Genomic DNA, 61,226 nt, shown 5'->3' on the forward strand with positions numbered 1-61,226 from the left:
TTGCAATACATTTCTGTCCGTCATTTAATTTGTATATTGCTTTCAGTAACATTCGGGAAACTGACCTCGGGAAAATATAAATAAAAGATATCGGGAAAATGTCAAGTGGAAATTCGGATTCAGAAAACGATTTTTCGGGGAACATGGATATTCGGGAATGCGGCGGAAAAATGTACGGAAGTCGCAAGTCGTCCTCCACACTGAAGACTCTAATATTTGTCTCATCATCGTTCACTCTTGAAATGGCTGGGAATTTTCGTATTTTATGGTTCCTTTAAAGTCCACAAGCGTCTCCTGCCACGATCACACCTCGAAATACGTCCGCCAGATGTCATACGAGTAACATCGACACATTTTTCATGTAAACTTGGCACGCTCTTAGAATGGTATCTCATATCAACAAATGCACGTGGTCGTTTTTGATGTACAGTATTATTGGTCGTTCATTCCCGCGTAACATTTCTGGGCGTGGTAACACACAGCACAGTACAAGCAAGTAAGTGTTGAAAATGGAAATACAAATATGAAGTTATAAATTATTCCTTAATCATTATTATGATTGAACTCTTCTATGGCGGACTCTTGGCAACGACTCTGTTAAATGATCTCTACGCGACTGGCTTGATGTGGTGAATGACGAAGTAAAGTAGCTACTCACTATTAGTAAAAGAAATGTTTCACTATTAAATCATTGTCAGCATATTAGTCTACTTTATTAATAGCATAATGTATATTATAATTTGGATATGATGATGGCAGGTTAAGGTAGTTAGGCTAAATGAAAATCATAGACCTTACGTGAATAACTTAGTTGCTATCAGACAACACTTCAGTTCTTTCCGAATCAGACAGTAACACACAGCACAATTCATTTTGTAGATTGTACTGATAAATAATTTACTCTTACATAATTCACAAAATCGAACACAATTCACTCCTTTCCCATAATAATAATAATAATAATAATAATAATAATAATAATAATAATAATAATAATAGCACAATTCGCAAATTCATAACACAACAGTTCAATTTACTATCGGTAGCACTTCATTAAAGTGACCGATCAGTTGAAACTAAAATGCCTATCTGACACGCTACACTTCAAATTAAGGCTTAATCTGTAACACTGTAAGATTACGAAATGCTGAGGTCAGGCAGATCACACACACATCCTGTACGGCAATTAGTCATGATGACATCATTCATAATGCAATCATTCTCTATCAGCGAGTTGTTTCAGTATATACAGAATGTTTCCGAGGTGGTGTTACAAACGTTTAGGGATGATGGCGAAGGGTACATGTATCAATTTGAGATAAGGAACCATGGTCTGGAAATGACTGAGTCGAAAGTTATAAGCAAAAATAGTTGTGTGGAAATGGAATTGTAATTTTAACCTTTGGAACAGTCGTGGAAAGATGGTATGGGCCGGATGTCTCCTACGTGGGTACTTGTCACCGATACAATCTGTGAGCTTGCCTACTGTTCCCATTGGCTCATCCGTATTCGAAAACCAGGTCTGCTTATTCCGCTCTCGTGTACTCCTCCATTTCACTTGGACTGATCGACTGGACATTGCAACTTGTACACATACACTGCTGTCTACAGACGTGCATATCAGGACCAATCATGGCCATTACACATTACACCATCTGCATTGCTTTAGTGTAGTTTCCTGTCCCCACCCCTCGGACAGCGCACGGAATGGAATACTGTAAGTAGACAACGTGAACAACGTCAGATGAATACAGTCTGTGTAAGATGTACAGATAAATACACATAAATAAGGTGTACAGAGGAATAAAATTATTTCATTTCCACAGAACTATTTTTGCTTGTAACTTTCGACTCGGTCATTTCCGGACCAGGTTTCCTTATCTCAAATTGATACATGTGCCCTTCGCCATCCCATCATCCCTGAAAGTTCGTAACACCACCTCGGAAACATCCTATATAAAACATTACTGCATAGTTTCAATAGTGTATGGATTTTAATCTGACCGCAATATACAACTTTTCCGTATTTAGTATTATTGCGCTCTACTTTTTATTGCAATGAAAATTATTGTATATATTGTTGTAATAATATAAATTTGTAACTAAGTTTTCGTTTAATACTTGTAAACAGCAATATTACAAATTTTTTAAAACAAGAAACCATATATAAAGAGGGACTAGTTTTCTAATTGCGCACCAGTGTACTTTGGTGTACAGCCAATTACGAGATCCTCGCCCACGTGCATTTGTTGTTGCGAGGTACTATTCTAAGAGGGTGCCAAAGCTGATAGTAAAACTGATTCCCTGTATGGAAATCGACTATCTGTCAATTCCGCTAATAGTACTTCAAAATAATTATTTAATATTTGTATTCTCTTTTTCAGATAATGAACCCCTTCTTGGTAAACAGTATATGACCGACGTTGGTACAACTAGATTTACTGCTTATGTGAAATGAAGCTACCAAAATTATGGAAAATTGAAATAAATATTGTGGTGTTAAAATAATAAACAAAGACATTTCAGTAACTTAAAAAATTGTATCCATGTACTTTGACAGTAGTTAAATGAAATTAATTGCACCAGGTGACTTGTTTCTATTGTAATGAATGATCAGCAATGAAACACAATTATGTGCACTAGGTGATTTGTTTTAATTTTAATTAGCAATTTAATGAATAAGTCTAATACGTGCCATGAATAACTGAGGCCTTTTATGTACGGGTGGCCATTTAGAGAACTTCATGTGGAGAGCTATGCTACGTAATATTATGTTTCCTTCATTCATAGTCACATATTTTGTTCTTTACATATATACTGTACACGTCATATTCGAACCCACGCATAGTAAGAAGAATATATAAACAATTAATGAACGACAAGCAACTGGGCAGAAAAACTTGACTTGCATTACCCTTTCGGTGACCAGGTTTTGAAAGGAAAAAATCGTCACATTTCTTGAATGCGACATTATTGTTGTTTAGTCAGCTGTCCGAAGACAGATTTATACCTCATAAATGACATTAATAAGGCATCACTCATGAAGCAACTAAGCCAGGAGTTAATGGTGGCTAGTTTCTTTCCCCCTCCATATGAAAACAAAAATCCACACAATTACAATTTATTGTAAATTTATACTGTTATGATCTAGAAGAAATAAGAATAAATATTAAAGTTGCTCAGAATTTTCATGGCAAAGAAACAGCAGCAATACATCTAATTTATCATACCTTAAAACATTAATTAATGTTTGTGACAATAATTCCAGTTGAGTTTGTATCCAACACAAGAGAGATTAAATGAATTTTAACAGTCAATGTTGCTTTAACAATCACACTTTAACAATCAATGTCATACAAATTTAATTAGTGATTTAAAAAAATGTTCTTTTGTCGTACTACTATCATTTTCTTCAGCCAATTACAAATAGTTCCCTCCCACTTTAAGCTTTAAAGTAGTAATCGGTAAACTTAGATACAAGAAATAAAATTTGCGTAGCCCTATTTAAAGCAATTGTGTTACGTTTCCATGTTGTCTCGCCCATCCATTCCTTGCATACGCGAGCTGCATTCCTCTAGGCAGCTTTATAGTGTTGTCATACTGCACCAGGTTTTAAAATTCCTTTGTAGAACGGAAACTTACATTGATTTGGATCAAATTTCTGCATATTTAAAGGACAAAATTAAATTCTTTCTGTTATTTATTATCATAATATACTCCTCTCTTAGATTGACTGAACATATTGAAAATTTATTCAATAGTTTTCCCAAAATACGTTGTGAAATGTTTCATATAAAATAATTGTTTTTCTCGAAAAAGAAACACAAACGAGCAAAATTGTATTAAACATGTTTGTTTGAAATACTGAAAGAATAAGCCCTTAACATTAATGACATTACTTACGGTCCACTCTGTATATTGCATCAGCACGAAAATGTCTTCAGTTGTTTGCTTATAACTAGGTCTGTGACATTGGAGCATGTTTACAGTGAAAGGAATCCAATTCACAAGATAGACACAGAGTACGCAAGTGTAGGTGTGTACGGAGACGACACAACAGCCGCGGTACAGTTCATTCAAGTGTAATGCAAACTGTCGTGAAGTGTAGTGCGCTCCGCAGTATGGCTCAGAAGGAGAGAAACACGTTTTGGAAACTAGAATATTTAGTTTCACAGTATGGTGCAATCTAAATATCAATCTGTATTGTAAACTTTGCAATGTCAGAATTACGTCTGCTAAAAACAAGGAATATAATGTTCAAAGGCACGTAAGTACAATTAAACATAAACGGCTGGAACAAGGAAATGTGCAGAAGGATCCTATGTCAAATTCAACATTTTATGAAGACATGTGTAAGGCATTTATACCTGCCGACATATCATTTAATAAACTCGCAAATACTGCGTTCCGCGACTTTTTATGGAAATACACTAGAAGAGAAATTCCACATCAGACTACGTTACGGAAGTACTATGTCGAGAAAATTTACAACACATGCATTACTGAGGTCAGAGATAAACTAACAAACCAACACATATGGGTGTCAATTGATGAGACGACGGATGCTGTTGGGCGGCATGTAGTTAATGTGATTGTTGGGGGTCTGGATCCGGAAGACTCTGCTAGATCATACCTATTGTCGTGTAATGTGATACATGATGTGAACAATTCTACAATATGCAATGCAATTATTATGGTCAGCAGTTAGGTATAGAGGATGACAAAGGACTTCTGATCGTTACCGTTGCAGCATCCTATGTGTTAAAGGCAGTAACTACATTGAAAACAACATATAGAAAGAAGGTAAACATCACAGTTTACCCTGTCAGGTAGCTAATATTCTGCCGGATGACAAATACACTGCAGATAATTTAGATGTAAAATATATTTCACATATGCACCTGTCGTTTCGCAGTTTTTCTGCATTCAAATCCATACTAGACAGTAGTAGACACTCATTCGCTTTCGAAACTTTGAGAATGCATCATGTTGTTCACTGTAATTACAAACTAAACACGCAATAGACAATACATCTAAGCCCACATGTGTTGAATGGAATTTTCTAATAGTTGAAATGAAGTTAAATAAAGATAGAAAGTAATTCAGAGGAATGTGTGTATTATTCTCTTCTGCAGACTGTACTGTACAAGACGGAGCGGTGCTGCGTACTCTGTGTATATCCTGGAGTGAGTTGACTTTCTTTCACTGTAAACATGCTCCAATGTCACAGGCCTACTTATAACAGATACCTAAGTAACAACTGAAAAAATACTGCTAACAAGACACATTAAGATATACTTGACAACTGATATGAAATGGAATTAAGTGTGTCAACCGTTCAACTAAATGACATGTTTTGTTTTGTATTGCCCCCTTTTATGATTAGAACCTGTCTCTTCATTACGGAAGAAAGTTAAATTAAATATACCTTTGGCCATTTACTGTATTTCGTTAATCAACCTATGCTAGTTATTTGTTACATTTATATTTATTTACAACGATCCTTTAATTTTTCCTTTTACATAACATAAATCTTACAAATTAGGTACCGGTACTTTCTCTTTTGTCACATCCCAAATAAATCTTATTACTAGACAGTGGATGCGGGATGACTTAAGGAAAAGTGAAGTTGTTTCGTGTCAGAGTATATGGCACGTGCCGCGCCGTCCGTCTTTTGTGTACCTGGCGAGTACAGCAGCGTACAAAACGAAGGAACCCCAGTCCGTTCATAGTAACATTGCAACGCAATGTGTGCAGTTGTGTTATCCTGCTCAAGTATTTAGTACGCGTTGAATAGCTACAATATAATATAATATAATATAATATAATATAATATAATATAATATAATATAATATAATAAAATATAATACAATATAATATAATATAATATAATATAATATAATATAATATAATATAATATAATATAATATAATATTATTATTATTACTATTATCATTATTATTATTATTATTATTATTATTATTATTATTATTATTATTATCAATAAGTGTCTTATTTTTTATACTTTGTCTCATTTATTTTGACCTGCTGCTCACATTTTATTATGCTTTTTCCTTTCTTTCTGTATGTTATATATTATGTCTGATTTCTACTTACTTGTTTACATTACATTATTATTATTTTATTCAGTTTTGTGTGTAAAATTGTAGTGTACTTTGTAAATTTGTAGTCTTTTTGGAACGCAGTTTTACTCCTGGTTGAGTGTTAGAGAACGCCGTATGGCCTTAACTCTGCCAGGTTAAATAAATCATTATTATTATTAATAGTGTTGTGCTGATCCATTCATAATGGCAAAACGTTAAATTCGCTCAGAGATATGAAATGCAATTAAGAAGTATGAGAGTGACATTTTATGTATTAATGAAGACAGTATCGTGTGTAATGTATGTAAAATTGAAATAAAAACCAGAACAACTCAGGCTATAAAGAAACATTGCAACAGTACATCGCACAGGAAATGCGTTGAAATGAAATCTGAGGAACCATCATCATCATCATCATCATCATCATCATCATCATCATCATCATCTAGTTGTGCGGGTCTAACGACACGTGCAACATTATGCTCAGTACAAATATTCCTCTAAATAAATTGAGTGATTCCCATTTTAGAGGTTTTCTTCAGAAATTCTCTCGATACAAAAACTGTTTAAGCGATAGGCGAAGACGATTCAGCTTCGACAACTTACGAGAATATATCGTCGTTTACTGCAACGCTGGTAATTGCATCAATGATGACGAGGACAGAACCTTGCAAGGTATGTAGTACAGTACTACAGTACGTTATTTTTCTTTTTCTTCTGACTATACGGAAATACAGTACCATGTTGACGTCGTCTGTTTACGTTTAAAACCTGTTGAGCCAATGGTCTGGATGAAAGAAATGTAACATATAGTAAATGTGCACCTACAGTACATTCAACGATAAGTCATCCCGCATCCACTGTCTACTTATTACAGTACATACTGTATTATATTTTAACACTAAAGATATAAAAATGTTTGCATATAAAGTCAAATTCAGGAAAGTAATAAATGGAGTTTACAAAAGCATGCTGTATTGTGGATGATTTAGTCAGTTTTTTTTTTCTTTTTAAGAATCCTGCAATACCCGATCACATTGGGGCTAACAATTTCCAATTTAAACAGCTACTTATAACAGTATATATTGGAACTATGAGAATCCACATTTACATCCTCAAGAATATATTGTGTGATGTACCATTTTATCAGCTGGAATTGTTGTAACGTTATTATTGATTGACACAATTACTACACAATGCTACCTTCATCTTCTTAATGACTTTGTTCCAACTCTTTATTGTACAGGTATGGGAATGAACATGAAATAAATATTGCTCTAATAATATGTAACAGGGCAACATATAGCGAATTTCGTCCTGAATTACCCGAATGAACACTTTCATGACAATATTCCTCAGTCGTTATTCTGGCCAATTTGATGGACGTAAATGGTCCTGGCCGCCTTGATCGCCAGATTTGAATCCATGTAATTGTTACTTCTAAGATTTACTGAATACCGGTGTAAACCGATATATACAACAATAATCTATACACGACTGAGGACTAAAAAACAGCTGCTGTGGGCAGAAATACTAGGAGAGTAATAAACAACGTTGGTAGAAATTTGCGAAGAGTGTTGAATGGAGAACAATCACTTATTCATAATGTTGTATCACTCCAAAATCATTCATATAGGTGCAAGAATGGGATGGCACTAGCATTTAAACATACCGTGTATTTCGTAATGACCCTGAAATTATGTTTTATACTTTTGACTTTCTTTTTTAATTATATATTAGTATGCAAACTGTTGCAGTAATCAAAACTATCACTTTTGCAATCTCACGGAGATTATAATATGACTGTTTATGAGCGTGACGTGAAATGCAATTTCCATGGAAACAACTAATCGTTCGCTATGATAATCTATTAAGTTACTAGCTGTACCCGTGCACTCCGCTGCACTTATTAGAAATAAATATAAAGTAATTACATAATTAAAGTAGAACATTGGGTCCAGGGAACATTCGTGTTTGATAGAAGAATAAATCGTTTAATATGGTACTTAATTTAAATTGTATTTAAATAACTAAAATGCTATCATTTTGGTCCAGAGATCATTCATTTGGTGCAAATATAATTCGTTTAACATTTTTCTCAATTAGTCTTGAATGCATCCTTTAATAAATCACTCCAAATTAATAGAGTTGATTGTGAAGGTTAATTAGCTTCTGAGATTACTTCATACAAACACACAAAATATTCTCTGTATATTAATATTGATAAACGTCAAGGCCGCCTTAAATAGACGGAGTCATTTGTTTTGATTTCATTGTAGCCACCGTCGTCATTCCTGCAATAACTCCTATGTCATATATCGATTTTCAGATTTTTGCTTTACTAAATAACTTAATGATGCAGCAAATAATACAATCTACTATATATAACTTAATTATATTTCTTTCTTTCGAAAATGTAAGAACTCACGATCTCCTGTGCACTACTGCCATAGAATGAATAAATTTGTTTTTCTTCCTACTAAAAAATTTAATATTTTGCACCTAGAAGTTACGGAACAACGACACTATAATCTGAGACGGCGATGGAAATATATTGTATTGTTATTTTAAAACTCTTGTATTTCCTTAAATAATAGTCCTATCAAAATTTTGCTCGGAATAAAGCTTATCGGAAATCATGTTTAAAGAAACTTTTGTTATGTAACATTTTTCACAAAAATCAATAATAAGCGAGATATTTCGGTTTATTTAATTCAGGCCCCCTTATAACCCCCCTTTTAAATAAAGTATTTTGAATGCTATATAGCATAAAATCTAAGTTACAACGAACTTAATTTATATTCCAATTTTCATCGAAATCCGTTCAGCCATTATCGCGTGAAAAGGTAACAAACATCCAGACAGACAGACAGACAGACTTAAATATCAGTCCTATCAAAATTTTGCCTGGGATAAAACTTATCGTAAATCATTTTTAAAGAAACTTTTGTTATGCAACATTTTTCACAAACATCAATAATAAGCGAGATATTTCGGTTTATTTAATTCAAGCTCCCTTATAACCTCCCTTTTAAATAAAGCGTGGTGGGAATATAATGGTGAAGCAGTGCGCAGCCTCGCCCGTTCTCCTACTACGTGATGACGTCACGCGGGAAGCATTGCAGACTCTCTCGCAGCTTGCTAGCTCAGCTCCGTAAGGTTTTGGGAGTGGGGTAGGTTAATTGATAATAAATACCAAGAAGCTGTATTAACTAATCCCTTCCCTACTAACGTCTTGTGATGCGCTCCCAAAGCATAGCCGTCTAGACATGACATCTTTGTGACCCTGCGACTTTTATTGACAGTTTTCATTCAAGCTGTCAAATGCAGTTTTTTCAAGCTGTCTATTTAGAGGGTTGTTGTATGTTGTAAAACGATCTTTCGTGAAGAAGAGGAGTTATTTTCCTCTAAATATACGCGAAAGGTTTTCCAGAATTCTAACTGTTTGAATAAAAGTGCATTGAAGTTCTGTCCTGCATTCCAAGTAGAATGAACAAAGTTTAAGAAAGGAAATCAGAGTCGAGGTCTTGTAAGAGTTATTGGCAGTAAAGTGACATGACAGGAAAGGTCTGTCTACGAAGTACAACATTCACATGGTCAACATAAAGGAAAAAAGGGTAACAATGAAGGGGAATAAACAGTGGTGAAATTGAAGGGCGTAATACAGTACAATAACGTTATGTTGTGGGTTGACTGTCAGGTCAGCGTCAGAATGAAGTCTTATATCCCTTCTCCATTATGGGAAAATACGTAAAAAAAACTACAGAAATGTTTCTTCAATATAATGTTTATGGTACTTTTCAGCTTTTCAATGTCTACGTAATTGCATGTAAGACCGTGAAGGGAAGCAAACCCAGGAAGGAAAGGATCTATACAAATCTTCGACTTGACCTGGAAGCAGGCATTTTATAGTGGGTTAACCTTGCCTAACTGAAGTGTTAGTGAAAGGGGAGGGGATGCTGGAGTTACGACGACAATATTACAAGCAAACTGCTGGGCTTATTTCCCCCCCTCCGGTCATATACCTACCACCCACAGAAAAAGAAGCAAAGTTTGTAAATCTCACAAGAAAGAAGCGAAACAACATGGGAGTGCAAACAATGTTTTGTACTGGAGTCTTTCGAAACTTAACATACTGTTCAAACTGTTACCAAATTATGAGTATAATATCACAATTTGTAGTAAAATACCCATGTTTATTACAAACGACCTCCACCTGCCTTTAAATGCCACTTACTGCACACCACCAAAAATTCACTGTCTGCGCGTGGAGATTTAAATAGAGATTCCAGGCAATAAGCCCGTCCTTTTAAATCTTACTGCATGAAATTAAAGGTAGCAACAAGCAAACTTTAGAAAAGAGTCAATAATGAACATATGTTAAAGGTAGGTGTCGAATTAATTACGTTCATTCTGGTGTACTGCTTTCGTTAGAAGATATCTTAAGTTCATGGACTCAACTCGGTTTGATCCATTCAGGGTGATGGACAGAATACCGTTCTGAATCAGACCTTCGATTTCAGGCTGGCTTTAAAGAGGCTGAAAATGTGAATTGCAACAAATGTCAAGTGTAGCATGATGAAGTGTCCCTAAAAGAAGGCAAATTCGAAAAAAAACGCATTTTCGATCAAATGTGGACTTAACGCGTTTTGATTCCGAGTTCCTCAAATACATTCAATAAAGTTTTATCGTCAACATTTTTACATTACTTAAAAAAAAAAAACATCAGTTTTTCATTCCAGTGATTCTGCATATTTCTTTTAGTAAAATGCTTCTGCACACAACTTTAATATCTGAATATTTTTTACACAAATTAAGTCCACAATTTCCACATCTGACATTAATTTTCGTAATGTGAACGGCTTTCTTGTTAGCAGCTAGTACTTGAAATAGACCTTGATTCACCCTCACTAACCACTTCTGTATTATCTTTCTCATTACCACTTTCTTTCTTCAACTCCTCCGGTAAATCAATTTCCAATAGCACTATAATATCACTTTCACCCAAAACATTAAGTCTGCTATTATCCACAAAACAACTCATGTCTATGTTCTGTATCCCTGAATACAACTAGATTTGAATAAACACCAATAAAGAAAGAACAAATTTACCAACTCAAGTTTCTACACTGCAAGTAAATGGTAAAGTGGAGAATTGAAACAGTAAACGACTTTAACGGCATTACAAACAGTTACAACAACGGACAAAAGTCACAGAATTCAAACTAGAAAATGTTTAAAAGTGTAGGTCATATGAAATGCCAAGGGTGGGTAAAATCTGTCCACTAACAAATACTTCAAATTATTAGTCTGCTATATTTGAAATCTAAAACAGTACACATGTGCGCATACTTTATCATGTTAGAGACAAATAGAGTAAAGGTGAAAGCTGTCAGATTTCATTAATTCAAAAAAATTTAGAAAATTAAAGGGTAGGCAATTTTTTTCCCAACCGTGATAATGCTAGAGTTAAGCGAGAAAATAATTATTTTATGCCCATTGATTGACGCCTTTTTTGCTCCTCTATTGACATTCGAGACAATTGAATCCATCCATTTACTGAAGCCTTTTCTGTCTGGAAGTTGTTAAAAGATACCACAGCTTTAACATTTTATGAGACATGTAATTAAGTCCTTTTAGCTTAGAAAGTTTTGAAGAACTATGAGAAAATTATTCCCTTCTGGGGAGCGACTCATATGTGAAAAATTTTAACAATATGATACACAGGAACATACTAGTTAATACTTATTATAATGCTGTAATTACTCACGTTTCGTTATTTAGGTCTAATGCACTATCCTCTTATACATGTTCGTCTGAATTGGTTTTGGAAGTGGCCTGAAGAGTACATGAAATATTGGCAATGATATCATGAATTTCTTTTCTCCTTCTCCGTTTTTCACATCTGTCCAATCTCAGATTATCTGTTGATTTTCGTTTCAAGCAAGACTGCGCCAGAGCTTTTGTGGGTACAGCGTCTACTTTCAGATTACGACTGCTTTTTGGTTCATAATTTAGGAGTTTCTGCTTTAAAGGTACTTCGTAACTTGACTCCTCAAAATGAAGTGAACATATTCGAGCTGAAACAACATTTAGTCTTAAGATTTTTACCCCCTTTCTTTTCCCTCAAAGCAATCTGTGGAATAAGTCAAACAATAAGTTTAACATGAAAATATATTTTGCAAATGAGTTGCGAAGCAAATAAAATTTAGTAACATGCGAAAAAACTCATCGTGCTGTAAATTGACTTCATCCTCCCTTCTACAAGCATGCAACCATTGTCTTGCCAAGTCTTCATTCTTCGGAAACCTATAATATTTTACGTCAGTTCATTTTGTTTTTCGATTGTAACTCAAACAACCAGATAATGCACACTACTGCATACTAATAGCATGTGTCACATTAATAGCATTACTGATACAAGAATAACAATCAATATAATATATATATATATATATATATATATATAAACAAAGAATTAACACTGTGCACGTACACACAACAGCTGTTTGTTCTGTTCCTCGAGCACTGCGGTGCGAATTAGCGCGCCGCTGCTGCTTCCCAAGTGACGACATGCGCAGTAGAAAACGAGTTTGAGTCAGCCGTCTGCTACACCATTATATTCCCACCACGAAATAAAGTATTTTGAGTGCCATATGGCCTAAAATCTAAGTTACAATGAACTTAATTTATGTTCCAATTATCATCGAAATCCGTTCAGCCATTATCGCGTGAAAAGGTAACAAACATACAGACAGACAGACAGACAGATAGACATACAAACAAAAATTTCAAAAAAGCGATTTTTGGTGTCAGGATGATTAATTATATATGTTAACACCAATTATTTTTGGAAAAGCAAAAATTACCAGAAAAATTTCGCTTACAGATTTATTATTAGTATAGATTTGCACGCAAGCATCATCGCTGAGTGGTGGAATATGGAATACGTACACAGACATGGATCAGATTCTCAACGAGGATATTAATTTCCGTTCCAGTGGAGGTTGGTTGTATTCAGTGGTGACGCTCTTAATACGCTTTTGAAGCACAGCCTACCAAAAAATTTGAGTTATTATATCTAGTAATAGTATAACTTCGTAATAACGATATATCAAAACACTTGGTTTCATTCCGATCCTTCCATATATTAAGATCACTGTTGACAGTCATTCCACTGCGAGAGGCTTGAGGCAAAAAGCCTCGAGCGACGCGCGACGGCCTCGTTCACAGGCAGCGGTACTCGTAAGCTTGAGGGAAGGCCGGGAAGGAGGGTATCGATTCACTACGACTCAGTAACAGAACGTGGGGCTAGCCTCAACCGCAATATAATACGCCGCGCTATGTTCGTGTTCTGTGAATGCACTGCATTGTTGATTAACTGTTGGGGGTTTTCTGAGGTTTTCCCCAATCTTAGGGCGAATGTCAGGTAATCTATGGCGAATTCTTGCGGCGTTGGGCGTCTCGACCCCAATCCGTTCAGAAGAAACTCGTCTCATCACGGTATGAAATTTGTTCTGTTGAGCCATGGACCCGTCTCGTCACCAACAGCGCTTGTGTATTTCCTGATACAAACGTAGTAGATTATGCGAAAGCTATTCATAACGCCATTATGCCAGAATGTCCCGACTCAAAAATGAGTAGTTTTAGATTTCATTTGACGAAGGCTTGGTGGGCAAACAATCAAAATCTTAGTCTGTCAAACGGCTACTAAGAAGGGAATGAAATTGGAACATGACTAAAGATAGAAGTTTATCCACAGAGACTACAAGGTTAGGTATGCACAGAGTGTTTGTTGTTGAAAGAGAGAGTGAGCGTAGCTAACAATGGAGGTTCATGGGTACCTGTCAGGGAACTCTACTGGTATAAGCAGATTGAGGTTGTAGTTTAATGTGGTTAACCAATCAACGAATCGCGGTGCAATGTAAACAAACCAATTGCCGGAGCATAACGCTGAAGCTTATACACAAGAAATATATCCCAATTCAATTGCTGCATAACACATTTCATTTGTAACCTGGCCATACCTTAGCCTCCACGTCATTCATGACGTAACGACAGTCTATACACAACTAACCTAATATGTTGTGGTATAAATTCCTACCTTTAGACAAGACTGACGTGATATATTGGCTTTCTACATTTGGATACATCTGAAATCAAAGAAACTTTCATTTTTAATTTGCTTGCAATCGCAACGAATGACAGAAGATTGATGAAATTTGAAGATTATTTGACGAGAAACTTTGTTTCCATTCTCTTACTTCCCACCGACAATAGAGGTACTGACTAAAACCATAGATGCTTGAAAGTCCTTTAATTCCAACCTCCAATACCTTCTACTCTCCACATATCCGTCCATTGCCGCTTTTATAATAAAAAACCTAGTTGATCTCCAAATTGATATCTATGTAAAGTGCAGCAGCATAAATGACCCTTTCAAATAACACCTACACATCTGTAAGAAGATAAGAGTTGTTATGGAAGACAACTCGTGAAGTGCAAATATTCACGATTACAATTTGTGAAAATACGAGTAATGGCACATCATTATGGTCGAAACGTGATATTAGTTTACATCTAATTACTGCATATCAGTATTTGACTCAATTTTTAATATGTATTATATTGCATAAATCGTGAACTTATCGAGATAAAACTCTTAACCACACCAACCGGCGCAGTCCAAAGTCAGCAAAAGTGGAGGAAACTTTTTCTTCAGATGAGGTGAGCTCGTAACACCTGACGGACTCACATATCCGGGACGAGTTGGACTATCGGTTTCCTCACATATCCGGGACGAGTTGGACTATCGGTTATACTTGTCCTCACACATCCGGGATGAGTTGAACTATCGAATTAATGTCTCAAATTTAGGGTCTCATCTCGCCAAATATCATTTCATCAATCCCATCGACGCTAAATAACCTAGTAGTTGATACAGAGCCGTTAAATAATCAAGTAAAAAATGTATCTTCTAATGGAATCACAGGATGAATTCTCTGTTAAATTATACATGTAACTACGAGCCGGTTGTTGCCATAGAACAATAACACTTGAGAACGCCCCTCTCATTGTCAGTTTAACATCTGCCGCAAAGGCAAGCACAATGCATTTCCTGATACTGAGTTCTATCATGGCTACAGTGTGTGTATTCGAAGTTGTATGTGGTATGTATCTATAGTATTAAAAATTTGAAATTACAGCCTTTTTTACATTTACCAAGTGATTGAGAGTGAATTAGGCCATAAAATGACAAAGAATGTATTTTGGGATGCTAAAGATATCTTCACTGCATTACAATTAAGTTAAATTAATTAACATATGGACTAAATAAAATATGAGTTTATAGTCCTGATTACTATTATTATAACGGCCAGTTTTCAATTTCAGGCCTAATTTTAACATGATTGCACCGTTATGTCGCTTCAAATATTTCCTCAGAATTATAGAAATGAAAGTGTAACGTTTAATTCCACAACACATATGCAAACTTCCCTCACTTTAAAGATTTTAAATCGTTGGCTAAATAGTGTGTCCTATTTTATAGGCTAGATCGTGTGTATTTGTTTCGGGGCTAGTGCTAATTGGGGGTCAACCATACTCAAATTTTAAATGTTCAAACAACGGTTAATAATAAATATTTTGTAAAATTAATTATTTTATGATTAAATTGTGAGCACTCTAAAAAAACTTTACCTTACTATCAGCTTGATATCGCATTCGGCGAAGATTATCCTGCCAATACTGAATCGACGCTTATACTCTAAGATGGAAGGACTATTGCAAGATGAGAAGGTTGGCTTCAGAGAGGGAAAAGGTACGAGAGATACCTACGAAAGAATAAAGAAGAGTATACAGAGTATTTGTGTATCTTAAAAAAAGATACAATTTGACAGAGTGGATTCAAATTCAAATTCAAATTTACTCATAATTTGCATTTGAAATGGTACATTTGAATAGATACCCGAAATGCCTACATAAATTTTACAGGTGTCAATAATAATAATAATAATAATAATAATAATAGTAATAATATAACAGTGACGGAGATAATACAATATAGTAATACAAATTAATTAATAATAAAATAAAAATATTAACAATAATAAATAACTGTAAGATAGATAAAAATAAAATTACTGGGGGAGGGGGAGCCGAAGATCTACATCCTAACGTTCTCTTCGAATCTTCTAACATACAGTCATAAGAAGTTAATACTGAAAAACAAAGTGTCTACTAGTCAAACTGTTCATTATTACCGGGATAAATACAATAATAATACCGAAATATATTAATCAAGTTTCAGTTATAGGTCTCCCCTTTGGTGGAAGAGGTATCATATCAAAATATTTTATGAATGGCGGGGAAATATAAATTTTAAAAACTCTCTAGTGACAGAGATAGTGACAAGTACAATCAAGTGTATCTGTGGCGATGCTAAGAAATCATTTATTTGGAAACATACGCTGTTATTAATTAAGAAAATTATCTATTCATATTTATTACAATGTTTTATCTTATAGGTTACATGCATCAGATAAATACAATAAATATTAGTAACATATAATGCTAGTAACACTTAAAAATAATAATAAAATTAAACAAAATTGTATAAACATTTCTACTTTATTTTTAAAATTAAGAATGTGTAAATTGCTTAGGTCTGGATTAAAAGAAACTTATGGAGATCCTGTCAAAAATAAATGTGGATTGGAAAGAGAGGAAACTAATCAAAGTGAGGATAGGAGAAAAAATGTCAGAAGAAAGTGAAACAGAGAGAGGACTACGTCAAGAATACCATTTATCACTTACCCTGTTCAACATCTACTTAGAGGATTTAATGAGGAACTGTTCTCAGAACATAGGAGGGGTGATAGTAGGAAGAGGAAAAATAAAGTGCATGAAATTTGCTGATATGGGGTTGTTAGCAGAAGAGGAAATTATATTAAGGGATATGTTACTGAAGCTAAACGACAGCTGTGGACGGAGACAAATGCACACAAGAAGAAGACCATGGTTATCGGAAGAAAAATAAACAATAAACGTACGAATTCGAAATGAGGCAGAATAAGTGGACAGCTTCAAATATTTGGGGTGCACTATAATCAGTAACGTGAACTGCTGCCAAGAAATCAAAAGGAGAATAGCAATGGCAAAGAAAGCTTTTAATAGAAAAAGGAGCATCTTTTGCGGATCTGTGGAAAAATAACTAAGGAAGAGACTAATGAAGTGCTTTGTGTGGAGTGTGGCATTGTTTGAGCAGAAACATGAACATTACGACGAAGTGAAGAGAAGCGACTAGAAGCATTTGGAATGTGGATATGGAGAGAATTGAGCGCGTGAAATGGACAGAGAATAAGAAATGAAGCTGTGTTAGAAAGAGTGGGTGAAGAAAGAATGATGCTAAAAATGATCAAGAAAGAGAAAAAGGAATTGGTTAGGTCACTGGCTGAGAAGAAACTGCCTACCGAAGGATGCACTGAAAGGAATGGTGAACGGGAGAAGGGTTCGGGGCAGAATAAGATATTAGATGATAGACATTAAGAATTATGGATTATATGCAGAGACTAAAAGGAAAGCAGAAAGTAGGAAAGATTGGAGAATACTGGGTTTATAGTAAAATACCTGTCTTGAGCAGAAAACTATGAATTAATGAAACTTTATTTTAAGGTATTACTACTGCCATATCAGCATCGAAGCGGCTGCCCTATTTGTCTATAGTATATTGTAGTCATGACCTTTATTCAAATCTCGTCTAGAAAAGATAAGTGGTGACAAGTACCTCGTTATTTTTACTTGTATATGGGGATGTGTGCGTGAGAAAATCTTTTGTAATAATGTTAAATTTTATAACAGAAGTATTACTGCAGAATCTTTGATAGCTATATGTTGAAAAACCAATATAACGTGTGACAAAGTTTTGAAAGACAATTTAAAATTTTATTTTTATTTTCTAAATTTTTATACAGTGTCAGAACTCTATATTTTCCGAATGTGGCTCACAGATGTCGCTAGTGCCGTGAAGTGTAAACCATTTAGTTCGTCAAATAGTATCCAGAGTGCATCAAAGACGAAGGGACTATATTGCACTCGTAATGAATGAATGCATGAATGAATGAACGATGATGATGATGATGATAATGACGATGATGGAGAATTGCTGGGATGTCACCGGGAAAATCCCTCTGTTAGCTGCTGAACACATGTTATAAATTCAGGATGAGTCAACCGGGATTTGAATCTGGGCCTCCTGACTTATAAGCCCAGTAAGCTGGCATTGAGCCAGTGTATTATTTTACAAGCAAATCAAATCATCTGATCCGTATCGTTCGAACATATCATTGAATATTCACGATGTATAAATGCAAAAGTAAATATATTTTTCATTGTATGAAATCACAAAGGACATCGAGTCTGCAAACATCATGGTGGATGCACACGGTTAATTTAGTCAATAGGATTCTCTTTGCGGAAATCCTAGTTTAGATTCTCATGATAATGCTCATGACGCATAAGAATATCATCCGCGCGGAAGGCTCACAGTTTCAATGTTATGTTAGTGAATTTCTCTCCCATATGGGAAATGGAATTTCATCGTCTGTTAATGTGATAATATAGTATGCTGTATTATTATAATCCTATAGACTAGGGATGGGAATAACGGAGGGGAGGTAAATGTGATCCAGTTCACTCCCACAATATTTCAGACGTGTTTACTGCACATAAATTTGGCTTCTCTTCCGCTTAGGGATGTACAAAACTACTGCGGCATATCATTACATCAAACATTTCAAACCAAGTCAAGTACGTAATATAGGCATTCATATGGTTACTCTGGTTTAGCACTCATTATAAATAATCAGTTATAAGCTATAGATCGCCTACATTGTTTGGTCAGGACGAGTCTGTCTTTTCGTACATAGTGTTCTGCCCAAGGACAATCTTTCACTGCAAACCTAGCATTATCCAATCTTCCATATTTTGTGCCTTACTCTTTTTTTTTCTACATATGATATACATAGCTTAATGTCGTCTATCATCTGATACCTTCTTCTGCCTCGGACACTTCTCCCGTTCACCATTCCTTCCAGTACATTCTTCAGTAGGCAGTTTCTTTTCAGCCAGAGATCCAACCAATTTCTTTCATTTCTTATTCTGTCTGTTCACTTCACACGTTCCATTCTTCTCCATATCCACATTCCAAATGTTTCTAATCGCTTCTCTTCACTTTGTTGTAATATCCATATGTTTATCCCATACAATGCCACACTCCACACAAAGCACTTCACTAGTCTTTCTTAGTCTGTTTGTATTATAATTAATACTATACTACATAAACGTATAGCAGTTACGAGATGATAGACTATTAGAAGTGTACGCGCATTATTTTTAGCAGGATTATTCTAAAAAAAAAATGTTCGCAGACGTAAGTGGATTCAAAGATTGCTAGCATCTTAGCTGCGAAATTACGTAAATTAGGAGACTTGTCATTATGTAAAATTCATACAATTCCTTGTTGGTTTTACCTGGCATTTGAAAAAGGATATTTTCTGATGAATTGCCTATATGATTGAAATACGATAAATTGATCGGAATGGATTTTCAACTAGTAGTGACTGAGGATTAGCTTTTTCATGAACTAATAATTGTTCTTATAGATTCTTGAAAACTTTCTCAGTCTTTCAACCTGCACAACAAATTACATTAAATAACACATTGCTTTATCGCATGTAACAACCATTTTATTAATATAAACTATTCTTAACAATCCTGTTTAAACTCTTATCTATACTTCTTATGGGGAAGAACGGAGAAAAATTCTCTCCGGTATCGGGATTCGAACCCGGGTTTTCAGCTGTACGTGCTGACGCTTTATCCACTAAGCCACACCGGATTCCAATTCCGATGACGGATTGAATCCTTCTCAGTTTAAGTTCCACCTCTCTGTTCCCCTTTGGTGGCCTACACTCATGTACTGTGTCACAGAAATTGTGACAGTGACACAATGTCCAACACTATGTACAGAAGTGCACTCATTACGAGTGACTAAGTGGCCGGGGTCCGACGGAACATAGCGCCGCCTTGAATCACGAAGTGATTACCTACGCTTATCATATTACTATGATGTACCTTAGTACAGAAGATATTTCCGTGCAGGAATTCTGCATTTCCATTCTTCATCATATAGTAATGCAGAATTCCTACTCGAAAATATCATGTGTACTTCGGTACACTATAGTAATATCCTTTTATGTTCAAGATGGAAGTGTCGTTTGATGATATAACGGTTTATATCAATATCAGAGTGCTAAAAGTGAGTGCAAGAAAGTTAGGGGTGGCAAAAGTGTAAGAAAAGGAACAGAGAAAAAAGTGTTAAGTGTAAGAAGATAGTGTAAGAGTGTAATAAGATAGACTATCAAACAATGAATACAAGAGAATTAAAGTGAAAAAAAAATCTGAACAAATGTGAAGTGGAATGAGAGAAAAATTGCAAGTGTAATTAAGTGAATTAGATATTTGATGTTTTTCAATGTTACGGGTTGAGAGTAGTATGAGGGGTACTATAACTGTAGGAGTATTATAGAAATAAATATATGGAAAGAGGAATAAAATAGGAAATTTAGGAGTGAAGCGAAGAGAAAGGGATCAATACGTAAATAAACAGAGGGTAGGAAAAAAAGTGATGTAAGTGTTGTAAAATAGAGTAAAAGAAAAAGTCAGCAAGTAATGTAGGAGAAAATAGCTGGAAAACAATGATTAAGTGTAGGTAGGATTTGAGGGTAGAGAAGAAAATAAATAAATAACGCAAATTATTAAGGAAGGAATATGCAATATTTAATAGGTGAGAGAGAAATGGAAGGGAGACAGTCTAGGTAGGAGGGAGAGAATAGAAGAGGATAGAGGGGGAAGGACATATAGCAATTCAGTCATAACTGAACATTAGAAAGTAATCAAGAAATTCTCGGCAAAGAATACACTAAGGGCTATACTACACGAACGTTAAAAATGTTGCGTTGACAGGCATTGGTAACATGTGAAAAATGTATAAACTACACGTTGGGTAGATGCGTTGACAGGCGTTGGTAACGCATGAAACATGTATAAACTACACGTTGCGTTAGGGACGCTGTGTTTGGTTTCAGAACTGCAATGGATGTTATACAAGTTGCATATGTAGCTCTGCTATGTGTTCAATTTATAAGTCTGTCTCAAAAAAAGAGGAAAAGGAGATGGTGAATTCATTCCGCAAACATTAAGAGACTTTCGACAGGAAAGTTTTATACAGTGAAACCTCTCATTTACGGACATCGAAGGGACGTAACAATCTGTCCGCATCTCGGAGGTGTCCTTTATTGGGAGGGAGGCTCCCCAATCTAACAGTAAATTTATAATATGCATTATTTATCCCTTCACGCTTTAAATGTATTGCATTACTGTAGTTTAATTCTAAATACAGTACACTACAGTAAATTCTTTGCAACTTTGAACTACAGTAGATAAGACCGAAAAAGGAAAATACAGTACTGTGCATGCATTTTTATTCTAGGTCTACAGATATGTAGTACTATAATTTACTGTTTTCAGCTTAACCTTTACGTTCAGGTGCCATGTCTCTCGAAACAGGACTAATTGAAGTGAAGAGAATAATCCTACTAACCCTATCGTGTATCGAATACAATTTCACGATCGCGGACCGTATTGTCTTCTTTCATGTTAAGGAATTTCTGCACTAAATTTTCCATTTTTATAACACATTAGGTCTTGAAATCCAAGTTCTGTCCGCAGTCAGGAGGTAAAGCAAGCTTTAGGACTGTGAAACAGCTTTTTGTGTTTGTGTCTGAGAGTGTCCATAAACAAGAGTTAAATTTATCATTATTTCCAAATTATTTCAGCTGGGACATAAATATCTGCCCGTATCTTGGGGTAAAGAAAGGTTTCACTGTACTGCATTTCAAAATCACCGACAGTATCCCGACAAGTTTTTTCTCTATTACAGAATGTCAATAAAAAGTTTTGATGATCTTTTGAATTTAATTTCTCATAAAATTAGGAAAACTGATATTGTAATGAGGAAATCAATTCATCCTGTCGAAAAGCTGGTTGTAACATTAAGATAAGTAATAAAATTTGCCTTAATTTGTAATGATTATATTTTTATTTTATGCATAGTATGTTGAAAATTAAGAACATTACAAGCTGCAGAAATCAGTACTGACTGAAATTAACAATGAATTCAGAATCATCTGAACCATCGGCAATAACACTCAACGGCGACATATCTAACAATTGGGACATTCTTGATGTTGCCCGTTGCTCGACAAGCAGGTTTCTAAACACTTCAGAAACTTTGAAACGGGCTTCAATTGCAAGCTCTGGAGGTAAATTGTCCATGATTTTGACAAATGATCATAGGAAAACTTAGTTTCCATCCTTGTCATTCTCTCTGTCTTGTCTTTGTATGGCCACGCTCTCTGATAATATATTTGTAATATCCTTGTTGCAGTTACTAGAATATTTTCAGAATTTTCTTTTCTTCCTGTCCCTGTCGAGCGAAGAGATAGTACCGATTTTGTTTGGGTGTCGTTTACATTACTCTCATGACCCGAAGTAGCCTGAGAAATAATACCATCCGGTATGTCTTCTTGTTTAGGTGGAAGTATATTCGAAATGGTTTCATTCTCACCAAGAGTAGGTAGTAAAAACTGCATTTGCTTCACAATATCCAGTCTGTTGTTGACGTTGCGTTGGTGACGCACATGTAGTAAGAATACGTTTGCAAAAGAAGGTGTTGCCAACGCAGATCTCTGCGTTGAAACTTCCCAACGTCGAAGCAACGCAACCAAACGCAGCATTTTTAACGCTTGTGTAGTATAGTCATGCAATTATACAAGCGACCATATTACCAAAAACCAAGTTCCTGTAAAGGAACATTGTCAACGCAACGTTTTTAACGTTCGTGTAGTATAGCCCTAATAGAAAAGAGTTGTATGTATTAAAGGGATGGTGGATCGAAAAACAGAAATGTGAAGGCTCACCATAACTGTGAATTGTAAAGTTGACTGACAAATAAATATCATATCATATCATATCATATCATATCATATCATATCATATCATCATATCATATCATATATCACACGCCACGCCACGCCACGCCACGCCACGCCACGCCACGCCACGCCACGCCACGCCACGCCACGCCACGCCACGCCACGCCACGCCACGCCACATCATATCATATCATATCATATCATATCATATCATATCATATCATATCATATCATATCAATATCAGCTGAATAGTTAAGGCATTGAATTTTACCTTTATTCATAATAACAAAATAGTCTAATTCTCATGTTTCTTGTAAATTAAAACGAAACTTACAATTTGTTCGCCATATTGCACCACTTTACACAACCAGTATTAGAACACTATGGTACCGAGTTCAACCTCTGCTTGCTGCACGTACACTCAGAAAGGTAAAATATTTGTGCAGGGAGAAATAAAGGGGTGGTGTATACAGTGCTCGCGCGAAAACTTAATGTCCATTCCTGCTATACACAGAGGGCGAACTTGGTACTACGTCCATCGTGAATTATTACGTTACCTCCGGCTCAGCGCATTCTCATCTACACCAGCTGACTGTACTAAGGTTCGCTGTGTATCCAGATTTCATGTAGGCAAGCCCACATATCCCTAGACATCCGTATTTCGCCTGTTGGTGATCGGATAAATGTTATGAATGTGGTAATGGAATGTAGGTAGGCCAGAATGGTGTTGTTGATTACAATGGGGAAACAGAAGTCCTCTAGAAGTGCCACTAAGGATTTTTCATAATGGAAAATCATTGGCCTGATCATAACTCGAATCCGGACCGTCTGTCTACTTTACTTCACATAAAAGAGATAACATCCATTCAGATGGAATCAACTGTGATGATCTTCTTTTTAATTTTTCGTCTTATATTGAGTGAGCGGGTTATCTGTGAAACGCGATCACAGCGGAACTCCAGCAGATGGTTAGTTGGCCTTGATCGACTTTTTAGATGGAGGGAAGCCCTATCTAACAGTATTATAGGAGATATCAGTGAGATAACAGTCTCTTACGAGAGTGAATACTAAAAGCGAGTGTTTGTTGATTGTTCATGGCCTATTGGAAAAGGAAAGGTGAAATGGAAAATAATAGGCCTAATTATTTATTTCTCAACAAGTGTTAATTTATGATTCATGTGTTTGTACTAAATCCGCTCTTGCTCTCAGGAGATTACTTCAAGAGAAATTCCGAGGTGTTCCGAGTTCCAGGTCTCCCTACTTTTTATAATTTAGTTAATAAATTTCGTGAAATGGAAGAATTCAAGATAAGAAACGAAAAAGACGACGTACAGTGCTCACAGAAGAAACTCTGGTTGACATTGAACAATGATAGGAAAATTGCCCTAAAAATCTCTCCGTAAACACCAATGCCTGTAGGGGAGCGGACGATTCTATGGACACATACTATACGGGGAAATGTAAATTCGTCCGAAACTGACAAACACATCGCATTTCGAAGGTATGACATTTTAATCGAACATGTAAACTCGTCCGCCTAGCATTTATTTCTTTACACTAGCCGTACCCGTGCTCTCCGCTGCACCCGTTTGAAATAAATATAAAGTAATTAAATAATTAAAATAGGACATTTGATCTAGGGAACATTCGTGTTTGATAGAAGGATAAATCGTTTAATATGTTACTTAATTTAATTTAAATTGTATTCAAATAATTAAAATGCGATCATTTTGGTCCAGAGAGCACTCATTTGGTGCAATTCCTTTAATATGTTTGTTAATTTTTATTACATGCAACCATACTTTAATGAACATTGACATAATTTAGATTTAATGTGCATACTTCATATTACTTGCTATATGTTTCTATTGAATTATGTTAATAACATAATTTTAACCCTTGTTTTCTACGTATTCAGTAAGTGGCGCTTGGCCCACTATGGTTCTGAACCCTTCAAATAACTTAAATAACATTATATTATATTATATTATATTATATTATATTATATTATATTATATTATATTATATAAAAAGTGTGTTGATAACGGATGTACTCCGATAAGTAAGTTTTTAATTTATTATGGGGGCTCTTGAATCTCAGGAGGAACAACTTTTACAACAGCGCAACATAATCTGCTTGGCTCATTATCCAATTTTTTTGCATTGCATTTAATGCATATGTATTTTATGTATTTTAACACGTTTCAATTGAGCATAGTTAAAATTTGGATTATAAAATAATGGAATGCTAAGCTAACATACTATTACTGTACTAAATCAATACACTCTCATTGTTCGTTAATTCTCTGAGTTTTAAATGAATGTGTACATAAACATTATTTTAAGAAATACAGGAACCGAATATACAGAATAGCCTATCAAGTTTTCTGTGCATAAGAAGCTATTTTAATCTTTCCTGTCCTCAATTCACTCAGAAGTTACTGTAATAACATTATAGCAATATGTCTATCTAGATAAACTACACTTTCCAATGTGAAATAATAATTAATTATACAAATCGGTTAATTTAGCTTCCGATATTACTTCATACAAACACAGAAACATTCTCTGTATCTGTATCTTTCATAGCTTTCGATTGCTGTTGTCCAAGGCCCCTTATAGACGAAGCAATTTTTTTATTTCATTACACGGCCTTAGATGGCAGTTATTTTAATTTTAAAACTCATTTATCTCATTAAATATCAGTCCTATCAAAATTTTGCAAAGAATAAAACATATCGGAAATTATTCTTAAAGAAACTTTTGTTATGCAACATTTTTCACAAAAATCAATATTAAGCAAGATATTTCGATATATTTAATTCAGGCCCCCTTATAATCCCCATTTTAAATAATGTATTTTGGATGCCACATAGCCTAAAATCTAAGTTACAACGAACTCAATTTGTATTCCAATTTTCATCGAAATCCGTTCAGCCATTATCACGTGAAAAGGTAACAAACATCCAGACAGACAGACATACAAACAAAAATGTCAAAAAAACGATTTTCGGTTTCAGGGTGGTTAATTATATATGTTAGGACCAATTATTTTTGGAAAATCGAAAATTACCAGAAAAATTTCGGCTACAGATTTATTATTAGTATAGATTAGTAACATGTAAACTCGTCCGTCAAGCGTTTATTTGTTAACATTGGTAACATAGGAGCCATTTCAGAAATTACAGTCATTTAGATGAAAATGAAACAATAGTTCTTATTTAATTTTCTAACGCATGAGAATCTTTTCATGCAAATTTCAACATGAATTTTAATACTGCTCATCCAAACATTTACGATTTTATCAACGTTTTAAAAGAATTTTAGACAGAAACGTACATCAAGCTACAAAGTATAAATACACAGAGAATAATTAAACGAGCTACCAGGAATAAGCAACTGCGTACATGTAACGTCCTAGCAAATTATAAAGCAGGGAATTTGCCCATGGTAGATTTTATTAAAATTACTTCTTATCATTTTAATTCAAGATAAGTTTGTCCAGTCGGCCTGGGTGGCGAAGATGGTTAAGACACCTGGCCTCTGTGCCCGAAGTTTTTTTTTTTTTTTTTTTTTTAATATCTGTCCATGGCAGATTTTATTCAAAGTAATTCTTTTCATGATAAATATGGGAAATTCCGTTATTATTTGGTTGAGAAGATTTTATCATCCAGTCTGCTGTCAAAAAATCTGAAAATTAGAATTTATAAAACAGTTATATTACCGGTTGTTCTTTATGGTTGTGAAACTTGGTCTCTCACTTTGAGAGAGGAACATAGTTTAAGGGTGTTTGAGAATAAGGTGCTTAGGAAAATATTTGGGGCTAAGAGGGATGAAGTTACAGGAGAATGGAGAAAGTTACACAACACAGAACTGCACGTATTGTATTCTTCACCTGACATAATTAGGAACATTAAATCCAGAAGTTTGAGATGGGCAGGGCATGTAGCACGTATGGGCGAATCCAAAAATGTATATAGAGTGTTAATTGGGAGGCCCGAGGGAAAAGAACCTTTGGGAAGGCCGAGACGAAGATAATATTAAAATGGATTTGAGGGAGGTAGGATATGATGATAAAGACTGGATTAATTTTGCTCAGCATAGGGACCAATGGCGGGCTTATGTGAGGGCGGCAATGAACTTCCGGGTTCCTTAAAAGCCAGTAAGTAAATAAGTAAGTAAGTACAGGGATATCATTTTATTTTTACTTCAATTTTTTACCTGAGTTTTTGAATATACTTCACTCCCACCCCTTCTACTAATGATGTTCAACCGTCCTCCACACAGATCCAAGCCCTCATATACAGTCATAGTAGCCTTACGGTCACAGTAAACAGTACGTTCCAAAAATATGTTCGCGTTTTCCAGTGAAGAAGGAGCTTTCAATATTGCATCATTTTCCATTTGCCTACGTGCATCACGGTTTCCCCCACCTGCTTCTATTCGCCTCTCTGTAAATGCTAGTGGCTGGGCTCTTTTCTGGGAACATTAATTTCTGTTAGGAATTGAACGTCTACGTAATATTATACAACTGTTTAAAATAACTTAAATAAAAGGGCCTCGTTAAGTAATTAACTGTCACGTGATTTCCTCCCTTTCTACGACGCTGCGACGTAACCACTTGGACGGGCAGTAGATAGCATGTCCGAGTAATTTTGTCTTTTCGGATCGGGCAGAAGTGAAGATTGAATTTACAGTACGTAAGGTATCTTTTATAGAGTAGGTACAGAATTATTTCAACATGAGTTACTGATACGAAGTACGAACCTGATATTGGAATTAGCATACAATAGTCTACAGTGCGATAATATGCACATTAGAACTAAAGCCTGTATCGAAATGAACGGCCACTATTTTCAAAAATGTGTTTAAATATCCATATTATGATTATTTTTAATTTAACGTCATTCTCAATAGTGTACGCTAATGTGCTGTAGACAGTATAATATACACTACATAATGAATATGTCCGCATGGAAAGGTCAGTTCGTGAGTAAAAACACTCATTGTTAATACTGTACTGTATTTCGATTAAAGAAAAACCTAATGAAAATTATCAAACTCAAAATCGCGATATTTCCTAGTGTAAGTAAATGGATGAACTACTTTTCTTCCCTCCTATACTTAGTAAAGTGATTTTTTTTTGTATATTACGCAAGTATCATCGAACTCCAGTCATGGAAGGGGGTAGCAAACGGTGTTTCCGGTTCTTAATCGTTGATCCAAAGGTATAGCCAGGTTAATATTAGAAATGTTAGTAAAAATAAAATGATGTCCCTGTACTTCTTTTCATGAGAAACATTTTTAACCATGCCACTTCGCAGTCCTAAACCTGGATAAAATGGGAAGGAAAATGTTCTCTTTAGCATTCGGACGAGTTTAGACTACATTTTCATGATATTGACATTAAGTAGGTATGCGGACGAGTTTACACTTCCATGATACAGATATTTAGTAGGAATGCGTACGAGTCTACATTTCCATCGGACGAATTTACAGTTTCCCTACTACACATCGGCACATACAGAATGTCTCAGAAGGAATGTAAAATAATTCAAGATAATGTAGTTTGAGTTAACCTACATCGATTTAACTTGATATACCTATGTCCGAAGTCTAACGGTTGCAGAGAAATTAAGGGGAGAAATACTGCAACATCTTGCGTTTTCGTTTACTATACTGACGTGTTACGCCAGATCTTTTGCACACGGTAACATCTGAACACCGCATCACTAACGCAATACAGACAACTGAATACACGTTCACTTGACATTTAATTTGTGTATTCGCATAGTGAATATGCAGTTAGTGGATTTTGTGATGGCTATGCATTGGCTGCTGTTGAGCAATATAGACGATGTTTTCCCAATCGAAGAGTTCCATCTAGCTGTGTGTTATGCCGTGTTTACCGGATGTTATCTGAAACTGAAAAGTTACCAAGTGTTTTATTGAGGTCGGAAAGAGAACCGGTACCGGTACTTCATATGAATTTACAATAAAATTCACGGAATCCATAAGCAGGCCAATCTTGGTAATTTATCTTGTGTAATTATTTTACTTTCTTACTGAGTTTATATTTAATTATGAATTAAACTTATTGGACCTGTACAAGATTCAGTATTTTCAATAGCGTACATTATATCACAATGTTCTAAAACGCAGAAATACTTCTATAATGTCTCTCTCCATTTTAAAATTCGCCCATCAATAACATCCCAACCGTTACATTTAGAACGTAGGTATAACAAGTTAAAGCTATGTAGATTAACCCAAACTACATTAACCTGAAGCATTTACATTCTTTCTGAGACACCTTGTATGTGGGTCTCCCATTGTCTGGGGCAAACCAGAGCATAGAGATCTCCACAGAGGCTCACATAGACGTTCGCATTAACGATGAACACCCAACCATGCCCGAGGCGAGATTCAAACCCACGAACTTTCGGGAAGGTGTCAGTTGCATCTCAATAAACGTGTTGATTAAAAATTATGAAGTCAGTTGCGTCCGGGGTTTTTAAAATATATACTTCAGTTGCGTCCGGGATTTTTAAAATATATACCGTAGTTTCCCCGAACTATGGTCCACATTTTTTACATTTTTCTTTGTAGGCCTATATTCAGTACTATTTATCCAGATTAAGTGAAATTTTGGCTTCGGACTCTTGTAAGTGTATATTAAATAAATACTGACATATGTGTTTGAAATTATTTAATTACAAGTGCTAAAAAAATAATAAGTATTGGTACACAGTTGTATTCTGAGTTGCTCAACTATGGTCCACTTATATATTCATGCTTGAAAGCATGAATGGACTATAACTGGAACTATAATTATTCGTAAAACAATACATTGAGTTCCTAATTTAGGGTGGAAACATAATCTAGCACAGAAATATTAAAAATAAATGAAAAATATATGGCTTCTTTTTATTAGTACACATTGCATAAACACACAATAAACAAGTGAAATCTGAAAGTCATTTTCCTGCGACAATGAACAACTACACTCGCCGGCAAAAAAACCGGGCCACCAAAAGTTTCTCAATTTTTTTTATGAGGTGAGAATCAGAAAACCCATTATGAAATGAAGAAAACTGCTTCTCAGAAATTAAAAGGTGTAGAAACTTACAAATTGTATCAATTTTATTCCAAATGTTCAACTGATTTTGTGGCCACCCAGTTGTTGCTAATAGCGGGTATTTCCTCCCCATGACTGTATGACTGTTATCATTCGCTGATTCAACCCTTCGATCAGATTTTGGATGTCAGTCTGGTCGATTCTATTCCATTCTTTACTTAGAACATTTCGGAGCTGCTGTAAGTTGCACTAAATCTCGATTCATCTGTGAAGAGCACTTGTCGCCACTCCCCCAGGTTCCAATTAACATGACTGTGAGCAAAACGTAATCGTTCAACATGATGTTGTTGGAGCAATTCTCGGCCTTTAACTGGTCTTCTGGAATTCAGCCCACATTCATCCAGACATCTTCTTACAGTTCTCTCTCTCACGTTAACTTGTCTTATTTTTTGGAAGGCTCTTCTGGTCTCAATGGCTGTGGAATGGCGATCTCTTAATGTGTTTAGGACAATAAAATGATCGTCACGAGCCGCAGTTACTCGTTTCCTCCCTGAACCAGGTCTCCTGGAATAACCTCCTGTCTGTCTAAAGCGATGGTACACTCGAGGAATCCCAAGAACTGCAGCCACATAACGGTGGCTATTCCCATCTTCTATCAATTGAACCACTTTTGCTGAATCGATAGAACTTAGTGACATTTGTATACAATGAAGCACTCCAATACTGTCTCGAAAGAGCTTACCAGTCTGTAGACTTCTTCAGCTTAGCTTGAAATGAGTCCGAGAAGTTTAGACACAATATTGCAAGAAGAACGAATCTTCTATTCAGATAATTGTTGGCTATTACGTATTCAGTATTACATTGTTACGTATCACAAAATAAATTAATAACTAAATGAACCTCAGCACACCTACAATTATTTTAAAAATCCTACAATTTTCAAAAATTTTAAAGAAAATGTAGTTGGCCCGGTTTTTTTTTTTTTGCCGGTGAGTGTATATTAAAAAACAAAAGTATGGTATCAAAACAAACTAACACATTCTTAGCAAAATATTATGCAAATAAATTCACTAATAATGTTTATTTACCATACTGAGAACTACATTCAGTAGGCTTATTTCGATCCTTTGAATCTCCACTTCTCTTGTAATTCTGAAATTGAAAATAAATCTCTCTTTTTCGAGACGCATTTAGGGTCTTCAATTTGTTTTATTATGTTTTCCTTTCTATAGAATAAAACGTCTTCCATTTCTCGCCACCTAGGTAATTGCCGCTTTTTACTATACATGGAACAACAGGTCCACTGTTCTTCACTTCCAAAACTTTCCCTGGCCACAATTCCTCCTCATAAGTAACTACCATATAACTATGTGCCTTTAGCATTAACTTAACAGATTTCGTCTTCTTTTCCACATCTGACTCACTGTCTGTAAATATGGAGAGGACACTGAAAACATCATAATCTGTATCCAATTCAATTTCATCGTTCTTATAGTCACTTATAGGGACGGTTGTTTTCCTTCTACCCTGAAGTTTTCGTTTTACCGGACCATCATTCGTGCTAGTACCATTGATGCTGGAACAGCCTGTGTCTTATTTTACTAAACTATAATGTTAAATGGTGTTTTGGAATATACTGAGATACCGTATTTTTAGAATTAAGTAATCACATTGATCACATTTTATTAAAACAAATATTTCAAAATGAAATACAACTATGGTCCACGAAAAATTGTGGTACATAGTTGAGGACTGACTTCTAGCCTTGAGGTTAAACATTTTTCACGCAGAGTCCTTAACCTCTGCCAGTCTAATTATTACGTGAAAGTAAATATTATATAGCCAGGTTTAATTGTACAATCAATCACATATCTATAAATTACCAGTTCTACAGAGGAGAGCTTAATAAAACAGAGAAACACAAACTGAATGATTTCGTGTCTTCACACATTCAATAGAACGATGCACACTGACCTTGTTAAGCACCCATATCATTGCCACGTGTAATGGTAGATAGAAGCATCTATGGGGAACATAATTCCATCACAGTGGCACCTCAAATGGCAAACACCGAACTCTGGGGGGACTAAGTAGTACATAATGCGTTTTGGACCATAGTTGGGTGCTTGGACCATAGTTGTGGGGAATGACGGTACTTCAGTTGGGTCCACAGCTACGTGCCGGTTTAAGATGTTATGTTAACTTCTTAAAGCTTCATATATTCCAAGGACGCTTTCTGTGACAAGACAAGATAAAACCAAGCACTGTGTAGAACACGTTGGATTTTAGGTTTCAACTAATACATTTGTAGTTTTATAGTGAAAATGTAACTCATGAATTTTAATATATTTTATGATGAAAAATGACACTACCAACAATGGTGAAGATGTCACAAACAACATTTTTAACCTACTTGTAACGTTTAAATTGGTGATGTTAAGCCAGTTCTAAGTCTGTAAAATGGGAAGGGAAGTGTTGTTTGTGTCAGGGACGCAACTGACGTATGACCCAAGAAATATAGGGACGCAACTGACGTATGACCTAAAAATATAGGGACGCAACTGACGTATGATCCAAAAAATATAGGGACGCAACTGACGTATACAACTGACTGCGGGCCACAATCGCCTGTCCCCAGAACTTTCGGACTGCGCCGACTATGAGACTACTTAGCCACCCGACTCGGCACAATCTACACTAGACCTAACAATCCTAAATAATTACTGGAGAACATGAAAGACTTTCTCTTCATTTTGTTAACGAACTTGCTTGTAAGTAGTAAATCTGAATGTCAATAGGCTGCTAATATCCACTCTTGTTTGCATAGGAGACGAAGTTTGTTACGATGATTTGGGGTGCTTTCCGCTGGGGAAACCATGGTCATCTACTTTGAGACCTGTCCCCCCTCCTCAGGGACCTGACATCGCGCGCGTTGATTTCCAGGTGTCCACCAGGTGCTTTATCCAATTATAGAAATTGTAGTGTAGCATTACAAATAAGAGGGCCAGAAGCAAAGAGGCATAAATGCACTTAAGTTATTTTTGAGAAAATGTGGTTGAATTTCGTAAATTTCGTGAAAAATTTTTATTTCAATTTTAGTGTGTGATGTGGTTAGAAGATATATCCCTCTGCTACTAAAATTTTAGATGTTTTAGCTTGCCCTGGATACTCTTAACTCATGTTCTTAGAAATGTCACTTGTACCCCTTTGCTTCTGACCCTCTCAAATGACACATTATACTTGTGAATAAGCCTTAACGTCTGAAAGCAGCTTACTATATACTAAACACTGTTTTATTTAATATAAAATATGAAAGTATAAAGAAAGTGAGGTAGGGAATTTATAAAATTTCTCCAATTACGTGAAACGTGATTCTTCTTGGTACCGGTATGCAATTAAGTTCACAGGTTTTAGGTCTTGTTCATACCATAGGCCAGTCATGTCAATTGATGCCCATAGGTGCAAGCGCGCGCTTTAAAGCTCAGGAGAGCCTGAGCGCTTTACAGCAGAAAGGAAAGACAGAGACGAAAGAGGTAGTGTATGTCGCTTAGTCGAGCTATATACAGGGATGGCCAGCACTGATTCAATGGATAAAGGGAAGCGAACTTATTAAAACTGTATCCATGTTAAGTTTTAGATTTGTGTGAGAAGTATAAACGCATTAGGCCTATATGACTGTAAGTTTTAATTTTAATGCTTATTTGTCTCAAGTTTGCATTTTTATTCAAATGAATATTGTCTCAACTTCTTTACAGAAAAGTGAAATTTTCAGATATGTTTATTTAGTAGCCTCACAGGTACTGAAACAATGTTTTCGTAAGTCTAATATACCGTAAATACTAATACTGAAGAGAGTGTATTGAAAATTTTGAAAATATTCGCATGGAAAATGTTTGTAAGGAAATAAATTAACAAAGCAACTACTGTTACATCACAAACAAAATATATGTGCCCATGCGTTGTATAAACGTCAGCTCTATAGCTTCAGCAGATTTCGAGAAAATAATTTAATATTCTGATGATAGGAAGTTGCGCACCAATATCACCTTAAAAGCATAATGCGGTAAGAGTTTTGTTACGTAATATTAGTTACCGGTACAGTAAAAACATATACCTAGGTAACTTTGCTTTGTACTATATTGTTTTGATTAGTTGATTGATTACTTTTATAAGGCTAAAGATACCATCAATATCAATTCCAACTTATCATGTCATACTCAATCTCTTTTTTTGGGGGGGGGATATCACTTTCTTTATTAATGATGTGTTTCATCTACTTAGTACAGTATAGTTGTCCTACTATGGAATTGATATGAATATTCCTTCTTAACTCCTTATTATGTTATTAACGTTTAAAACACAACTGCAATATTAAGGAATCAGTGTTAGTACTTTTGTTTCACAGACAATATAGACAATATCAAACAGAAAGAAGTCATATAAAAAAAACATAAAATTTCATGTTCCGTTTGTTGGATTAAGAAAACAGTGGTACACAAACTTCAAACTGCTTATTCATATACATAATCTCTCCTCCTTCTATACCTAGCGCTTGATGCTTCGCACGACGGTAAGGTCAGAAAAATGCGCTTTCTTTGACATCACTGCCATAGACTGTCACACACATTACAAATGTAATCAAACTTAATATTAACAAGTTATTTATTAAAAAACTAAAACGTTCCTCACAACATTGTCTTTAACACAGTGATCGCAGCTTGCAGATTTACAGTTGATGTAGTTAGATGGATTATTATTCATAAGTACATCTTCTAAAATTATTTGTCATTCCCTTTAAACTCTTTTCGGCACGTTTAGGCTTTACCGATTCACAATTTTTACTTTCATTTTTATCCTGTCTTTTTCACTTGCGATAAGCACGTATGTATAGCTACTCTGCTTGCGACTTTTTCGCTTCTATAAGAAAAAAATAGTGATTCTTATAAGGGTTAACAATTTCACTCTTCACATGTAGGTATATAATGACTTTTTCCATTTTTTTTTTAATTTTTTAATTTTAAGTACTCCACCTCTCTTGCACAAATGCACTTGTCATCTACGTTGCACTTACACGGCCGACTAATACAGTGCGCCAGGGAAGTCTCTCCGCACTGGAGACAGCGGAGTGTACGCGCTAGCAACTGCAGTTATGTTGGTAGTAGCTGGAACTTACGCTAGGAACAAGACAAACTGCGTACTCATCACAATCATAAGAGATGCTGGAAATGTTTTTCTCGTTCTTGAAGGCACAGTTCGACTCTTTTACACTTATTTGGAAACACTTTCACTAATGTTTCTTGCGTAATCGACTGCACATAATTAATTATATTCGTCTTAAGTTCATTGACTGTTTTTGGATTATTACTATATACTGTACCATATAAACCAAAATTTTTTTAAAGCAATTTTTATTACTGCACAAATCGGCACCAAAATTCTGAGATACTGTTACGAGTTAATTGTCCATATCATGATAGTAAGGAATACTGTATCATAATCCAGATCTGCTCCAGTAACGTCTTGTGTTGCAGAACGAATATTTTCAGAGTACAAACATTGTTTTTTTTTCTGAACATAAAAGGAGAATTTCTTTTCACAAATAGAAAATGTTCATTGTTACTTGTTATAATGAGGCTAGAATCATAATTGTATACTTTGATATTATTATATGTATGGGTAAATTATTTTAGACGGAGTTATGAAGTTTATAATTACTTATCATTGTTTTTATATGTACATATTATTCGTTTATTATTTTCTTGTTCTAAGGCCGTGAACTACTGGAGCACATGTTTTGTTATCACCCGCTGTAGACGTCTGTCGTTCCAGTTCGCTGAAATTGAGAGCTGCGCTATTACTTTTCATTCGGTAGAGATATAGTCCAAGCTCACACCACTTAACAGTTTTGGTACAAACTTCCTAACTCTGGTAATAACTCGCTGTTCTAATGTGCATCTGTTACGAATCATCTGAACTCAACTGACTGTACTATACTTGGGCAAGATAAAGGGTTAAGAACATGTACAAAACAGGTGTTTGCCCGTCAGACTGTCTCACATTATTTCCGTTTGATAGAAATTAGTTTGTGAACACCTGCTATTCTCCCGCCCGCGCCCCTCCCCGCCTATTATTATTTCCGAGTGGCGGGAATTACAGCGTTTTCGTCCGCTAAATGGGAGTGTGAATTCCCCGCGAGCAGAAAAAAAAATCCTCTCTCTACATTGCGCGATTCATTTGACTTGGAATCAACACAACGTCGGGTTTAAACTTCAGATATCATAGAATGACAAAGGACAATCATCCGTCCTGCAGGTGTGATTTAATCCCACCTCACTTTTGTTGCATCACAATACTTTCTCTTTATGCTTCGCATGAGACAGTAAAAGAAATAATGTATTACAGAAACAACGTCTAATTACTACAATTTAATTGCAGGAAAAACAAAATAAAACCATATATCTTAGCAGGATACCCCAAAAAAGTAATTCCGTACTTTGATGGAAATAAGAAAACAATAATATATGCACATGAATGGCTTGGATCAGGCAATGACACATCCGTCACTATGATGAAGAATTTATTACTAGAATCCGTAAGTAATACATCACTAACAAGGTTTGTTATTGTTTGTTAACAATATTATGTGCATTGCTACAGAAGTAGGCCTATTTTGTTTCACTTGTTATGCCTAATAATGTATACAAATTGCAACTTAGGTATACATTTTAAATATTTTTCAGAAATTTCTTTAAAAGTTAACATATACATCACAATATGGATATTTAACTTTAAAAATCATAGAAGTACCGTCATTAATTAAGAGTTTCGCTTTCCATAAAGAATAAACAGTCGGAAATAAACATACATATGCAAGGAAGAAAATAGGCAAATATGACATGAATATCAATACTTAAAATAATGCACTTAATACACATTTATGAAAACAGAAACAATGAACAAAAACAATGACCTACTACACTGACGGGTTAATAAAGTATTCTTTTAACGCAAGATGGGAGGGGGTGAATTAGTAAAAATTGGAATCTGATATTAACCCATTTCTTATAATATAATTCAAAGAGAATTATCGTAACACTAAACATACCAAAAATATAACAGTTGCTCTGTTGAAGATGTAATTAACACATAAAGTATAGGTTAATGTCAAAGACAGAGTTTACATACTAAATATAGATACCAAAAAGATGTATAGGCCTAGTTGCTCTGTTCAAGATGGAATTAACCCACAAAGAATAGGGATATATGAATGGTAGAGTTTATATACCAAACATAGGTATAAAAAAATAACAGTTTCTCTGTTGAAGATGTAATTAACACATAAAGAATAGGGTAATATCAAATACTGAGTTTACATACTAAACATAGGGACCAAAAAGATGAACAGTTAATCTGCTGAAAATGGATTTAAAAATCAATTAAAAAGGATAAGTCAATATCAAAGAATAAACGACAGAGTTGACATAGGTATCAGTACTAAATATTCCAAAATGATAGCTGTTGCTGTGTTCAAGATGGAATTAAAATATAAAGAACGAGCTAGCCCATTCCTGGTAGAACTATGTTGGCTTAAACTAGATAAAAGAAGAAATTTACATTCATTTATCCTTCTCTTCGAAATCTTGAACTTTTCTATTACTTCGTACTTTTCTCGCTTCACTTATCTGTCTTCACATCATAATTTGAATACACGTTCTCGCCATGAAACAATACTAACAATACCATCCCATCGCACCTCCTCATTCTAATCCTCTTTCACAGTAGCCCTGCCAAGAGTCTGGAATTCGCTACCTGCTAGCATCAGGAACTGTCGAAATAAAATTGAATTCAAACGCAAACTTACTAGGCACTTGTCAGTAATTGAGACTCGTTCAGACATGGTTTCTTGTAGATAGTTATCTTATTCTAGCACAAAATATTTAAATCTCTATTTAATTATTCTATGTTTAATTTGTACTTCAGTAAAAATAAATTCTTTGTTCTTAACTTCTACAATAAATTGTCTAGCCTTTATTAATCAGGTAATCTTTTCGTACTTTGATTTTTATTGTAATTGTAATTGTAAATTTAATATTAATTGTAATTATAATTTTAATTGTATTCTTAATATTGTAATTGTAATCCCCTGGTAGAGGGGGACAGAAGACCTGATGGCCTTATCTCTACCAGGTTAAATAAATAAATACTAAATACTAACAATTTGAATTGTAAATATTCATTAAACAATTTTAATATTTTAATAATTGTAGCTATTAATTATAGATATTCTACTGTAATTCCATAGCAATGATAAATGTTTAACATTATGCCCTTTTATGCAAATCTGGCTTTCAAGCCAGATTTGAATAATCTAGTATATACGTCACTGTAGGTACGTTAACAGGAAACCATAATTCAAGTCACACAGAGTTTGTGTGCACTCAAAGTTGGGTTTCTGGCGCCTTGTCAGCCCATTTGAGTTGTGTAAATATAAAGGGAAAAATTGGGACTGGTCGGGTGTAGTTCCTGGGTAGCTCAGGCGGTAGAGCATTCGTGCGCGAAGTGAAAGGTCCCGGGATCGATACCCCACCCTGGAAAAATTTTTCCTTCAAATTATTATGCGGTTTATTGAAAATAAATCGAATAAAATTATTACCACAGTCTAGTATATACAGTCGCGAAGCTCAATACGTAGGAAATATGCAAACATTAGATAGTTGCTCACCACTAGGATCGCTAATATTGCCTCATTACAGGCAATGCAAAATAGTACCGTCACAGCCTATTGTTTCTAGCACCCTCAAAACTCAAGCTTCGTGACTATATATAATAGACTGTGTTATTACTAATTTTTCATTGTCATGTTTCTCTGTGGGGGCGCGAGGTAACGTCGAGGTTAAGGCGTAATGCTGCAAGCCGGAAGATCTCGGGTTCAATTCCCGATGGGATCATGGATTTATCCATTGATCTAATCCTTCCAGCCGCACTACGGCCCGGGGGTCTACTCAGCCCCTAACAGAAATGAGTACCAGGATCATTGTCTTGGGCATAATGGCGGCGGACATGTAGGACTGACGTCCCTACTGCCATTAAATGACGATTTCCGTAAAGGTGGGAGCCTTAACCTTTCGCCACCCTCTGGGTCGATTTGACCTATCATGCAACTGACTTTATTTTTTGACTTCATGTTTCTCTGTGTGATGTCTATAGTAACGAAAGTTATCTAAAATAACTTATACTTTTTAGTAAATCTCATATTAACTTCTTGTTTATGTATTCAGATGGATATAAACGTAGTTATGGTGGACTATGGTTATTCCTCTCATGCTACCTACTTTCAAGCTGTGTCTAATGCAAGAATTATTGGTGCCCAAATAGCTAGGTAAGTACAGCTAACCTTAATCTTCAATTAACAACGCACGCACACACACACACACACAAATGCGCATGACGATGTACATTTACGTCCACTATAACAACGCTGTTTAAAATGAAAACTAGAGCTGATTTTTTATTTTCTCTTTGATATTCATGATCAGCACAACAAAGTTGGCTATTTTTATTCAATTTACATTTTCATTGTTGTACAGTGTTATTGATCTTTACATGTGATACACATTTCAGAAGAATAGGCTGAGGTACAATAAAATATAAGAAACAAACAAGTTTTGGTTATCGGACACTATGGTATATGAAATCTTTTATCACTTTCAGATTTTGCAAATATCTTATTGAACAGCAAGGTTCTTCGCCATCAAGATTACATTTAATTGGTACTAGCCTTGGAGCACAAACAATGGCATACGCGGCTAAAAGAATACCGTTCCTAGCTAGACTTACAGGTAAGATAATCTTCACATGACTAGATAAAACATACAGTAGATGGACAAAATTATTACGAAGGTCCATAAAAGAGAACGAAGAAACTGAGTTTGCAAATGACACGATATTGTTTTCACAAATTACTCTTGATTGATATAATTAAGGTTACTGAAGAAAATACAAACAAATTACACCTAACAGATCTGTATGTAATAAAATGTATGTAAATACATGATTATGATATATACTCTAGCCTACCTGGGTGGCGCAGTGGGTACAGTACTGACCTGTGCCCGAGGTTGCGGGTTCGATCCCGGCCCAGGTCGATGGCATTTAAGTGTGTTTAAATGCGACAGGCTCAAGTCAGTAGATTTACTGGCATGTAAAAGAACTGCTGCGGGACAAAATTCCGGCACACCGGTGACGCAGTTGCGAGCGTCGTTAAATAAAACTTACTTACTTACTTACTTACTTACTTACTTATAGCTTTTAAGGAACCCGGTGGTTCATTGTCGCCCTGACATAAGCCCGCCATCGCGCGGTCCTTATCCTGAGCAAGATTAATCCAGTCCCTACGAAAGGTAGATCTTATTCCTCCCATTCCGAGGCTTATTGTTTGGTTTCGTAACAAGCTGTTTTTTACGGTGTTGGATTGTTAGTCCTTCGCCCAACCCCCAAGCTGGAGGACCACTAATCGGGTATCCACGACTGCTTATTCAATATATTCGCAGCTACCCTCCATATCTGGAGGCCGTCTCCTCTATCCGCAATCTGAGGACGCGCCATGCCGTGGTGATAAAATAAAACATAATTTATATAATTTTTAACCTCTATGGTCTATGTCAGAGTGATTGACAGGAAATTAAATTCGCAACTTCACACTGAAACCTTGTGTAATAAATTTAGTAAACCGTTGTAGCTTTCGATTTAGCGTCAGAAGTCATACCACAAAAAACACTGTTAGCTTTTCATTATGCTCTATTTCATTTGCCCTCTAATACAGTATAGTTACATAATGTGGGACACAATCATATATTAACGTCAAATATTCTCTTTACAAAAAAATAGTGCCAGAATTGTTGATTAACTCAAACCAAGGGATACTCGCAGGGTCAATTTTTCTAAATGATGTCTTACTCTTACAAGTAACTATCTTTATTACATAACAAAGTATTTAGCGTTGCATTTTTTTTTTTTTTTTTTTTTTTTTGCTAATCGGCTATAATATACGTCTGGCTATTTGATATATAATATCTGTGATGTTTGGCCAAAACATGATTACTTCAAAAAACCTGTTTTGAGATACAAGCTTTTTTATTTTTACTTTTCCTACACAAATCATAATTCTAGTTACAAATAAGAATTAAATTAACGTAAGATTAGATGAATATAACACGGCTATACCAAACGATTCTTTCTAGCCTTAGGAGTCACCCGATTGTGTCTCATGTTTATCTATTTTTTTCACATCAAAGAACTAAACAAAAAAAAAACCTCTTTATAGGTCGTAGCCCAGAATCAAGTAGGCTACTAGGCCTACTGTTCTTATGTGATAGGCAGATGGAACCAGATGAGAAGGTTGTTCGTTCATACAGCCTATTTATTTTTTCCTGTTTGTAATGGCTAAGTAGGCTACGCAAAATTTGATAAACATCTCTCAAAGCGTGTGGATACGGAATATGAAATTTAATTTATATTTGGGGACTTTGAATTTTCTATCCCTTATCCCTTAAACCTATGGTTCGCAACCTTTTTAACTGACAACACACTTTACTGAACGCCCATGATATCGCGACACACATAAAAGTTTTCATTATTACTACTATTAATAATAATAATAATAATAATAATAATAATAATAATAATAATAATAATAATAATAATAATCAGTGCTTTCTCCTAGAGAAAAAGGTGGTGGAACTCTGTGGAGAATATTTTATACCGAACGGGGAGATGATTACTGTTCATTGCCTGAGAATTTTCTCGTTTTTAACCTCCTTTTCGTCCAACTAAGACTTTCAAGGTCTAAGTTGTTCCAGCGCGTTCCGCCAGAAAAAAAAAGCACTGACAACAACTTCTATGTAGTGTCGGACATCCAGTGTTATAGATAGGTCGCAATCGAAAAAAAAGCAGCAACTTGAGTGGCATTAGAAAAAAACAAAGGTACAATACCTGTGTTTCAAAAATCCCAACCTGTCTATACTGGATGCCCGATAAGATTTTTATTATCGTTTTTGAAATCTCACCTATTTAAATTAATGTGAAGTCTGCGCTTCGTGGGTTGGACAGAGTTTCTCTATATGTGGCCTTATGTTTGACAGGCCAACACGTAAATTAACTTCAAGATGCAGCAATCTATTCCTTGTTTAGGTTTCACTATTTTCATGGTAGAAAAATGCTGATTCACACAACTATTAATTTGAAAACGGCAGTTCTAAATTAATTTTTTGCCTATTCCGCACCATCGACTGATTTGACAAAGCATTTCCGCATATAAGGCACTCGGAACTGTGTTCACATTCATTTCCACGCCACGTAAAACCATATTGCAACTATTCAGCGCTATATTTACGCAACGCAGTACGTGTTTGTGAACCTTGGAGAGAATTTTCGCTCACATTATATCAATTAGTACTCCTGTCGTCTAACCCAGAACTTGATTCAGATTGTATTTTTCAAATTAAAAATTTGTCCATGATAAAATCTAAAAATCTAGATAAAGCACTTCCGCGACACTCTCCATGGGGCTGTGCGACACACCGGTTGGGAACCCCGGTCTTGAACACCCGCCTAGGTGTTGAAATCGGGGAAAAGGCGTCCTACAAGTTACGGAACAAGAATGTTCCCGTTCATACACAAGGATATGAGATCCTTTTGCACTTGAAATAGAGATTTATTCAAAGTAAGCTTGTCGCACAATAATTGATGTAGGCTTTGGACGCCCTTTCATGGATTTGAAAAGGTAAAAAATTGTATCACCTTTGTCGATTCATACTCGAAAGTAATTTGTAACGCTTAATACGAATACGAATATTAGTATGATGTACCGAAGTATATATCATATTTCCATGCAGGAATTCTGCATTACCATATGAATAATTAATTTCATTAATGAAGACTTAGTTCTATGAGGAAATAACTGTTGTGTGTAATTATCTATTTAAAAATTAAATTTATTAAACATACCGTATATAATATGTTTCTTGATTTCTGCAGCCTTGGAACCTGCACAACCACTTTTTGAGGGTTTAAGCAAAGAAGTGCGAGTTGACAAGGATGATGCAATGTTTGTAGATGTTGTCAATACTTATGGCGCTGTCTTTAACTGGGGAATAAATTCAGCAGTTGGTAAGTACTTTGATATTTATGAAGGAATCAATTTTTTACATTCACAGTTCAGTGCTATAAAATTTAGAGAGCTTATACGTTGTGAGCCCTTTTATATCCATATTCTGTAAGCCAGGGGTCGTCAGCACAGAGCACGCTGGGGCTAGCATCTCTTTACCCGCTGAAAACGCAGCGCACCATAGTGCCCTGCGCAGCTGCTAGTCACTAGCTCTCTATCTCTATCTGCTGCACGACGGTGTACCCGTGGCACATTTCAGCGAGTGCTGACGACCACTGCTGTAAACCTTACTATAAAGAGTAAATTAAATTAAGACCCTTATGATGATAAAATACGAAACAATATGACCAGCATTTATTAAATTTAATATTTATAATTTGAAGAACTACAGTTTTTCATATGAGTCCATAAAACGAGTTATCAAAAGGAAAATTAACAGCAATCACCACACTAATTCTTCAAGTGAACATCAAAATTCAAGATGGAACAATTTACTACAAGATTTAAAATCCATTCCTCATCTACCACGAAAATCTGCTGTGGCCATGTTCAGACAGGTTACTGGTTATGACTGTCTTACGAAACATCTACATCGAATCGGTTTATTGGACTCTGCTAAATGTGTATTGTGCAATGAAGAAGATGCCATGGACAAGGAACATTTAAAATCTATGAATCTCTGGAAAATTTTATGGACCTTACATCTAAATATTGAGAAGCAAAAAGGAGAATAACTTTGCTTGCTTACTTACTTACAAATGGCTTTTAAGGAACCCGCAAGTTCATTGCCGCCCTCAGATGAGCCCGCCATCTGTCCCTATCCTGTGCAAGATTAATCCACTCTCTATCATCATATCCCACCTCCCTCAAATCCATTTTAATATTATCCTCCCATCTACGTCTCGGCCTCCCCAAAGGTATTTTTCCCTCCGGTCTCCCAACTAACACTGGCTTATTGTATGGATTCGTAACAAGATGCTTTCTATGGTGATGGGTTGTTAGCCCTTCGCCCCCAAGCTGGAGGATCACCCCTTATCGGCTGTCCACGACTGCTTATTCAATATATTCGCAGCTACCCTCCATATCTGGAGGCCGTCTCCTCTATCCAAAACCTGAGGAAGCGCCATGCCGTGGTCATAGGGAGCCGCAATACATGGCTTTACTGTTAATGACTGAGTATTAGACACAAACACATATTTATCTTTGCAGCCTGTAGTCAAATCCACTCATGTCTACATTTAATCTATAGCACAGAATTTAGAAGAATGCGGTTTTGGCAACAGGAAATATTTATGATGTGTCTTTCGTCTGTGCTAAATATTTAATATGTGTTTTTTTCTCCAGACATTTAATTCTACAAGTACCAGGCCACTGCTGGGCCCTTACAAATTACAATAAAATATTAAGTTTTTAACAGAAGTTCTAACCAACTTCTTCCCCATAAGCGAAGAATGGTGTGTTATTGTTTGTAATGTTGTTTCAATTTTGTTACTTGATGATTTCTAACATTCTTCATAGAGTTCCTTAATAATGGATTAGGAGGAGTTCTCAGAGAATTGATGAACATTTGTCTAATTATTTGGACATAATCACTGAACTGGATGATTCCCAAGTCTCCATAAAGTTGGACTTTCGAGTATGATAGTCTGCACCTGTTATAGGTGACACACGGAATCTTGTATCCCATCTAGGCGTTTTCAAGTGACATGTATGAGCTGTTGCCCAAATTTCACATGCATAGATCATGAAGGATCGGATTAGGGGTGTATACAGCAGTAATTTCATCTCCGTAATATGTATTTTGAAAAATAATATTTGTCAAAGAACATAAAAAATGATAATAAAAAAATCAAGAAAATAAATTAAGGAATGCGGCAGGTTCCAGTAGCTTGGATTGTAGACTGGTAGATCTATAAAATATTATTTACAGGTAAAACTTAGATATCCAAAACAAGATTAACATTAACTATAAATAATAAGGTAACTAGACAAAAATAATTTCCTGCCGCTACTACTAAAAAGTGGAGATAAACAAAAGCAGATGATAGCTAATGTATTCCTCCGCAAGATGTTGCTTTCTATTGGCGCTTTCGTGCGCTACCGGCATAAACTGAAGTCAGAGAACATTGCTTACGTAACATACAGAGTTAAAGTAACATAACTATGCAGATTTTCTCAGCGTATTCTTTGGATAAATTAAAACAAAAACTTTAATACCATATTACGAGTATTCCCAAATGAATACTTATCTGAGAAAAAAAAATGAATAGTTTACAGAAGAACAATCATTTTTTGTATACATCTGAAGTCTGATTAATGTAATATGTATCTAGTAGGAGATGTATGCAATGGAGGGGAAAGGAACAGGCCATTCTATCCCATTATCTCCTAGCCTAGTTGCGTCATGAGTGGTGCCTTATTGGTGTCACTTGTGAGGTTCAGACCTGTTCTCGGACAGTTGGCTAAACAAACAAAATCATGTCAGATAAGATTACTACGATATCCATTATTAGCCCTAAGTAATTATGTACTGACTCTTTCTATGACTTCATCGCCAGGCCAGTAATACCCGAAGTGTGCTCCCTGGGGATCCGTCAACACTTATCAGGGGATCTGCAATTGGTAATATATATTTTGAAATAAATGACATAATATAATACTACTGTTTTTCTCGACATGATTGTACAGCTGTCAAAAGAAAAAATGGCCGCTCTCCTCAAACAAAGTTCCCTTCGGGTATCTTCGCTACAATTCGGAGACAGGCGATGTTACATGTTGTTGGACCACGTTGCCCGATATCTACAGTTATAATTGAAGTACTCTGTGTGTTATTCGATAGCGCAATGGTAGCGTGACGGCCTCTTATTCGTGTGGTCCTGCGTTCGACTACAACCTCGTGCTTTTTATATTCTTTTTTGTTCTGTTTTTGAGAGAGACAAATTATACATAATGGCTCCTTTCTCTTTTATTATTATTTTAGTAATTAACATCAGGTTCATTAATATATTATCCCATGACTTTATCATTATGATATTGTGGCTGCAAATGGAAAGAAAAAAGATTTTATTCTCAATAAAATATCTTTCGTGGCATAAACAAAACAAATTTACTGGCGTCGGCCTTAAAACATTCAAACAATTAATCGTTCAAAAAACAAAACAAAAAGCCACAATTCAATATTTAGTCTATCTTCCTCTTATCTCGATCATCTTGCAGTCGAGTGGGCATGGAATTGACTAGTCTTTGCAAATAGCGACTGTTCTTAGATACGATATTCCAGGCATTCTGAACATACATACATAAGTGTTCTGTCCATGGGCAGGTCTTTCATTGCAAACCCAGCAATCTCCAATCTTTCCTATTTTCTGCCTTCCTCTTAGTCTCCGCATATGATTCACATATCCTAATGTCGTCTATTATTCTTTTCAACCAGAGACCCAACTAATTCCTTTTTCTCTTTCTAATCAGTTTCAGCATCATTCTTTCTTCACTCACTTTTTCAAACACAATTTTATTTCTTATTCTGTCTGTCCACTTCACACGCACCGTTCTTCTCCACACCCACATTTCAAATGTTCAATTCATTTCTCTTCATTTCGTCGTAATGTCCATGTTCTTTCCCCATACAATGCCACACTCCACACAAAGCACGGGAAAAACGTAATACGGCGAACGCAAAGCTCCGCCCACGTCCCCTTTCCACTTTTTCCCTACAAGCTCACCACACACCCTAGCGGGAAAGAGTGGAAATAGGGGTTTAGGGTGGGGTGACATCTAGTGTAGGAAAGTGGAACAAAAAGAGTAACGACATCTACGAATCAAAAGAGGAACTTCGTCCTGTCAGTCTCTCTCTCTCTCCAGCCTCTCCTTCTCTGTTCCTTGCTTCATGTCTCTCTCTTTTTTTTTTCTTACGACTTCGCAGAAGGGGAGATTCGATCCGAGAAAGTTCGTAACTAAACCTAAACGCACGCTTTTTGTTCACGCTTTAGACTTCTCGGCTACCGAGGCGAGTTGGGGGTAGAAGGGAAAATGAATCTATTTATGTTTAAGGGAACTGCCATAACGTATTGTAGAAGGGGACAATGACCGAATAGCGTGGGTAGAAACTGGCGGGCTTGTGAATGTCGCTTGGTAGGGGTTGACTACGGGGGTGGCATAAGCTTCATTGTGTCCGTATCCAGCTTCGTGTACAGACGTAACCACGTGTAGTGATGAGCCGTACCGAAGACGTGTACTTCTTCCTCAAATTGTGCAGGGAGAATTTGAAGGCGGATACGGTAAGGTACTGTGAGGAGCATGGACTACTTGCTAGTCATTACGAGTGTCCAACCTGTGGGAAAAAAGACTATTGTGTTACTTCGAGGATGTGCAAAGTTAACAGGTGAGTGTTGTTTAATGAAAACCACATTACATTGTGTTGTGTTGTGTTGTGTTGTGTTGTGTCAGTACATGTTGTGGACAGTTGTCTAATGTGTATTGTCTAATGCGTATTACAATGTGGTAGGCAGTGATCCATCGAAGCGGGACAGATAGTAGAGAGAGAGCATGCGAGCGAGGTGCCGAGCGGCGCGGGTGGGGATAACTTCCCCTACTGGCGTTCGCCGTAATACGTTTTTGCCAAAACTTCCTTTGCTCATGTTTGCAGTTTTTCTTGGGAAGGATAGGCCTAAATACGGTAACATCCCGTTGCTTTCCGCACACCACTATCTCTTTCGCATCTTATTAAATTCCAGGGGGCCCAAGCGTGGAGATGAGGAGTGTGGATTTGACTAATTGGGCCCTCCGGACTTCACCGAAAGTCACGGCAAGGGTTAAATATTAATTCTATCAGGATGTTTGACCCGTCAGAGACCGGGAAATCTCAATTAGCCTTTGCCCCCGCATCCTGGACTAGCTTCTACGAATCATCAGAAAATCTTAGAGTGTGATTGGGCCAATTTTTCCGAAAATGTTTCCACACTTTTGCCCTCGTAGCTCAGCGTACGAACGTCGGAATTTAGATGTCAACGTCTCAGGTTCAATTCCTCGTTACTCCTTTTCATTTTATTGTGGTTCAAGAGAGTACAATGTAATAATACAAAAAGAAAAACTAATACCAGTTTTATGCAACTGGATTTTTCCAAACCTAATATTAAATTTATGTTATTTATATTGCTAAAGAACGATTACAATATAAATAACTTGAATATTACTTATACAGTATCACTAAAGAACGATAACAGAATATAAATGATAAATATCGGTTCGTGTAATTAATATAAGATATTATATAATACGTATTTAATTAAATAAAATAACATATTTTACAAAGAAAGATGGTTATTTGTGTTATAATAATTACTTACATAAAATACAGATTATTTATATTACGAAAGAACAATAACAATACAAATAACTTGAATATTGTTTTATAATGCTAATGAAGGAAAACAGAATATAAATGATAACTTGACTATTATTTAAATCGCTAAAGAACGATAACAATATAAAAAACGTGAATATTATTCATATCGGAATTTCACAGATTTATTACAGATGCATTTAAGAAATTGTAGAAGAATAGTAATTAGTAACAGTGCCCTATTTATTCTTCTTGGAGCCAAATTTGTAATTTTTAAAAGTGTGGTTACTATGTTGAAGTGTATGTGTTGTAACGGATGCTTGATTTGTTATGTAATGTGAGTCAGTTATGGAATGCTTGATGTCGTCGCAATGTCGTAATTATAGTTTGATTGTGTTTGTGTGACTATTGTGTATTAATTTATGATGTATGGTACGGAAAGCTGCATATTTGTGTTATAGAAGTGTTACGTATGTGTGTTGTTAATGTTTTTGTATGTTTCAAATTGATACTTGATATTTGTTTTGCAATCGCAATGCCTAATTTACGGATTGTTTATGTTTTGTTTACATCGCGTAAGCTAATTTAATTTTCTTTTCCATTTCTCTATATGCTTATGTTTTTTGTGTATAAAACTATAGCCCTAACATACATATGTAAAATAGGGCTAACCCCCATTGGAGATACCATAATAATAATTATTATTCATATCGTTATAAAACGATAACAGAATACAAATGATGACTTGAATTTTATTCATATCTCTAAAGAACGATAACAAAATATAAATAACGTGATATCCATAAAGAGCGATAACTGGATATAAATGGTAATTTGAATATCATTTACATCGCTAAAGAACGATTAAAAAATAAAATGAAAAGTTGAAGAAGGCCCGAACCCACAACCTTTGAATCATTAAACAAGCAATCTACCGCTGGTCTACGAAGTACAAATATGAAACACTTTCATAGTTCCGGAACAGCTTGTACAAGCACATGCATCGTGTAACATCGCCGCGACCCGAAGTGGACTTTGAAAATATTCGCTGTTCACGAGTGCGGCCACTTTTTATTTTGACAACTGTACAGTATTGTACGCGACTGTACTTGTGAAAGTTAGTTTATTCAGTACGAGCAGGCTTATGTGAGGTGTTCGTGTTAAATTGTCTGTTAACAACCACGTGTATTTGATTCCGAACATAATAATATTAATTTAATATTACGAATAATTTCAATTTTCATATTATACAGTGTCGTCTCAATGGATCGGTGGCTAATAAAAGACAATAAAAATTACAGTTCTACAAATTCAGAAACTAGTCGATCACCTTGTCATGTATCACACTCCAGTGTTGCTAATTTAAAAACTGGTAAATCAACCATAAAACGAAAATATGGTCAACAGAGATTTAGCAAACTTCCTGTCACTGGATTTTGGTTTAGTCTACTTCAGGAATATTAAGAAATTTCTAATGTGCAGTGGCGAAACTCCACTCATTTCCTACAACTAAAGGGTTCAGAGACATATTGGGCCAAGCGCCATTTATTTAAACCGGAAAAAGTAAGGGTTAAAGGTATGTGAATACCACAGTTCAATGAAGATTGACATATCATTTAGTTTTAATGTGCATACTTTATATTACTTGCTATATGTTTCCATTGAATTATGGTAATAACTTAATTTTACCCCTTGTTTTCTACGTCTTTAATATATGGCGCTTGGCCCACTATGGTTCTGAACTCTGCAACTTATCTGTGCGATTTGCGAATGATGTGGTTCTCTTTGGAAGATCACCAAGGGAATTGCAGTCCATGCTCCAAGAGCTCAGTACACAAAGCAGAACAGCGGACCTTTCCATGAACATGACCAAAAAAAAAAAAAAAAAAAAAAAAAACTGATGACTCATGGACCTCAAACCCCAATCACAGTAGATGGAACGATTGTACCATGTAAATAAATCTGTATACCTAGGGTAACAAGTATCCTTCGAAGGCAGCATGGAAAAAGAAATACAACGGAGAATCGCACTGACATGGCGTGCATTTTGGTCCCTTAAATGCGTACTTCTAGATAAATCCCTCAGCAGAACACTAAACCTAGATACCCTAGAATCCTGCATTTACTCAGTATTTCTCTATGGAAGTCAGACATGTTCACATATCTCAGCAGAGGTGAACCATCTACCAACCAGAATGAGGGTATCGTGTGGTAAGCACAATGATCCCCAGCCGTTATAGCTGGATTTGACAACCGGACTTCGCTACCTATCGTAGCTTCCCAAATGCATCACGATGCTGGGTGTATACTGGTCCCATACACAGGCCAAAATTTCATGAGAAAATTCCTTCCCCATGAGGACTCGAACCAGTGCGCATTCCGTAACGCGAGTCCTATGCATGATGCCTAGAACATGACGGTACGTAAACATCCTGACTGTCTAAAAGTCAGTAAATTAGAACTACTTTACAAAGTGGACTGCCAGAAAGTGATAAAATGACGGACAATACTAAAGGGTAGGAATTAGGAAAAGACTTAAGTTTTGGAGACAATGAGCAAGAGAAAATCTTAACTTGAAAATAAGAATAGCATTTGAATATACTTCTTGAAAATTTTACTTTTATTTCAGGTCATGTAGACTTTTTCTTCAATGGAGGACTGAATCAACCAGGATGTTCCTTACGCAAAATAAAAGTATCAACGAATGGAAAGGAACCAGAAGACACAGAAGGTAAATATCTGGTTCCTTGAAATTAAACCTATACTGGCATGGCGATACTGTTGATATTGTGGGAATCGTAGCCTCACTATACAGGTTGATATTGGTGTACTTTAGTTAGTGTGCAAGTCGTTCAGAATTCTTGACATGTGTGGTAAGAACAGAAGTACGAAAAGTGAAATAAGGTTGGGCATGGTTACATCCAAGCGCACACAACGGGCTGTCATTCAGTTCCCGCAAGGAAGGAACACACTCAGTGGAAATATGACTCTCCGATCAGTTGTCAGGACCAATCGTAATGGAAAGTTGTCTTGGGAAGTAGTTTTTTTTTTCCATGACAACGCTAGGCCCGACGTTACGAATGACACGGCTACAACCATGCGACAACTCAGATGGGAGGCTGGAACATCCATCTTACAGTCCAGTTTTGACTTCCTTTCTTTGACCAATGAAGATGTGGTTGAAGTAATGTCGGTTCAATTCTAATTATGAAGTGAAAGATGCGGTGAAAGATTGTCTTCAGCAGCAGCCGACAAACTTCAACGCAGTTGATATTGAAAAACTCGTACACTTTCGGGACCATTATCTTATCTTGCTGGAGGGGACTATTTCTAGATCCATCTCACCCTGTGGCATGTGTTCTGTGTCTGTATATACTTACATGTTTTGACAAAACGTATAAAAGTTTGAGTCTATGTTTCATTTGAAGGATTTATTATAAGCTGATAAAATTAGAGTTCAAATATTTTGAGAATTCAGGCTTGCAAATCTATATCATGTGACATAACTACAGGGTGTTTCCGGGCTAGTGTTACAAACTTTCAGGGATGATGGGGAAGAACTTACGTATCAATTTGAGATAAGGAACCCTGTCCGGAAATGACTGAGTCGAAAGTTACAAGCAAAAATAATTGTGTGGAAATGAAATAATTTTATTCCTCTGTACACCTTATTTATGTGTATTTATCTGTACATCTTACACATACTATATTCATCTGAAGTTGTTTACGTTGTCTACTTACAGTATTCCATTCAGTGCGCTGTCTGAGGGATGGGAACAGGAAACTACACTAAAGCAATGCAGATAGCGTAATGTGTAACGGACATGATCGGTCCTGATATGCACGTCTGCAGACATTAGTGTATGTGTACAAGTTGCAGTGTCCTGTCGATCAGTCCTAGTGAAATGGAGGAGTACACGAGAGCGGAATATGCAGACCTGATTTTCGAGTCAATGGGAACAGTAGACAAGCTCACAGATTGTATCGGGATAAGGACCCACGTAGGAGACTTCCGGCCCATACCATCTTTCCACGACTGTTCCAAAGGTTAAGGGAAGGAGGGCACGTGGTGCCAAATTACAATTCCATTTCCACACAGCTATTTTTGCTTATAACTTTCGACTCAGACATTACCGGACCATGCCTCCTTATCTCAAATTGATACATGTGCCCTTCCCCTTCATCTCTGAAAGTTTGTAACACTAGCCCGGAAACAAACTGTATATAAAAAAATTGTGTGATAATGACCTATTCCCAAATATTTTCATGAATTATCCATGATTGAAGAGGGTGACTTCAAAACTCGCTCAGTCCTTAGACCAGTGTATAAAAACAATTTGGCCAGTCTTTTCATTAAAATGGACTTACCACGTTTTGAGATCACAATCTTCAATTGAGAGATTTCAATGTGACATTTCATCTAATGGTCATATTAACAAAACGATTCTTGTGTGTTCAGTTTATACAGTTCATAAAACACAAGCGTAATCAAATTTAGTACACACAATACTGCTCAGTTTTCCTAACATAAAATTAAATGGAACTGATCTCAAACAATCGTTAAGCACGAAGTTCCTTGGTTAGGAATTGGATGACCATCTGAATTGGAAAACACACGTAAAATATATAATTCCTGAATAATTGAGCTCTAACTGTTATGCATTAAGATCCTCATTTTCTATTAGCGATTTAAACACGATTAAAATGGCATATTTTACTTTGCATACTTTCATTCTATTGGGTTGATGCAAAAGTTCGTAACATTTTCTTCGCTGTAATAAAAGCTTTTATTTGAGATGAATAGAAAACAGAAATTAATCAGTAATATATTGTGCTTCATTATCTATGACCCTCTGACAACGCAGGGGTAAATTTTCGATTCCGCGTCTGAAGAAATCTGCTGGTTTGAGGTTAAAGAAGTCGTCAAGACAAGTTTGTAAAGCATTTTCGTTATCAAAGGAGTTACCTTGATGATTGATGGATGGAGAACGGGGAATAGGATAATCTCCCAAGAAAAGTTCCCGGATAGCTGCTTTCGTCATGATTTCGGAGTGCAAGCGTGCACTAAAATGTTGCAGCAGGACTTGATGCAGTCTTCTCGGTCGTTTTTCTTTAATTGCCGTAGTATGGTGTCAGAATTGTTGGAAATAACTGTCAGCAGTTATGATTCCAATCCTGGGAAGCAATTCGTAGTACACAATGCCTTCTTTATTCCATCAGACACACGTCATCATCTTATGTGGATAGAAACTAACTTCTATGCGGGGTGTTGTCTTTTGAAACGACAGAACCATTTCCTTGCAGTGCTTTCTGCGATGGCATTCTTCCCGTACATGGCAGAAATGTTTCCGGCCGCCTCCGCTGCCTTTGTTCTTCTATTAAACTCAAACAGAAGAATATGTCGAAAATGTTTTTTTCTTGCACTTGACATTCCACTTTCTTTAGTCCACAAATAGCACTCATTTTCTTCAAATCCGCAAAATTCAAGGCTATTTATAAGCACAACACCCAAAATAACAAATGATAGTTTCATAATTTTCATATGAGCGTCTTAATTACCATTATAGGCAAGTTTCATACGACTTTTTATGCTCGACCATATTTCTAACTTGAAATTATTCATAAGTATTCATGTTATTCTTACGTGAATGACCTTGTGCAATCTCGTAAATTGTGAGATGTGCGCAGACGCGAAAGTATTGATTTTTCCGAGGAACAAAATGTCATTGACCTTGATATAATCTAGAGAGTAAAATGAACATTAATCTTGATATAACATTGAAATTGATTTAGACATTGAAAAACGAGATGGCAAATTGAATTTATTTGAATATTACTTATAATTAACGCTAATTATTATAGTAACAGAACATAACCTTCTGCGACAGTATTGAATTTCCAGCCTCCGTGACGTTTCGCTAGTTGTCTTTCGAATGCATATCCGAGAATAATCGATACTTCCGCTTTCATAATGCTACAATGGCGTGTTCTGATTGGTTGAAGAACTGAACTTTAATGAATAGGTGTACTTTAATAAGGTCCATTAAAGGGCTGCTACCAGGTGTATAATTACTACATTTCGGCATGGTCGAGCATAATAGTACATTATGCAACGAGCCTATAATGAAGGTAATTAAGAAGTGAGTATGGATATTTATGAAACGAGCGCAAGCGAGTTTAATAATTTACATACGAGCTTCTTAATTACCATTATAGGCGAGTTTCATACGAATTTTTATGCTCGACCACATTTCTAACTCGATATTAATAATTTTATTGTATCTGATCTGGAGCAATGTCCCGTATGTTGTGAGATGTGCGCAGACGCGAAAGTATTGATTTTTCCGAGGAACAGATGTGCACATTGACCTTGCTAGGCCATAAGAACCTACAGAGATAACATTGAAATAAAATTAGACATTGAAAAACGAGATGACAAATTGAATTTATTTGAATATTATTTACAATTAACGCTAATTATTATAGTAACAGAACATAACCTTCTGCGACAGTATTGGATTTCCAGCCTCCGTGACTTTTCGCTAATTCTCTTTCGATTGCATATCCGAGAATAATCGATACTTGCGGTTTTATAACGGTAGAAAGCTGACCTGTCATTGGCTGAACAGTTGTAACCTGAGTCGTCATTGGCTGAAAGACCTGACCTTTAATGAGTAGGTGTACTTTAATGACATGCATTAAAGGACTGCTAACAGGTGTATAATTACTACATTTCGGCATGGTCGAGCATAAACATAATTATGCATCAACCTAATATAATGAAATATGGGTTAATGTTCTGGGACAACTGGTTTGTAGCTAAACATATTTTTCTACGATAGTGCGTTAAGTTTCATTTTACCTAGTGTTATCATTGGTAAAGTGAGTCTTTAAAACACTAGTGCGTAAAAAATTAAATAACACTTCACACACTGCTATTAATTTTACGCACTGCCAATTAAAGTGTAATAAGTATTCAATCTACAAACGTTATTCAATAAGAAAGTAAAGCATTACCTCTATCTTTCATTACTTAAATATTACATGTAACACAAATAAGCAACAAATATAATATTCATATTCACATTTTAGTCCTTATTACTTATTTTAAAGTTACATGTAGTACTCACTGCAACAAGAAGTAACAATCAACTTTTTCTAACAGCTTTTCCGATTATGCCTGATTTAGAAGGTCATGAAATTTCTGCAGGTACTAGTAAGACTTATCCTTCGATGTCCTTTATGGTTTACGAAATTTTTACGAAACTAATGACTTGTGATTCCTCCTGAACAGTTCTGAAACAGCGTATTGCGTGTGGCCATATGCGTGTGGTAGTATACTATTTGGAAGCTATTGGTACCAACAACTGTACTTTCTGGGGATTTAAACGAGAATCATATATAAGAACGGCAATCAAGTAAGTTCTCTACCGTAAGTTTACTTTATAATTTTGTACTCTCAACTGATGATTACATACTTCCACGCTAGGATATTCAACAGGGTTGATAATAATACGATGACTGTGTTCTGAGAGGTTTTATTTACATTGTCAAAGTTTGTCGTAACATTATTCTTCATTTACAATCGTTATGTTTTCCTTGTACCACTACAAATATTGATCTAAAAAATTAGCGGACCACTTTGAAAATTTTTTTATTCTTATTGTTAGTAATATTTATGAAATATTTATGAGCAGTGTAATAAAAATATTAGGTACTTAAACATTTTCAAATACCGGTATAAATAAAATGAATTACTTTGCTATATATTTTTTTAATATTTGCAACATAAATGTTAAAAACTCATTATAAAAAAGAGAAAATTTTCGATGTAGCCCACTAATATTTTAGCAGAATTTATAAACGATAGTGATCTATCCAGAAGTTTGCAGTAATAATTTCATTTTAGAAGAAATGTTTCGGGTTTTACATCTTGCATTTGTACTTAATACTAGCAATACGAAGGTATTTTAAATAACACCCAGTACCAACGTTGGTACTTTGTGACCACTACAAAAATTATTAATTTAGAATAATTTCTTAAAATATGTAAACAGCAAATAGTATGTACTATAATAAAGGAGATAAATTAAATGTTATTGTAAATTTTCGAACAATTACTTCAGCATAACAGTCTGGAAAATGTTATATATCACTTTCGTCACACCCCTCCTCACATATTGAACAGAACACAGTTTTATTAAAAAAATGCTAAATTTTGAACAGTTTCTTAAAATTTGTAATCCGGAAATAATATATATTATAATAAAGGAGATAAATTAAAAGTTATTGTAAATTTTCGAAAATTACTTCAACATAACAGTCTGGAAAATGTTATCCATCACTTTCTTCACACCCCTTCTCACAAATTGAACAGACCACAGTTTCACTATAAAAATGCTAAGTTTTGAATGATATCTTAAAAATTGTAAACAGAAAATAATATGTACTATAATAAAAGGGAAAAATTGAAATGCCATTGTAAATTTTCGAACAGTTACTTCAACATAACAGTCTGGAAAATGTTATGCATCACTTTCTTCACACCCCTCCTCACAAATTGAACAGATCACAGTTTAATTTGCAAAAAAAGACTCAAGACATTAACTATTCAGATTATTTTTACCTATCTGTTTGTATAGCAATCAGCCATTTCTGTCCGACCGTCACCGCAATAGAGCGCCACAAACATTGGACAAAGACTATTTTTTTCCTACTTAACGGTGCTTCATCGAAGGAAAAGTATAATAAAAGTTTTGTTATATTTAACATGTAGAATCATCTCTTAAATTTTGATGCATCGGTCCCCTTCCACCCTGTGTGTTCTAAAAAGTAAAATAACTTCCCTTCAATAAGGTCTAACTATTTACTTAAAAATATTAATTCATTTTAAATAGTAATATTTATTTTATTTATTTAGCTTGTAACCAAAGTGAGTACAATTCAAACATGTTTCTAGAATGTACGGTGTGGTCTTAGCCAATAATATAAAATAAAATACCGTCATTTCCCATAACTACGGTCCTGGAACACAACTATGGTCCACGATACAACCATTCAAATTTTGTAATCCATAACGTAGTACCTCGTTTATCTATATTTTTGCTGTGCTGTAGTTTGAAGGCAAGTCACTGCAGCTATCTACGAACAGTCTATGTTACTTCTGCAATATTCTTTGAATGGTTGTATCGTGGACCATAGTTATGGGAAATGTCGGTATATGTATAATAATAAACATACGATATATTTAACTTCCTGTGCTTTCTATAATGAAGACAATTATCTTTTTTATTTATAGTATTGCAAGTCGTGGTGTATTTGGTCGAGTTTCCCAACGGCACAGAGTATGTACCATTAAAACCTGTTTGCCTTTCGGACTCGAAACCATAAATTACCCTGCAAGAGGTTCGTTTGATGTCTTCACAGCAGAGTCGCCCCCTTATTGTAGTGAGTATAAGCTTATAATGACTCAGTTATCAATCTCTTAACATGGTGTTAAAGTGGGAGAAGGTATTTTTAACTACAACTTTAATCCTGATATTTTCTTAATTATTTTCTATTTTATGTTTTCAGTTAAGAACGAAGCAATCGATGAATCAATGCAAAGGCAACGACAAGTTTATAACTCGAAAACAATAAAGTGATGCTGGAATAAGATTTTCTCATAGTCAACGTTAATTGTCTATTAACTTATAATAATAATAATAATATGGGTAATAATAATAATAATAAAATAATAATAATAATAATAATAACAATAACAATTTCGGAAAACTATATCACTTCGTATTATTTGACTTTCTTGTGTTAAATGTTACATTACCTTGGCCAAGACCAACAACAACCAGTTTTGAAGATGGCCAATACCAGGCTGAAACATGATAACGAGGTAATGTAACATTTAACACAATAAAGTCAAATAATACGAAGTGATATAGTGTTAAAAGTAGTGTAATCAAGATGAATAATAATAATAATAATAATAATAATAATAATAATAATAATAATCCAATTTTGTTTAGAGAGTCGTATAGGTAATTTTACCATCATCTTTAGCGTAAGGAGTATCTAAAATAACATTCGCATAACACTAAGGTTCTTTCTTTACGGAGTCATCAAGTGATAACTTTGAAAGAAAGAGTACATAACCGTACTCAATTGAGAATTTTTCACATAAATGAGTAAAAATGTCAAAATACATACTCTACATTACTATTAAGCCGTAGATGAAAATATGACTATTCTCTGCTGATACATGATGAACAGCACTTATTATTACGAATGGACCAACTAATTTCTTGTAACCAGTATCTATAATTTTTTTTGAGAGGAGGCTCGAAGGCTCATATTGCAGCCAGAGGTCTTCGAAGGGACGATTTTCTAAGGGACAGTGAAACTGAATTTGACATGTTCTCTACTTTTGGTTCAATTGTTTTTACATTTTGTGAGTTGATTCCAATTATATGGACCTATAGATATATGTGTACCAAATTTCAACAAATTTCATACATTAGTTTCTTCAATATTGACTTTTTTCATTTTATCAAACTAAATATTGCGTAAATTCAAAATGCCCCTCTCGGGACTTCAATTGGAATTCTGTTTTCAAATTTTTTGTGAAGAATTTAAATTCCATAATTAATGAAACTACGCATTGATTTTAAAATCTGAGCACTGGTGAGAACATAACCATTTTCATTTGGGACTTTTTTTTATTAATTTCCGTATTTTTGAAAGTTAAAAATTCATTACACGAAAATTACACTGGACAACAAATTAAAACTTTATTTCTGTCATTTAAATTAAACTATGTAATTTTAACTAAATGAGAGGTGCTGAGTTCATTTCTGAAAACCAAAATTGTATAACACATACTATTTTTATGCTACACGCACCTCATTTTTTTACACAAATTTATTACACTAGCACATAAAGCAACCTTGCTTGACCAAAATTCACAAATTAAAATGTCTTTTTGACCATTTACGTTTGTAGACAGCTTCTGCGGTCTCTTTGATGAGTGATCTGCAATATTCAGTCAACATATTTGCATTCCACTTTCCACTGAAGCGCTTTTCGAAGGTAGATTATTTCTTGATGAAACCTCTCCCCGTATTCATCGCTTACAGCACCAAGGGTTTTTCTTTTTGGAAAGAAGTCCAGGTGACTGTCAAGAAAGTGTACTCTCAGTGATATGTTGCATCCCGTAAGGTGAAAGTAATGCAACATTTTATTAACATTAAATTAATTTTTATTTTGGAGAAACAGTATGTGCTGGACAAAAACTAATTGGAGATTCGTTTTTGTCATCGCAAAATACATCTAATACACACATTTCTATAAAAAGGACAAATTTCATGTTGCACAGTGTTATTTAATGAGGAAACAATTCCATACAGTTTTGTGTCTTGATATATAGAGTATTCATGAAGCATTTCATGCAAATTGGAGCAAATGAAATTTTGTTACGGTATATATATTAATATTACACTACATTCAAATAGAATATATTCATAAATATCCTTATAAAATCTTTGAAAAGTATTTTTTTCACAGCCATCCAATTTTTAACAAATTTTAACTTCTGTTTAATTATGTATAATAAAAATGTTTGTGTCATTATTATACTTTCACAATAATCATATATTGTATATTTAGTCAACAGTTGAATACCCCCGAAATAAGGGTAGCCTATATGATGCATGGTTTCCCTATGTATTTATACCCTTATTCCGGGGGGTATTCAGTTATAATATTTGTAAGAAACTTTACTTTATATAACATGAAAATCCATGTAAACAATAAAATATATTCAAATAAATTTAATTATTAAACAAAATAATGGAACATGGAACTCATCAAGGATAAAGAATGAAACTGGCATTATGAATATATTTTTTTTTTTCTTGGGTTATTTTACGACGCTGTATCAACATCTAGGTTATTTAGCGTCTGAATGATATGAAGGTGATAATGCCGGTGAAATGAGTCTGGGGTCCAGCACCGAAAGTTACCCAGCATTTGCTCGAATTTGGGTTGAGGGAAAACCCCGGAAAAAACCTCAACCAGGTAACTTGCCCCGACCGGGATTCGAACCCGGGGACATTATGAATAAATTGAAGGAGGAGTAGGAGGACTATGTCTTATGTCGATGTAGATTTTGTTACTCTGACAGTAAAAAATTAGAGAATGGAAAAAGATTATGGATAAAAAAAAACTTACTCAAATCTAAATATGTCTTTTTTTTTTTTTTTGGTTCAAAGAGGGGATTCAAACTCAATAACTCCCCTTCCCTTGCGTACGTCTTCTATTAATGTCAACCTTTTCTTGAGACTGAATATATAATTTTGTCCCGAAATTATAGTAGCAGAGACGTGTGAACAGTTACATTGTCTGGTTCTGCGACTCCATTACTTCTATTGATAAGGGGTTTTCTACCTACAAAATAATATTATACCACGGAAAAAAAATGCTACCAAATA

General features: G+C 35.3%; 1 protein-coding gene and 1 long non-coding RNA gene across 3 annotated transcripts in view; both read left to right on the plus strand.

Moving 5' to 3' along the window:
• The window catches only part of LOC138709087 (uncharacterized), a 14,749-nt gene extending 12,107 nt beyond the window's left edge, over window positions 1-2,642 (plus strand). The window contains exon 4 of the long non-coding RNA XR_011334823.1: window positions 2,385-2,642. This is a non-coding gene — a long non-coding RNA (uncharacterized lncRNA). The remainder of the gene's footprint in view (window positions 1-2,384) is intronic.
• A 12,532-nt stretch (window positions 2,643-15,174) lies between these two features.
• On the plus strand, window positions 15,175-60,589 carry LOC138697862 (inactive pancreatic lipase-related protein 1-like). Of its 2 annotated transcripts, XM_069823444.1 has the most exons (10): window positions 15,175-15,275; window positions 33,066-33,192; window positions 36,674-36,830; window positions 39,517-39,617; window positions 39,950-40,077; window positions 43,274-43,405; window positions 51,374-51,475; window positions 56,039-56,162; window positions 58,043-58,191; window positions 58,318-60,589. In XM_069823444.1, the coding sequence occupies exons 1-10, from the start codon at window positions 15,215-15,217 to the stop codon at window positions 58,386-58,388; spliced, it is 1,152 nt and encodes a 383-aa protein (XP_069679545.1). In that variant the 5' UTR covers window positions 15,175-15,214; the 3' UTR covers window positions 58,389-60,589. The 2 variants fall into 2 exon arrangements, 1 of the variants encoding a protein (XP_069679545.1); XR_011331626.1 differs by lacking the exon at window positions 56,039-56,162.
• The last annotated feature ends 637 nt before the right edge of the window (window positions 60,590-61,226 follow it).

The sequence above is a fragment of the Periplaneta americana genome, chromosome 1 (genome assembly GCF_040183065.1).
Source record: "Periplaneta americana isolate PAMFEO1 chromosome 1, P.americana_PAMFEO1_priV1, whole genome shotgun sequence".
Taxonomy (NCBI): Eukaryota; Metazoa; Arthropoda; class Insecta; order Blattodea; family Blattidae; genus Periplaneta; species Periplaneta americana.

Coding starts and splice junctions, on each gene's coding strand:
- LOC138697862 (XM_069823444.1), top strand. CDS start 15,215: ATGCATTTCCTGATACTGAGTTCTATCATGGCTACAGTGTGTGTATTC. Junction 33,193..36,673: donor GATTTCCAGGTGTCCACCAG/GTGCTTTATCCA, acceptor ATTTAATTGCAG/GAAAAACAAAATAAAACCAT. Junction 40,078..43,273: donor GTTCCTAGCTAGACTTACAG/GTAAGATAATCT, acceptor TGATTTCTGCAG/CCTTGGAACCTGCACAACCA.